Below are 72,089 nucleotides of genomic sequence, written 5' to 3'. Positions count from 1 at the left end.
GGGAATAAATATTGGTCGGAACACCGGGGATAACTCCCCTGCTCTTCTTTGAAAATAGTGCCATGGGATCTTTTACATCCACCTGAGAGAGCAAATGGGTTAACCTCAGTTTAACGTCTCAGCCGAAAGACGGCACCTCCGACAGTTCGGCGCTCCCTCAGCACTGCACTGGGAGTGTCAGCCTAGATCTTGTGCTCAAGTTCCTGGAGCAGGACTTGAACCCACAACTTTCTGACTCAGGGGCGAGTGTGTTGCTCACTGAGCCACGGCTGACACCTCAGAAGGCAGCGTTCCAAATCACACCTGCCAGGGATTATATCATTGGGGGGGGGGGGGTGAGTGAAGGTGAGATGGGGCGGGAGGCGAGGCTGAAAGTTTAATAGCCCAGCGATTGTTGGAACGAAAACAAGCTGAAGGACGTTGGGTGAGATTTATGATGTGGGGACAGGCTGGTAATGAGAGCCACCTGCAGACCTTCCTCACAGGCTCAAGGACAGCGGGGAGCTCAGTAAACAAACTGAAGCAGGGACGTGTCTGGAGGCACGTATTGCAGAGTGTGGGTGGCTTGAGACCACCCTTAGAGGACCACCATCTACAGCCGTGAGCTTTGCCCCCCTGTCTGTTATCCCTCAGGAGCACTGTGTGTGGACCCAGTCTGGGACTATAACTCCCCTCCCTCCCCCACTCCTCCGTCTCTGGGCGCAGTCTGGGACTATAACTCCTCCCCCACCCCCGTTTCTGGGCCCCGACTGGGACTATAACTCCCCACCCCCCCGCCTCGTGCCTCTCTGGGACTATAACTCCCCTCCCCATTTGCTATGTCGGTATTTCTGAGCGTGCTCAGTTCCAGGACCAGGATCACCGTTTCTAAGGGCAGTTGTCGAGGTGATGACATCACCGCATCACTCGCTGCCGCACTGCGTGATTCTGTCCACGGGCCACGGGCAGCCCTGTCGCTGCACCAATCACTGGGGGAGAGGCTCATTATTATATGTAATAAATAATCAAACTCTTTCCCCATCCTCCACTGCCCCCACCCCCTGCGCTCCTGACGGTTCTCCCTATTACTGGAGTACGGTCCATAGAATCATAGGATGACACAGCACAGAAGGAGGCCATTCGGCCCATCGTGTCTGTGTCGGACACTGGGCCCTGCCAGCTCACTAAAGCTGCCGTCCTTTGTGCGTATGTCGGCAAACTATTCAGCTATGGGGGCACCACAGCCGAGTCCAGCCCTGTCCTCACTGATATCCACACTCACACTGACACAAATAGACACACGTGTTTGTCCCCTCTCTGCCATTGGGGCGGAGGCTGGCTGTACCAGGCCTCAACTGACAGCACAGACACGAGATGAGGCCTGGGGCCTTCTGCTCTGATTGTCATAGCGCCGCATTGGGTTTTGGGGAGGGTAATCCAGGAACAGTTTGGGTCTGGAACTGCTCAGCACCATTTTCCTCGTGTTGCCGTGGTGATCTCACCATGCTGTGGTGCGTCACGGGCTCATTAGCAAATGAAGGAACCCTTTAATTGAAGAGAAAGATGCCCCTTTCAGCTCGATTCCCACACGCACAATCTCGGGCATCCTTGTGGAGGGTCTTTAAGGTTTCTCGTCCCTGGGTGAGAGACTGTGGGTTGGAGCACAATCCAAGGCTTGAGTTCATGAACGTGGCCGACATTCCAGCGCTGCATTGCTGGAGTCGGGGATCCATCAGTGTTCACGGCCAGCGTCCCCTCCTCAATCCAGACCACCGAAACGCAGACTGACTGACCATTTATCTCATTGCTGTTTTGGATCTTGCTGTGCGTGAAATGGCTGCTGGCGCCTGCCCCACAGAGCAACAGTCAGCGCGCTCCGGCACAATTCACCGTGTGTGGAGGATGTTTCGGAGAAATGTCACCGGGCCCGATACAACCGCCAGCCTTTTGTCGTTTCACACTTATATTTGTGGTCCAGCAGTTTGTCCAGCGAGTCTTCCCGTTTAACAGCTTGAGGAGTGGCTCGTCAGCTGGGGGCGTGGGCTACATTCGGTTGGGGCGTGGCTACAGTCGGTTGGGGGCGTGGCCACAATCGGTTGGGGGCGTGGCTACAGTCGGTTGGGGCGTGGCTACAGTCAGTTGGGGACATGGCTACAGTCTGTTGGGGTGTGGCTACAGTCTGTTGGGGGCGTAATTACAGTGGGTTGGGGGCGTGGCTACAGTCTGTTGGGGTGTGGCTACAGTCTGTTGGGGGCGTAATTACAGTGGGTTGGGGGCATGGCTACAGTCAGTTGGGGTGTGGCTACAGTCGGTTGGGTGGGTGGCCACATCTGGTGATGGGCGTGGCTATAGTTGGTTGGGGGCACGGCCACATCTGGTGGCAGGCGTGGCTATAGTTGGTTGGGGGTGTGTCCACATCTGGTTTGGGCATGGCCACAGTCAGCTGGGGGCATGGCTACAGTGGGTTGGGGGCGTGGCTACAGTCGGAGGGGATGCAGCTACAGTCAGTAGGAGGCATGGTTATAGTTGGGTGGGGGTGTGGCTAAATCTGTAGGGGGCGTGGCTATAGTCAGTAGGGGCGCTGTTACAGACGAAATACAAGCTGGGGACTAAACACAGGCTGAGATTTTTCTCCTCCCTAACCCGAGGCGGTTGATGTCAATCGAAGCAGCTCCACCATTTGCCGGACTGAGCTCAATGAACAGAGGTGGATCCTGGCATTGGCCGGCCATTTCGGACTGAGATGGGGAGAAATTTCTTCACTCAGAGGGTGGTGAATCTTTGGGATTCTCTACCCCAGGGGACTGTGGATGCTCAGTCTTTGAGTATATTCAAGACAGAGATCGATAGATTTTTCGATATTAAGGGAATTGAGGGATATGGCGATAGTGCACGCGATGGTGGAGTTGATGTTGAAGATCAGCCGTGATCTTATTGAATGGCGGAGCAGGCTCGAGAGGCCGAATGGCCGACTCCTGCTCCTATTGTTTATGTTCTTATGCTCTCTGTGAGGCAACCAGCTCCCGGCTTTAACACATCCCAGCAGTTCCTGTCTGGGAGGCAGGAGCAGTCATTGGAACACTGCATACAGTTTGAATCAGGAGGTTGGAAGGTTGCTGACTGAGTGAATGTGAGCGGGACTGAGTGTCAAAGGCACTCGCTCCCCATTAACAAATAACACACTGTACCTGTGTTGTCACTGCTCGGGGCTGCAGTGTGGAAATCAGCACGTCCCACAGTCACCGTGACTTCCTGCTGTTTATCTAACTGCTTTGTTTTTCAGTTTTTCTCGGGATGTGAGCATTGCTGGCTAAAGCGGCATTTATTAGGCAGGCTGGGTAAGGTCAGCAGGTTTCCTTCCCTGAAGGGCATCAGTTGGGTGCTGACAACAATCCCACAGCTTCACCCTCACTTTTACCGATGTCGGCTTTTTATTTCCAGATTTTTAATGCTGAATTCCCATTCTCAGGCTGCCATAGTGGGATTCGAACTCACGTTCTCTGGAGGGGGCGATTTTAACCCGATTCGCTCAGCAGAAACCCTGGCGGGTGGGCAGTTAAAATCACCCCTAGCTCTTACCTGTCCGAAAGCCGCCACGATCACAACATCTGCAATTTTAACCTGCTCTCCTGAGCAGGCAGCAAGGACACCCACCCGGAGCCAACAGGGTCCTTCTTTACATATGCATGTTGCGGACCGATGACATCATTGAGACCCGACTGTCATTTTAACTCAGGCCTGAGCGGGGAATCCACCTGGAGTTAAAATCAGGCTGTCACAGACTGAACAGGCTGTTTTAACTATAAAAGAGAAGGCTGAGGGGCGACATGACAGAGGTCTTTAAAATTATGAAGGGGTTTGATAGGGTAGAATTAAAGAAGATACACACAAACACAAACATACATATACACATACACTCACGCACAGACTCACAAACACACACACACACACACACACACAGACACTCACGCACAAACACACACAAACTTACACACACACATATATGCACACAAACATACACATACACACACACAAACACGTGCACACATATATAAACATACAGTCAGTCATAGGCAGTCCTTCAGAATCGAGGAAGACTTGCTTCCACTCTTAGCATGAGTTCTTAGGTGGTTGATGTTGTATATGAATAAAGAATCTGACCAGATACTGTGAGCTCAAAGTAAAGTGTGACTTTAGTCTTTTATTACAGGTCTCCAGAGTGCCTCTCCAGCCTGTGAGGCCTCCTCAAGTACAGGTGCTCCCTTGGGACTTGTGGGATCCCTTGAGCACTTGTGGGATCCCTTGGGACTCCAGGGGATGAGCCCTCTGGTGGTTAAACAAGGTATTTACAGGTTTACATATATAACAACACTCCCCCCCCCCCCCCCCCCCCAAAGTCAATAGTGTAACTATTTACAAGCTGAGTCGATCTGGGGCCTTTCTTCCCCTGGTTGATCGTCTCGGTGCAAATGCTGGTTTTGGTGAATCGTTTGTTGCGCCCTTGCTGGGCTGCTGTGCAGCTGGCCTTGCTGGGCTGCCTGGTGTGGTGAGTTCTGCTTGGCTGCTGCGGGTGATGGGTTCTGCTTCGTAGTCAACCGCTGTGTTGGTTGCCACTGAAATGTGTGTGTTGGGGTTCAAAAAAGGTAGAGTCTAATGTGAGTTGCTCTGGATAGTCTGTGAATCTGAGTTTGATTTGGTCCAAGTGTTTCCTATAGATAAGTCCATTTGAAAGTTTAACCCGAAACACCCTGCTCCCCTCTTTGGCCACGACAGTGCCGGGAAGCCACTTGGGACCTTGTCCATAGTTCAACACAAATACAGGATCATTAATCTCAATTTTGCGTGACACATTTGCGCTATCATGATATGTACTTTGTTGAAGCCGCCTGCTCTCTACCTGTTCGTGTAGATCAGGGTGGACTAACAAGAGCCTTGTCTTAAGTGCCATTTTCATGAGCAGTTCAGCGGGTGGAATCCCAGTGAGCGAGTGGGGTCTCGTGCGGTAACTAAGCAGGATTCAGGATAGGCGAGTCTGCAGTGAGCCTTCAGTTACCCTCTTCAAGCTCTGCTTGATAGTTTGCACTGCTTTCTCTACCTGACCATTGGATGCTGCCTTGAACGGGGCAGATGTAACATGTTTGATCCCATTGCTGGTCATGAACTCTTTGAACTCGGCACTGGTGAAATACGGCCCGTTGTCACTCACAAGGACATCAGGCAGGCAGTGCGTGGCAAACATGGCCCGCAGGCTTTCAGTGGTGGCAGCGGACGTGCTTGCCGAATTAAAAAGTAGGACCTCAAAGGTAGTAATCTCAGGATTGCTACCAGTGCCACGTGCTGGTCATAGTAGGAATTGCAGGATAGCTAAGATGAATACATGGTTTGAAGAGTGGTGCAGGAGGAAGGGATTCAAATTCCTGGGACATTGAAACCGGTTCTGGGATCAGTACAAACCGGACGGTTTGCACCTGGGCAGGACCGGAACCAATGTCCAAGTGTTTGCTAGTGCTGTTGGGGAGGGGTTAAACTAATATGGCAGGGGGATGGGAACCTATGCAGAGAGACAGATGGAAGTAGAATGGGGGCAGAAACAAAAGATAGAAAGAAGAAAAGTAAAAGTGGAGGGCAAAGAAACCCAAGGCAAAAATCAAAAAGGGCACATTACAGCGAAATTCTAAAGGGGCAAAGTGTGTTAACAAGACAAGCCTAAAGGCTCAGTGCTGGGACCCCAGCTATTTACAATATACATCAATGATTTAGATGAAGGAATTGAGTGTAATATCTCCAAGTTTGCAGATGACACTAAGCTGGGTCGCGGTGTGAGCTGTGAGGAGGATGCTAAGAGGCTGCAGGGTGACTTGGACTGGTTAGGTGAGTGGGCAAATGTATGGCAGATGCAGTATAATGTGGATAAATGTGAGGTTATCCACTTTGGTGGCAAAAACACAAAAGCAGAATATTATCTGAATGGGAGCAGATTAGGAAAAGGGGAGGTGCAAGAGATCTGGCTGTCATGGTACATCAGTCATTGAAAGTTGGCATTCAGTTACAGCAGGCAGTGAAGAATACAAATTGCATGTTGGCCTTCATAGCTAGGGGATTTGAGTATAGGCACAGGAAGGTCTCACTGCAGTTGTACAGGGCCTTGGTGAGGCCTAACCTGGAATATTGTGTTAAGTTTTGGTCTCCTAATCTGAGGAAGGACGTTCTTGTTATTGAGGGAGTGCAGCGAAGGTTTACCAGACTGATTCCGGGGATGGCAGGACTGACATATGAGAAGAGACTGGATTGACTGGGCCTTTATTCACTGGAGTTTAGAAGGAAGAGAAGGGATCTCATTGAAACATGTCAAATTCTGACGGGACTGGACAGGTTAGATGCAGGAAGAATGTTCCCAATGTTGGGGAAGTCCAGAACCAGGGGACACAGTCTAAGGATAAGGGGTAAGCCATTTAGGACTGAGATGAGGAGAAATTTCTTCACTCAGAGAGTTGTTAACCTGTGGAATTCCCTACCTAGAGAGTTGTTGATGCCAGTTCGTTGGATATATTCAAGAGGGAGTTAGATATGGCCCTTATGGCTGAAGGGATTAAGCGGTATGGAGAGAAAGCAGGAAAGGGGTACTGAGGTGAATGATCAGCCATGATCTTATTGAATGGTGGTTCAGGCTCGAAGGGCAGAATGGCCTACTCCTGCACCTATTTTCTGTTTCTACGTTTCTATGTTATCTCACATTCAATCCATTTGGAGTACGCATCTACAACCACTAGGAACATTTTACCCAAGAACGGGCCCGCATAGTCGACATGGACCCTGGACCACGGTTTGGAGGGCCAAGACCATAAACTTAGTGGCGCCTCCCTGGGCGCATTGCTTAACTGTGAACATGTGTTAACATTTGTGCACGTAGGACTCTGTAAGCCCACATCGATACCGGACCACCACACGTGGGATCTGGCTGTCGTTTTCATCATTACAATGCCTGGGTGGGTACTGTGGAGATCACTAATGAAAGTGTCCCTGCCCTTTTTGGTACCACTACCCGATTACCCCACAGAAGGTATAGACATTTCATCTTTGCGCTGCTGGTACGGCTTTATTTCTTCCTGCATTTCTAACGGGACACTGGACCAGCTCCCGTGAAGCACAGAGTTTTTTTACTAAGGATAGTAAGGGGTCCTGGCTCGTCTAGGTTCTAATCTGTCGGGCGGTAACGGGTGATTGCTCACTCTCGAATGCTTCCATTACCATGACTAAATCTGCGGGCTGTGCCATTTCCACCCCCGTGGTGGGCAATGGCAGCCTACTGAGAGCATCGGCACAGATTTCTGTGCCTGGCCTGTGGCGGATGGCGTAGTTGTATGCGGACAACGTGAGCGCCCATCTCTGGATGCGGGCCGATGCATTCGTATTTATCCCCTTACTTTCAGAAAAGAGGCTTATGGTCAGTTTCCAATTCAAATTTAAGCCCAAACAGATATTGATGTGTTTTTTTTATCCCATAAACACACGCTAACGCTTCTTTTTCAATAATGCTGTAGGCTCTCTCAGCCTTGGACAGACTTCTGGATGCATAAGCAACCGGCTGCAGTTTCCCAGATTCATTAGCTTGTTGCAATACACACCCAACACCGTATGACGACGCATCACATGCTAGTACCAAACGCTTACATGGATCATACAACACAAGCCATTTGTTCGAGCATAACAGTTTTCTAGATTTTAAAAAGGCATTTTCTTGGCTGTTACCCCAAACCCATTCGTCTCCTTTACGCAGTAAGATTCTAACAGCGTGCTGAGACACGGTAAGAAGTTACCAAAGTAGTTCAGGAGTCCTAGAAATGACCGCAGCCCGTCACGTTCTGTGACCTCGGTGCGTTCTTGACTGCCTCCGTCTTCGAATCAGTGGGCCTGATGCCGTCCGCCACAATTCTTCTCCCCAGGAACATCACTTCAGGCGCCAGGAAAACGCACTTTGAGCGTTTTAACCTGAGCCCACGCGATTAAGCTGACTAAGAACCTCCTCCGGTTCTGCAGATGTTCAACTGTGTCCCAACCTGTAACCAAGATGTCGCCCTGGAAGACTACGGTGCGCGGGACTGACTTCAGTAAGCTTTCCATGTTTCTCTGGAATATCGCTGCGGCTGATCGAATCCCAAACGGGCATCTGTTGTAAATGAAGAGATCTTTGTGTGTGTTGATGTAGGTGAGGCCCTTCGATGATTCTTCCAGCTCTTGCGTCATGTAGGCTGAGGTTAAGTCCAGCTTCGTGAACGTCTTTCCTCCCGCCAGGGTCGCAAAAAGGTCGTCTGTTTTTGGTAGTGCGTATTGATCCTGCAAGGAAAAAAGATTGATAATTACTTTGTAATCACCACAGATTCTGACAGTGCCGTCTCCCTTGAGGACTGGAACAATCGGGCTGGCCCACTCGTTGAATTCAGTGGTGTCCTTACACCCTGCTTAGAATCACACGAGGCATGAACTGCAGACAAGGTCACTGTGTGACCTGAACCTTTATTCCCAGGATCAAGAAGTGATGACCCTCCGTGGGACCTCCCTTTATATACCTGGATGACCAGGTGAGGGGTGTCTCCCACAAGTTCACCCCCTGTGGGTGCATTACTCAGGTGTATACAGTGTACAGTGTTGTTACATAAAGGTTACAGTTGTGTGAAGGTTACAAACATGACATCACCTCCCCCCCAACGTCTTTAGGTCAAAGATTGAGTCTTTCAGGCGGTCGACACTCTCTCGTGGAGCGCCGCAGTTGGGGCTCTGGTGGTTGGGCCTTGGCTTTTCTGTCGCCTGAGGTGATTCCGGCCTGTCCGGTTGGCCGCAGGGATTTTGCATGCTGGTGAATGTCCTTGTTGCTTGTTCTCTGTTCGTGGTGTGGGTAGCATTTCATGATCTTCCTCAGGTTCCTCAGTGTCCATGCTGAACCTTTTCTTTACTTGGACCAGATGTTTGCGGCATATCTGCCCATTGTTAAGTCTGACCACTATGAACCTATTCCCCTCTTTGCCAATTACAGCACCCTCAAGCCACTTGGGTCCCAAAGCATGATTGAGAACAAATACAGGGTCATCAATTTCTATGCATCTCACCACTGCTTTGCGATCATGGCACTCGATTTGGGACTGGCGCTTGCCCTCAACAATGTCTGACAGGACTGGGTAAATGAGGGACAGCCGCGTTTTAAGCGTGCATTTCATGAGTAGTTCCGCGGGCGGGACTCCCGTGAGCGAATGCGGGCAGGACCTATAGGCCAGCAGGAGGCACGATAGGCGGTACTGAAGGGAGGGTCCTTGAATCCGGAGCATGCCCTGTTTTATGATTTGCACCGCACGTTCCGCCTGGCCATTGGAAGCCGGCTTGAACGGTGCTGTCCTGACATGTTTGATACCATTACCCGACATAAACTCCTGGAATTCATAGCTAGTGAAACACGGGCCGTTATCACTAACCAGGATGTCCGGCTAGCTGTGGGTCACAAAGACCGTACGCAGAATCTCCACGGTGGTGGATGTCGTGCACAAATTCAATATGATGCACTCGATCCATTTCGAGTATGCATCGACAACAATCAGGAACATTTTTCCCATGAACGGACCCGGGTAGTCTGCGTGAATACGTGACCATGGCCTGGTGGGCCAAGGCCACGGGCTGAGTGGGGCCTCCCAGGGGTCATTACCCTGTTGAGCACACGTGTTCCAGGTCTGAGTCAATTCCCGGCCACCATACATGTGACCGGGCAATGGCCTTCATTAGCACAATGCCTGGGTGCTCGCTGTGGAGCTCCCTGATGAATGCCTCCCTGCCCTTCTGGGGCACGACTACCAGCTGCCCCATAGCAGGCAGTCGGCTTGGATGGAGAGCTCGTCCATCCGTCTGTGGAACGGCCTGACCTCCTCGGGGCACGCTCTGTGTGCGGGCGCCCAATCCCCAGTCAGGACACATTTCTTTATCAGGGATAGGAGAGGGTCTCTGTTGGTCCAGATTTTGATCTGGCCGGCTGTGATAGGGGAGCCTGCGGTGTCGAAAGCCTCAACGGCCATGACCATCTCAGCGCTTTGTTCCGATGCCCCCTCGGTGGTCACCAGTGGGAGCCTGCTGAGCGCGTCAGCGCAATTTTCGGTGCCTGGCCGGTGCCGTATGTTGTCGTCATACGCAGCCAGCGTGAGAGCCCATCGTTGTATGCAAGCTGACGCATTGGCATTGACAGCCTTGCTGTCGGACAAAAGGGATGTTAACGGCTTGTGGTCCGTTTCTAACTCGAACCTTTTGCCGAAAAGGTACAGGCGCATCTTTTTCACCCCGTAGACGCATGCGAGTGCTTCCTTTTCAACCATCCCGTACCCTCTTTCTGCTTGGGAGAGCGACCTGGAGGCATAAGCCACAGGTTGGAGTTGGCCCTCACCATTGCTCTGCTGCAACACGCTCCTAACCCCATAGGATGATGCATCGCATGTCAAAACCAATTTCTTACAGGGGTCGTACAGGGTCAATAACTTATTAGAACAAAGCAGGTTCCGCGCCCGATTGAAAGCCCGTTCCTGACAGTCGCCCCAAAACCAATCGCAACCTTTACGCAGGAGCACGTGTAGCGGCTCCAGCAATGTACTTAAGTTCGGCAGAAAGTTCCCGAAATAGTTCAATAGTCCCAGAAATGAACGCAACTCCGATGTGTTGCCGGGCCTGGGCGCGCGACGGATCGCCTCCGATTTGGATTCGGTAGGCTGGATCCCGTCTACAGCAACCCTCCTGCCCAAAAACTCGACCTCTGGGGCCAAAAGCACACACTTGGACTTTTTTAGTTGCAAGCCTACCCGGTCCAGTCGGCGTAGCATCTCCTCCAGGTTGCGGAAGTGTTCCTCAGTGTCTCGACCCGTGATTAGGATGTCATCTTGGAATACAATTGTTCCAGGGATGGATTTAAGCAAGCTTTCCATGTTCCACTGGAAGATAGCGGCCACTGAACGAATGCCAAACGGACACCTGTTGTAAACAAACAGCCCCTTGTGTGTAGTGATGGTGGTCAGAAGCTTGGATTCTTCAGCCAGTTCCTGAGTTATGTCGGCTGAGGCAAGGTCCAACTTGGTGAACAGCTTGCCACCTGCCAGCGTGGCAAAAAGGTCCTCCGCTCTCAGAAGCGGGTATTGGTCCTGTAGTGACACTCGGTTGATGGTGGCCTTGTAGTCGCCATAAATCGTGACCGAGCCATCAGCTTTAAGGACAGGAACGATGGGGCTTGCCCAGTCACTGAATTCAACAGGCGAAATTATGTCCTCTCTTAGTAGCCTGTCCAACTCATTCTCAATTCTCTCACGCATCACATACGGCACGGCTCTGGCTTTGTGGTGCACTGGTCTGGCGTCCGGGGTGATGCGTATCACTACTTTGGTGCCCTTAAAAGTCCTGACACCTGGTTGAAAAAGTGGCTCGAATTTCTGTAGGACCTGTGAGCATGAACTTCGCTCCACAGATGAAATGGCGTGCACATCCCCCCATCTCCAGTTCATCTCGGCTAACCAGCTCCTCCCCAAGAGCGCAGGACCATACCCCGGGGTAATCCAGAATGGCAGCCGGTTCTCCGATCCATTTGAGGCGCCCACCGATCAAAGTGCTGAGCTCTTCAAAGAACTTGTCCGCCGGCTTCTCGGGTGCGAGCAGGTCTTTCATCAGCGCATACGTCTTCGATCCACAGCTGGTCAGTAGATGCGCCCGCCGCTTGCCAGCTGCTTCCTCTCCCAGCCAGTCCTTCGTGACAAAGCTCTGCTGGAGCCTCTCAGCGAAGTCGTCCCAGTCCTCACTGACACAGTACCGTTCCTCTGTGCTACTGGTGGCCGTCCTCGTGGGTCGTTGATTCCCGTTTCTCTTCGCCAAATGTGGTGTCCTTACACCCTGCTATAGAATCACACGAGGCATGTACTGCAGACAAGGTCACTTTGTGACCTGAACCTTTATTCCCAGGACCAAGAAGTGATGACCTTCCGTGGGACCTCCCTTTATATACCTGGATGACCAGGTGAGGAGTGTCTCCCACAAGTTCACCCCCTGTGGTCAAGGTGTGCATTACTCAGGTGTATACAGTGTACAGTGTTGTTACATAAAGGTTACAGTTGTGTGAAGGTTACAAACATGACAAATTCGATTGGCGAAATGATGCCCTCTCGTTGCAGCCGGTCCAACTCGATCTTCACCCTCTCTCTCATCATGTACGGTACTGCTCTCGCCTTGTGATGGATGGGTCGCGCCCCCGGAATTAGGTGGATCTGCACTTTTGCTCCTTGGAACTTCCCAATGCCTGGTTTGAACAGCGAGGGGAACTTGTTTAGGACCTGGGCACACGAAGTGTTGTCGACGAGCGAGAGCGCTCGGACGTCGTCCCAGTTCTAGAGCGTCTTTCCCAGCCAGCTCCTGCCAAGCAGCATGGGGCCATCACCCGGTACCACCCAGAGTGGTGACTTGTGCACCACTCTCGTAGGAGACCTTTACAGTAGCACTGCCGATTATGGGAATCAGTTCCTTTGTGTACATTCTCAGTTTAGTGCGAATGGGAGTCAGGACTGGCCTTGAGGCCTTGCTGCACCACAATTTATCGAAAGTCTTTTTGCTCATAATGGACTGGCTCGTGCCCGTGTCCAGCTCCATTGACACCGGGAGTCTATTTAATTCAACCTTCAGCATTATCGGGGCACACTTTGTGGTATGTGGTAAATGTGTGCACCCCATATACCTCCGCCTCCTTGGTCTGAGGTTCTGGTTCATCGTGATCTGCCGTGGATCTGTCTTCCTCTGTATCATGGTGGTTTGCAGGATTAGCAGGGTTTGAAGCTTGCCTGCGCATACATTGGAGATGTCCCATTGTTCCACAGCCCTTGCAAATGTATACTTTGAAGCAGCATGAATGGAAACGATGATCACCCCCGCAGCGCCAGCAAGGTGTTAATGGCCTAGCATTCATCACTCTTGGTGGTGGACTCTGAGACATCTGCGGATGTTCAGCTGAGGCCTGCCTGTACGTTACGATTTGAAAGCAATATTACTTTGTTCACAGTACTTGTAGCAGCACACGTGTGCTGAGAGATTTGCTTGGTATTGTCACTGGTGGAGATAAACGCCTGGGCTATCGCTATGGCTTTACTCAAGGTTGGAGTCTCTACAGTCAAAAGTTTGTGAAGTATTACTTCAGGGCCAATGCCAAGTACAAGAAGTCCCTGAGCATGTGCTCCAAGTGTCCTTTAAATTCGCAATGTCCTGCAAGGCGTCTTAGCTCGGCAACATAGCTCGCCACTTCCTGGCCTTCAGACCTCTTATGCGTGTAGAACAGGTACCTCGCCATCAGAACGCTTTCCTTCGGGTTAAGATGCTCCCGGACCAGTGTGCACAAATCATCATACGATTTCTCTGTGGGTTTAGCTGGAGCGAGCAGATTTTTCCTGAGGCCATACATTGGTGCCCCGCAAACGGTGAGGAGAATCGGCTTTCGTTTGTCAACGTTCGCTTCTCCTTCCAGCTCGTTGGCCACGAAGTATTGGTCGAGTCGCTCCACGAAGGTTTCCCAATCATCTCCCTCTGAAAATTTCTCCAGGATGCTCACTGTTCTCTGCATCGTTGCGGTGGGGTTCGTTATCTGTATCTTGTCGCCAATTGTTTAATATAAATAAAGAATCTGACCAGATAAGTACAGGTGCTCCCAAGGGATTGTGGGATCCCTTGGGACCCCAGGGGATAAGCCCTCTGGTGGTTAAACAAGGTATTTACAGCTTTACATATATAACAACTGAACAGTCCAATACAAGAACTACAGTCTTTGTCACAGGTGGGACAGACAGTGGTTGAAGGGAAGGGTAAGCGGGGAGCCTGGTTTGCCGCAAGATCCCAGCATTGAAGCACTGACCACACTTGATCAGCTTTGCTGGGCAGGCCACATAGTTCGCATACCAGACACGAGACTCCCAAAGCAAGCGCTCTACTCGAAACTCATCCACGGCAAACGAGCCAAAGGTGGGCAGAGGAAACGTTACAAGGACACCCTCAAAGCCTCCCTGATCAAGTGCAACATCTTGCGGAGACATGGTATTTCTCCAGTGACTTGAGGTGTCTACTGTACATGATCCACGTCTCTGAGCCATACAGGAGGGCGGGTATTACCATGAGCTTGGTGACAGTTTCGAGGGCCTGGTCTTCAAACACTCTTTTCCTCAGGCGGCCGAAGGCTGCACTGGCACACTGGAGGTGGTGTTGGGTCTCGTCGTCAATGCCTGCTCTTGTTGATAGGAGGCTCCCGAGATAAGGGAAGTGGTCCACGTTGTCCAGGGCCGTGCCGTCTGGATGTCTGGGGGGCAGTACTGTGCTGCGAGGACAGGCTGGTGGAGGACCTTTGTTTTACTGATGTTTAGCGTAAGGCCTATACTTTCATACGCCTCGGTAAATACGTTGACTATGTCCTGGAGTTCAGCCTCTGTGTGTGTGCACAGACGCAGGCATCGTCTGCGTACTGTAGCTCGACGACAGAGGTTAGAATGGTCTTGGACCTGGCTTGGCGAAGGTTGAACAGCTTCCCATTGATTCTGTAGTTTAGCTCCACTCCAGCAGGGAGCTTGCCAACTGCGAGGTCAAGCATGGCAGCGAAGAAGATTGAGAAGAGGGTTGGAGCGATGACGCAGCCCTGCTTGACCCCGGTCCGGATGTGGATTGGGTCTGTGATGGATCCGTTGGTAAGGATCACGGCCTGCATGTCGTTGTGGAGCAGGCGGAGGATGGTGACGTACTTTTGGGGGCACCCGAAACAGAGGAGTACGCTCCATAGACCCTCGCGGTTGATAGTGTCAAAGGACTTTGTAAGGTCGAAGAAGGTCATGTATAAGGGCTGGCGCACAAACACACACACACACAAACATACACGTGCACACACACACACAAACACACACACAAACATACACACACACATATACACAAACACACACACAAACATACACACACACACACACAAACACACATACAAACATACACACACACAAACACACACAGACATACACACACACACAAAAACATACACGCGCACACACACACAAACACACACACACAAACATACACACACACATATACACAAACATACACACATATACACAAACATACACACAAACATACACACACACACACAAACACACACACAAACATACACACACACACAAACACACATACAAACATACACACACACAAACATACACACACACAACCACACACAAACATACACACACACATATACACAAACAAACACACAAACATACACACACACACACAAACACACACACAAACATACACACACACACAAACACACATACAAACATACACACACACAAACATACACACACACAACCACACACAAACATACACACACACATATACACAAACATACACACAAACATACACACACACACAAACACACACACAAACATACACACACACAAACACACACACATACAAACATACACACACACAAACATACACACACACAACCACACACAAATATACACACACACGCACACAAACATACACACACAGACACACACACAAACATACACACACACAAACATACACACACACACACAAACATACACGCGCACACACATATACACACACACAAACACACACACACACAAAAATATGGATTGCTGAGCAGTGGTGGGGTAATTTGGGCAGCAATGGTAATGACAATGGGTAGAGAAGTATAATGGACAGTGTGAAGGACATTGTGCATTTTTCACTGTCACCCAAACTCCCGAGGAATGGGAAACTCGGCCAGATTTCCGCTCCCGAATGCCTGGGCAGCAAGCCCAGCTGTCGACCCTGAACTCATGCCCGGACTGAGATCGGTGAGCTGAGCACCAGTGAAGCTGGGCCGTGGGCTGCTGGGAAATGATCAAACTGCCAGAGCTCAATCTGAGAACTGGTGAACCTGGCTCCAACTGGTCTTGGCTGACATTCCAGTTCCAGCAACAACCTGGGAGCAACTGAGATCCAAATGCTTTTCTGTGAACGTGATGACCGAGAGCTGAGGAATGTCCAACTGTCTCCGGTGGATATGAACCAGAAATCAAGATCATACTACAGAACATTTCCCAGGATTTTCTGATCGTAAAAATCGCAAGCTTGGCCGGTGACTTGGCCAAGTCGCTTGAAGTTGGGGAATGTTATTTACAAATTTGCAATGTAGGAGTGAAATGTTTATCTTTGGCACTCTCTCACCATCTGTGTGTGTGTGTGTGTGTGTGTGTGTGTGTGTGTGTGTGTGTGTGTGTGTGTGTGAGTGTCGCTATATGGCTCAGAGACGTGGACCATATACAGCAGACACCACAAATCGCTGGAGAAATACCATCAACGATGTCGCCGCAAGATCCTGCATATCCCCTGGGAGGACAGACGCACCAACGTTAGCGTCCTCGACCAGGCCAACATCCCCAGCATTGAGGCACTGACCACACTCGACCAGTTCCGTTGGGTGGGTCACATTGTTCGCGTGCTTGACACAAGACTCCCAAAGCAAGCGCTCTACTCGGAACTCCTACACGGCAGGCGGGCCCAAAGTGGGCAGAGGAAACGTTTCAAGGACACCCTCAAAGCCTCCTTGATAAAGTGCAACATCCCCACTGACACCTGGGAGTCCCTGGCCAAAGACCGCCCTAAGTGGAGGAAGAGCATCCGAGAGGGCGCTGAGCACCTAGAGTCTCGTCGCCGAGAGCGTGCAGAAACCAAGCGCAGACAGCGGAGGAGCGTGAGGCAAACCAGTCCCACCCACCCCTTCCCTCAAGCACTGTCTGTCCCACCTGTGACAGAGACTGTAATTCCCATATTGGATTGTTCAGTCACATGAGAACTCACTTTTGGAGTGGAAGCAAGTCTTCCTCAATTTCGAGGGCCTGCCTATGATTATGATGATCTTTGTCTCTCTCATTGTACAATTTAATCTTACCATCCAATTTCACCCGACAACCAATGTTCCCTTTAATTTTGTTTGGGTGCATGGCTCCTTTAACAGGATGCATTCAACACACTGCTCACGCGCGTTTTTTTCTATTTAAAAGCCGGTGAACCAGCTGCGCGGGAGCTCTGTACAGGCACGCGGCTGTGAATCTTGTAGGGCACATTGCCTACAATCCTCTGAGATCTCTGCGCTCCTCCAATTCTAGCCTCTTGGGCATCCCTGATTTTAATCGCTCCACCATCGGTGGCCGTGCCTTCAACTGCCTGGGTCCTAAACTCTGGAACTCCCTCCTAAACCTCTCCGCCTCTCTACCTCTCTTTCCTCCTCTGACAATGGTTTACTGGCATACACATTAACATTCAGCCTGGAGACCTTTACTGACAGGGCAAATTGGTGATTATTTTTGAGCTTCATGTTTCGGCGCAGTTTTACAAAAACCTTGGCGCTCACCAGCACTTGGATGCGGCTTTATATTTTCTATTGAACAGAGGTCGCTTCCTGAATTCCCGGCTCCAATTCTTATTCCTTGGATTGGAACTGGGGATTTCACAAATCTGGGACAAGAGTTTTTCTCCATTAATCTGCAGATCCTTCTCTGAGCAGTTCGGAGCAGGCAGAGATTGGGTCAATAAAGTTGTTTGTGACAACTTCCTAGGACTGAGTGTCAGCTGTGGCTCAGTGGGTAACTCCCTCGCCTCTGAGTCAGAAGGTTGTGAGTTCAAGTTCAGGGACTTGAGTACAAAAATCTAGGCTGACACTCCAGTGCAGTGCTGAGGGGGTGCCGTCTTTCGGATGAGATGTTAAACCGAGGCCCTGGCTGCTCTCTCAAGTGGATGTAAAAAATCTCATGGCACCATTTTAAAGAGCAGGGGAGTTATCCCTGGTGTCCTGGGCCAATATTTATCCCTCTATCAACATAACAAAAAAACAGATTATTTGGTCATTATCACATTGCTGTTTGTGGGAGCTTGCTGTGTGCAAATTTACTGCCTCGTTTCCCACATTGGAACAGTGACTACACTTCAAAAGTACTTCATTGACTGTAAAGTGCTTTGAGACGTCCGGTGGTTGTGAAAGGCACTATATAAATGCAAGCCTTTCTTTCTGTCTGAGAGTTGAGATTAAACTGGAAAGCAAAAGTTCGGGAATGTTTTAAGTAATTCCCACATGAAACAACCATGTGATGATTAAAAAATAAAATGGGGTGGAGAGAGAGAGAAAAAAACTATGTCCTCTGGTGGGAGAAGGGGACATAACTTTAAAATTAGAGCTAGGCCATTTAGGGGTGATGTCAGGAAGTGTTTCTTCACACAAAGGGTAGAGGTAATCTGGAACTCGCTCCCTCAAAAAGCTGTTGAGCCTAGGGGATGGCTTAATTAAAAAATGTCAAATTGAAGATTGATGAGATTTTTGTTCGGCAAGGGTATTAAGGGTTAAGGAACCAAGACAGATAGGTAGAGTTAAGATACAGATCAGCCATGATCTAATTGACTGGCAGAACAGGCTTGAGGGGCTGAATGGCCTACTCCTATGGATATGGAGACCATGAGCAGGATTGTACGGCTCAACAACAACAACTTGTATTTATATAGCACCTTTAACGTAGTAAAACGTCTCAAGGCGCTTCACAGGAGTGTTAGGAGATTAATAAAATTTGACACTGAGCCACATAAGTAGAAATTAGCGCAGGTGACCAAAAGCTTGGTCAAAGAGGTAGGTTTTAAGGAGCGTATTGAAGCAGTAAAGAGAGGTAGAGAAGCGGAGAGCTTTCGGCAGGGAGTTCCAGAGCTTGAGGTCCAGGCAACAGAAGGCACGGCCACCAATGGTTGAGCGATTATAATCACGGATGCTCAGGAGGGAAGAATTAGAGGAGTGCAGATATCTCGTGGTGGTAGGGGGGGGGGGGCGGGGGCTGGAAGAGATTACAGAGATAGGGAGGGGCGAGGCCATGAAGGCTTTTGAAAATAAGGATGAGAATTTTGAAATTGAGGCGTTGCTTAACCGGAAGTCAATGTAGGTCAGCGAGCTGAGGGGATGATGGGTAAGTGGGACTCGGTGCGAGTTAGGACACGGGCAGCCGAGGTTTGGATCACCTCTAGTTTACGTAGGGTAGAATGTGGGAGGCCAGCCAGGAGTGTGTTGGAATAGCCAAGTCTAGAGGTAGCAAAGGCATGGATGAGGTTTTGAGCTGAGGCAAGGGCAGAGACGGGCGACGTTACGGAGGTGGAAATAGGCGGTCTTAGTTATGCTGCGGATATGTGGTCAAAAGCTCATTTCAGGGTCAAATGAGGCTCATTATTTACAAAGTAAAGAACTTGCAGATGTAGAGTTCCTGGTACTGATTGCACCTCCCCTGGGTACAGAGGCCTGCGAGCGGGCCTCATCCCGTGCAGACGGTATCTGTTTGGTTGCCGAGCAACCAGTGTTGACGCGATGATGCTCTGGGAGAAGCTGCAAGTCATTAGTCGGGATGCTTTCAGAGGAATGGATTTTGCGGAATGCAGCCTGTGAGGCCAGGATTCCGTCACAAACTTCCTGCTGGCTTCCCCACCGTTTAACCCATTAGTGCCTGGGGAGGGTGGGGGGCTTTGGCGATGAAATCCACGGTGTGGTTCAGGGCTGTGCGCACCATCATCATCATCATCGGCAGTCCTTCGGAATCGAGGAAGACTTGCTTCCACTCTTAAAATGAGTCCTTAGATGGCAATACAGTCCAATATGAGAGCCACAGTCCCTGTCACAGGTGAGACAGATAGTCATTGAGGGAAAGAGTGGATGGGACTGGTTTGTTGCGCGCTCTTTCCGCTTCCCGCGCTTGATTTCTGCATGCACTTGGCGATGAGACTCGAGGTGCTCAGCGTCCTCCCGGATGCACACCACAGGGCTGCTGGTTCCAGCAACATAGCCGATCGCGTGGGCTGGGATTGGGGATTGGCTTGAGCTGGGGTGGGGGCGGGGGGGCGGGGGGGTTGTGGAGAATGAAATAGTCATCCCGCCCCAGATTGCTACCCAGTGACCCTATCACGTCAGGACCAGATGTGAGGCCCCTCATGGTTGAGGAGCTGAATCTGCAATCAAGTACATGCGGGATAAGCAGCATTTGACGATGTCAAAGGCAAGTGCTTGCTCACGGCCAAGTGTTGTCCGGCTGTTGTACAATAATTTTCTGAGCACTCCTGTACTCTACAAAGTAGGCGAAGGTTTCCTGATTGTCCCCCTCCCCCGCTGACGTCACTCGCATTGTTGGTCTGTGCCGCCTCGGCCAGCGAGGGAGGCCTTGTCTCCAAATACAGCACACGAACCCTCGGCTCCGTCCCCCTCGGACCCTCCCTCCGACCCCTTTGCAAATGGTATGTTTGCCTTTATTACAAGAGGATTTAAGTACAAGAGTAAAGACGTCTTACTGCAATGATATCATCATCATCATAGGCAGTTCCTCGAACAAGGATGACTTGCTTCAACATGAGTTCACAGATGTTTCAATGTTCCAGTCCTGAACTCCAATTGAGGGGGTGGAAGATGCCTGTGCATGGATTTTTTTTAACGTGTGTTGACCGTTGCACATCAGCCACCACACGGGCTCGACAGAGCTTTACCTTTATCCAGTGGAAAGGGTTAACCAGGACGACTGGAGACCTGCTCTGCTGCACGGACCTAGTACGCACATATCATCATCATCATAGGCAGTCCCTCGGAATCGAGGAAGATTTGCTTCCACTCTTATCATGAGTTCTTAGGTGGCTGTACAGTCCAATACGAGAACCACAGTCTCTGTCACAGGTGGGACAGATAGTGGTTGAGGAAAGGAGTGGGTAGAACTGGTTTGCCGCACGCTCTTCCCGCTGCCTGCGCTTGATTTCTGCATGCTCTCGGCGACGAGACTCGAGGTGCTCAGCGCCCTCCCGGATGCTCTTCCTTCACTTAGGGCGGTCTTTGGCCAGGGACTCCCAGGTATCAGTGGGGATGTTGCACTTTATCAGGGAGTGCATAAGGGATGGTTTTCTAGACCAATATGTCGAGGAACCAACTAGGGGAGAGGCCATCTTATGAACATAAGAACATAAGAATTAGGAACAGGAGTAGGCCATCGAGCCCCTCGAGCCTGCTCCGCCATTCAATAAGATCATGGCTGATCTGGTCGTGGACTCAGCTCCACTTACCCGCCCTCTCCCCGTAACCCTTAATTCCCTTATTGCTTAAAAATCTATCTATCTTTGACTTGAAAACATTCAATGAGCCAGCCTCAACTGCTTCCTTCGGCAGAGAATTCCACAGATTCACAACCCTCTGGGAGAAGAAATTCTTTCTCAACTCGGTTTTAAATTGGCTCCTCCGTATTTTGAGGCTGTGCCCCCTAGTTCTAGTCTCCCCCACCAATGGAAACAACCTCTCTGCCTCTATCTTGTCGATCCCTTTCATGATTTTAAATGTTTCTATAAGATCACCCCTCATCCTTCTGAACTCCAAGGAGTAAAGACCCAGTCTACTCAATCTATCATCATAAGTTAACCCCCTCATTTCTCGAATCAGCCAAGTGAATCGTCTCTGGACCCCTTCCAAAGCTAGTATATCCTTCCTTAAGTAAGGTGACCAAAACTGCACGCAGTACTCCAGGTGTGGCCTTACCAATACCTTATACAGTTGCAGCAACACCTCCCTGCTTTTGTACTCCATCCCTTTCGCAATGAAGGCCAACATTCCATTTGCCTTCCTGATTACCTGCTGCACCTGCAAACTAACCTTTTGGGATTCATGCACAAGGTCCCCCAGGTCCCTCTGCACCACAGCAGGTTGTAATTTCTCCCCATTCAAATAATATTCCCTTTTACTGTTTTTTTCCCCAAGGTGGATGACCTCACACTTTCCGACATTGTATTCCATCTGCCAAACCTTAGCCCATTCGCTTAACCTATCCAAATCTCCTTGTAGCCTCTCTGAGTCCTCTACACAACCCACTTTCCCACTAATCTTAGTGTCATCTGCAAATCTTAGACTGGGTGTTGTGTAATGAGAGAGGATTAATTAGCAATCTCGTTGTGCGAGGCCCCTTGGGGAAGAGTAACCATAATATGGTGGAATTCTGCATTAGAATGGAGAATGAAACAGTTAATTCAGAGACCATGGTCCAGAACTTAAAGAAGGGTAACTTTGAAGGTATGAGGCGTGAATTGGCTAGGATTGATTGGCGAATGATACTTGAGGGGTTGACTGTGGATGGGCAATGGCAGACATTTAGAGACCGCATGGATGAACTACAACAATTGTACATTTCTGTCTGGCATAAAAATAAAAAAGCGAAGGTGGGTCAACCGTGGCTATCAAGGGAAATCAGGGATAGTATTAAAGCCAAGGAAGTGGCATACAAATTGGCCAGAAATAGCAGCGAACACGGAGACTGGGAGAAATTTAGAACTCAGCAGAGGAGGACAAAGGGTTTGATTAGGGCAGGGAAAATGGAGTACGAGAAGAAGCTTGCAGGGAACATTAAGACGGATTGCAAAAGTTTCTATAGATATGTAAAGAGAAAAAGGTTAGTAAAGACAAACGTAGGTCCCCTGCAGTCAGAATCAGGGGAAGTCATAACGGGGAACAAAGAAATGGCGGACCAATTCAACAAGTACTTTAGTTCGGTATTCACTAAGGAGGACACAAACAACATTCCGGATATAAGAAGGGTCAGAGGGTCTAGTAAGGAGGAGGAACTGAGGGAAATCCTTATTAGTCGGGAAATTGTGTTGGGGAAATTAATGGGATTGAAGGCCGATAAATCACTCGGGCCTGATGGACTGCATCCCAGAGTACTTAAGGAGGTGGCCTTGGAAATAGCGGATGCATTGACAGTCATTTTCCAACATTCCATTGACTCTGGATCAGTTCCTATCGAGTGGAGGGTAGCCAATGTAACCCCACTTTTTAAAAAAGGAGGGAGAGAGAAAACAGGGAATTATAGACCGGTCAGCCTGACATCGGCAGTGGGTAAGATGGTGGAATCAATTATTAAGGATGTCATAGCAGCGCATTTGGAAAGAGGTGACATGATAGGTCCAAGTCAGCATGGATTTGTGAAAGGGAAAGCATGCTTGACAAATCTTCTGGAATTTTTTGAGGATGTTTCCAGTAGAGTGGACAAGGGAGAACCATTTGATGTGGTATATTTGGACTTTCAGAAGGCTTTCGACAAGGTTCCACACAAGAGATTAATGTGCAAAGTTAAAGCACATGGGATAGGGGGTAGTGTGCTGACATGGATTGAGAAATGGTTGTCAGACAGGAAGCAAAGAGTAGGAGTAAATGGGTACTTTTCAGAATGGCAGGCGGTGAGTAGTGGGGTACCGCAAGGTTCTGTGCTGGGGCCCCAGTTGTTTACACTGTATATTAATGATTTAGATGAGGGGATTAAATGTAGTATCTCCAAATTTGCGGATGACACTAAGTTAGGTGGCAGTGTGAGCTGCGAGGAGGATGCTATGAGGCTGCAGAGCGACTTGGATAGGTTAGGTGAGTGGGCAAATGCATGGCAGATGCAGTATAATGTGGATAAATGTGAGGTTGTCCACTTTGGTGGTAAAAACAGAGAGACAGACTATTATCTGAATGGTGACAGATTAGGAAAAGGGAAGGTGCAACAAGACCTGGGTGTCATGGTACATCAGGCATGCAGGTACAGCAGGCGGTTAAGAAAGCAAATGGCATGTTGGCCTTCATAGCGAGGGGATTTGAGTACAGGGGCAGGGAGGTGTTGCTACAGTTGTACAGGGCCTTGGTGAGGCCACACCTGGAGTATTGTGTACAATTTTGGTCTCCTAACCTGAGGAAGGACATTCTTGTTATTGAGGGAGTGCAGCGAAGGTTCACCAGACTGATTCCCGGGATGGCGGGATTGACCTATCAAGAAAGACTAAATCAACTGGGCTTGTATTCACTGGAGTTCAGAAGAATGAGAGGGGACCTTATGGAAACGTTTAAAATTCTGATGGGTTTAGACAGGTTAGATGCAGGAAGAATGTTCACAATGTTAGGGAAGTCCAGAACCAGGGGTCACAGTCTAAGGATAAGGGGTAAGCCATTTAGGACCGAGATGAGGAGAAACTTCTTCACCCAGAGAGTGGTGAACCTGTGGAATTCTCCACCACAGAAAGTAGTTGAGGCCAATTCACTAAATATATTCAAAAAGGAGTTAGATGTAGTCCTTACTACTAGGGGGATCAAGGGGTATGGCAAGAAAGAAGGAATGAGGTACTGAAGTTTCATGTTCAGCCATGAACTCATTGAATGGCGGTGCAGGCTCGAAGGGCCGAATGGCCTACTCCTGCACCTATTTTCTATGTTTCTATGTTTCTATCTTGTATATGCTGACTATGGATGCACTCTCTGTGTAGTCACTGTGCGATTGTATAAGATGGAGACTTGTTTACCTGATGTAATATCAATAAGGTTCACACCGTGTACATACATGCTGGCACCACTAGAGGTTGCAACTGGTGGAGACCGGGGGTTTCCTGCCCTGGTGGCAGGGCCTTGTATTAAAGGCTGCACACCATGCTTGCACGGCACTTTGGAGTTTGGAATAAAGCTCCAAGGTCACTACCGTTCAAGTACAACACACTGTCTTGTGGAGTCATTCATAAGTACATGATAGACATAACAACTGGCGACGAGAATAAGGAGTTTCACGCGATCATGGCTACCGTTGGCACACTAAAAGACTTTGCAGAGGGTGATGGTTAGAATGCCTTCACGGAAAGGCTCGAGCAATATTTCGTGGCAAACGACCTGGCAGGGGAGACAAACGCATTGGTGGAGAAGTGCAAGGCTATACTGCTGACCAGTTGTGGGCCCGAGGTCAACAGCCTCGTCAGGGATTTTTGCTGGCACCCACGAAGGCCAAGGATAAGACATACGATGAGCTGACTGAACTAATTTGCGACCAACTTAAACCAAAGGAGACCATCCTCACGGCCAGGCACAGATTTTCTATACGCACCGCAGACCTGAGGTCCAGGAGATTGAAAAATATGCTGCCGATCTCAGGAGACTTGCTGCACCGTGTGATTCTGGCATGCACCTCAACGCAGCATTGTGAGACATCTTCATTATAGGAATTGGCCACGAGGGCCTCCTTCACAAGCTACTATCTGCCGCCACCACAGTCACCTGCAGAAAGCCATCAGCATCAGTCAGGCGTTCATGACCTCGACCTGCAGCACCAAGCAAATCATTCAGCCTGTGGACTCAAACGCGGCAAGTACTGTACACAGAATGGTGCCTTTCACAGGCAAGACTGTAGAACGTGGCTCTGTCCAGGGCAGAGTGCACAGACCTCAGGGTTCCAGAACTCAGAGTCCGCCAAGGGGTGTTAATCGAGTAGCACCATGCTGGTGTTGCGGAGGAAACCATAGGACTCACCAGTATCGGTTTGTTGAGTACGTATGCAAAGCCTGTAACACGAAGGGCCAGCTCCAGCGTATGTGTAAAAGAAATACGACTCACCGTCTAGCAGAGGAGTCAGTAGATGTCTTTGAATCCAGCGGGGAGTATGATGATTTGGCCAGAGAGGCAGCTCAGCCCCAAGAAGAAGTGCATGGAGTGTATACCTGCACCACTGATTGTCTTCCAGTGAAGATGGAAGTCAAGATAAACGGCGTTCCAGTCTTCATGGAAGTGGACACGGGAGCGAGCCAGTCAGTGATGAGCCAGGATGCCTTCGAGAGGCTGTGGAATGAAAAACGATCCGAGCTGGTTCCAGTACAGGAAAAGTTGCACAAGGAGCCGATCCCAGACCTTGGTAGTGCGGATGTAAGTGTAATCCATAAAGGCGTGATGCACAAGTTACCTCTGTGGATTGTTGCAAGTGATGGACCAATGCTATTCGGAAGAAGGTGGATGAGGAAGATCCAGTGGAAATGGGAAGGCCTCTTCACTCCAGCAATCGATGTCCCCCATGCTCAGAGGCAGAGCAAAATCTCACCATCGCTTGGGCCAGGCACCAGAGAACAGACCAGCGCAGCCCCTGAGGCACAGACCGTCCATCACAACTGCGTGGCAATGATCCGACCGGAACGATCTAAAAATACCTTCCTGGCTCCAGTGGCAGGACTCCTGGGGAGGAAGATCCAAAATCACAAGTACCCTTCCAGCGTTTGTGGCAGAATCGCGGGAGAGAAGGATCAAGGCAGTCGACCTTGAGGACCGAAGCAAGATGGTGTTCCTGCTGCAGCGAGGGGCAGTGTGGCTGAAAGGAAAGATGGCCGCAGCAACATCACAAGGTGCAATGCTGAGAGATTAACACGTGGGGTCCAACAAAGGATCTGATTGGGGCAAAGCCAGCAGGGTTCTCTTAAAGGAGACCCGCAACCAACTGAACTTAAAGAGACACTGTATGCACGGCAATCAATGTAACGAATCGATTAAAATTGTGAACAGATGTTGGCACTGTAAAGAACAGAATGTTGTTGCGAGATGTCGGTACCAGTCCTAATATAAAGAACCAAATGTTGTTGAGAAATGTCGGTTCCAGTCCTAATGCAAAGAACCAAATGTTGTTGTGAGATGTCAGGAATAGAGTGTCCAAGAGCAACAAGCGAGCGAAGTCGGGAGGGTAAAGGCGCGGAGCCTGATCCCCTGCCCCAGGTCTATCCCACGCTGCAGGCACCCGATGGCACCATTCGCTACGGACCTGGAAACGAAAACAGCGGCAATACGCGCAGTCGGCCGCCGTTGCCCACCACCCGGGTGGAGATGGCGCAACCCCCAGACCCAGTCGCTACATCGGCCATATCCGGGAGTGAAAGGTCAGAACCAATGAGTTCCCCAAACGGGTCCTGGAACCTAGGTTCCCAACACCGTGAGGGAGCAGGCAGAAGACTCTGCAGCCCTCAAAGGAGGACAGGGAGGCCACACACATCTGTGGCTTTGACCACCACTAGGCAACGGCAAAGGCCCTGAGTCCTGGCTTGGTGAGTGAACCAAGTCCACCCTGCGAGCAGGGGGTGCAGCGCTGCCATCAGACGACTAGGACCCCGTTCAGTTGCTCTGGAACTAGCGTCCTCGCGCATACCTGTACTGCTATCTCAGTACTGACCACGATTAAACCATGAATGCAACCTACCCAATCCTGGTGCACGACCGTAAAACATAACGAATGTAAGTCATGGACCCTCGATGCCACGATACAAACGAAAAAAATGTTTTTTTTCTTCCTTTCTTTGTACTTGCACTGCTTCTGATTCTGTATGTTAATGTAACGGGCCAACTGCATGATCTCGCTGTGGGGGGGGGGAAATGGATGTATGTAGCCATGGACACACACTTGGATCACACCCAGAACCCACTGGAACCTCCACCGCATCATCGAACCATCCAATCTGATAACCACTACCCAACGTTGTGGCAAAAGGTCTTGCGGGTTAACAGGGAGCGGGCGAAGCCAAAGCACAGCCAAGGTGCAAGGGCTATTGGCACTTAAGTCTGGGGAGTGCTAAGCCAGAGCACATACTGCAAAGGTAATTGGCACAAAGGACTTGGGGGAGAGTGATGTTGTATATGCTGACTATGGATGTACTCTATGTGTAGTCACTGTGAGATTGTATAAGATGGAGACTTGTTCACCTGATGTACTATCAATAAGGTTCATATTGTGTACTTACACTAGAGGTTGCAACTGGTGGAGACCGGGGGTTTCCTGCCCTGGTGGCAGGGCCCTGTATAAAAGGCTGCACACCATGCTTGCACGGCACTCTGGAATATGGAATAAAGGTCCAAGGTCACTACAGTTCAAGTACAACACATTGCCTTGTGGAGTCATTCATAAGTTCATTATAGACATAACAGACCATTTAATTTTTTTTTTGTTATGTTGGTTGAGGGATAAATATTGGCCAAGACACCGAGGATAACTCCCCTGCTCTTCTTCGAAATAGTGCTGTGGGATCTTTTACGTCCATCTGAGAGAGCAGACGGGGCCTCGGTTTAACGTCTCATCCGAAAGACGGCACCACCGACAGTGCAGCACTCCCTCAGCACTGCACTGGGAGCGTCAGCCTGGAGCCTGAGAGGGCTGAGGTGACTCTTGACTCTGGGAAACAGCTGTCCCAGAACTGACAATTCGGAAATGTAAAAGTCTCAAGGATCAGGAGGCATTTACTAGCATAGTAACTTTCAAAAGAGAATTGCATAAATACTTAAAAAGGAAAAATTTTCAGGGCTACGGGGAAAGAGCAGGGGGGAGGGGTGGGGTGGGGGGGGGGAGGGTGGGGGGGTGGGGAGTGGGACTAATTGGCTCGCTCTTTCAAAGAACCGATGGGCCGAATGGCTTCCTTCTGTGCTGTATGATTCTGAAGTTTAAGGCAGAGAATTCGCAGTGATGGAGGAGAAGGGAGGAGTCACAGCTGTGGAGAGCTGAAGAGGCAGAGAGCTGAGTTTGGGTGGAGCAGGTAGGACTCAAAGTTCAGTCAAGGATTCTATAGTTGGATACACAAGACAAACGCTATGCCAAAAAACACATTGCGATATGGAAACACAATGCAACAGAGGTTGAGACTGGAGAGGGTTGCATAACGAGCTTTAAATGCAAAGCCTTGAGGTATTATAAAGGAAAACAACCAGAGAGATATGTTAAAGATGTCTAGTGCCCATGGGGGTACAAACACTGGGCGTGTTGCATTAGGAGTGAATGGATTTCGCCCAGCAGCATCCAAACCCATTCCTGTCGACCTCTATCAATGCTGCTCATCTCCCACTGCTGCAGATGCTTATCAAATACAGCTGTTGGATACAAAATGCGCAAAAGACATTGCATTCAGACATTCCAAACTGTTAGCCACGAAGTTCTACAGAATACATGTGGCCTCACACCCTGAGATTGCTACACAGCTTGATTTCAATCCAGCTCCCAAATCGGAGAGGCTCTTCTGGGTGGTGTGATATGTTCCTTACTGCACCACAAACACACAGACTTCAAGATAGCTATTAACTCAGGAACTTGTCAGGTGACCTGTCATCTGATGCTTTATTATTGTAAACAGTAATGGCTGCATTACCAAAGTAGTCCACTAGGTGGAACTATATTTCAGGTAGGAAATAAGGCTCTTTATCAGCTGATTGGCAATCGACTCACCTCTCGTCTTCACCCCCCCTCTCTCTCTCTCTCTTTCATACTCACTCTCTCTACCCTACCTGTCATTCTCTCGCCCGCCTCGTCTATTTCTCACCCTCACATTCTCTCCCTTCCCTACTCTCTCGGACACCTTCCCTCTCATTTTCACCTCTGCTTTCTCACTGCCCTCCCTCCCTCTCGCTCACTCTCTCCCTCTCATCCTTCGTTCTCAGTCTACCCTCCCCCTTGAGCCCACCCTCCTGTTTAAATCTTTTTATAGCCTCACCCCTCATTATTCCTGTAACCTCCTCCGGCCCTACAACCCTCCCAGAAATCTCGGTTTCTCTGATTTTGGCTCCTGTGTAGTCCCCCTCCACCAACGGTGGCCGTACCTTCAACTGCCAAGTCCCTCTGCTCTGCAATTCCCTTCTTAAACCTAGCCACCTCTCCACCACTCTCTCTCTTGCATTAAAACGCTCCTTCAAACCGACCTCTTTGACCAAACCTTTGGTCACCCGTCTGCTACCTCCCTCTTTGTCTTGATGTCTTTGTCTGATTACATGCCTGTGAAGCACATTGGGATGTTTTCTAATATGTCCTTACTATACAGTACAAATGCACACGAGGCCCATACTAGAGAGAAGGTCACTCTGTGACCAGTAACCTTTATTAGCCAGCACTGAAGTGGAGAAGATGGGTGGAGCTTCCCCTTTTATACCTGAAAGTCCAGGTTAGGAGTGTCTCCCACAAGTTCACCACCTAGTGGTCAGTGTTCTCACAGTGTACTATTTAGGTCAGTTTATACATGGATTACAATGACAGTTGAATACATGACATCACCTCCCCCCCAAAGTCTTATTGGGATCACAGGTTAAGTCTCTCTGGTGGTTTACGCTCCGTTGTAGAGCGCCTGAGTTGGGGCTCCAGTTGTTGGGCGCTGGCCTGAGTGTCTGCTGTTTGCGGTGCCTCAGGCCTGTCCAGACTGCCCACAGTGACTGGGCTCTCCTCCACTTGGTTCCGGTGTTCGGTCACCTGTGGTGGAGTAAACTCTATGTCGTGTTCTTCCTCTGCTTCTTCTATGGGGTTGCTGAATCTCCTTTTTGTTTGATTCACGTGTTTGCGACAGATTTGTCCATTGGTAAATTTAACTACCAGAATCCTATTCCCCTTTTTGGCAATCACAGTTCCTGCGAGCCATTTGGGCCCTACAACGTAGTTGAGGACAAAAACAGGGTCATTGACATCAATACATCGCGCCCTCGCATTCCCGTCATGGTAGTCACATTGTGACCGGCACCTGCTCTCAACAATTTCTTTCATGGCGGGGTGTATAAGGGATAACCTGGTTTTGAGCGTCCTTTTCATTAGCAGCTCTGCGGGTGGAACCCCTGTGAGCGAGTGTGGTCGGGATCTACTGGCCAACAGGAGGCATGATAAGCGGCTTTGTAGGGAACCCCCTTGGATTCTGAGCATCCCCTGTTTGATTATCTGCACTGCTCGTTCCACCTGGCCGTTTGAGGCCGGCTTGAAGGGTGTCGTTCTGATATGGTTGATACCATTTCCTGCCATGAAGTCCTGGAATTCAATGCTTGTAAAGCATGGGCCATTGTCGCTGACCAAGACGTCCGGTAGACCATGGGCAGCGAACATTGCCCGTAGACTTTCTACCGTGGCAGAGGATGTGCTTGAATTGAGAATGTCACACTCGATGCATTTGGAGTAGGCGTCCACTACAACCAAAAACATTTTTCCCATGAAAGGACCTGCGTAGTCCACATGGATGCGTGACCAAGGCTTGGCGGGCCAGGACGAGGGGCTAAGGGGGGCTTCCCTGGGTGCATTGCCCAGCTGGGCACACGTGTTGCACCTGCGAACACAAAGTTCCAGGTCTGCATCTATCCCTGGCCACCAAACGTATGACCTGGCAATTGCCTTCATCATGACAATGCCCGGGTGCTCATTGTGGAGTTCTTGGACGAACGCCTCTCTGCCCATCTGGGGCATGACTACTCGGTTTCCCCATAATAGGCAATCGGCCTGAATCGAGAGTTCATTCTTGCGCCTGTGAAATGGTTTAAATTCCTCAGGGCAGGCCCCGTACTTGGCTGCCCAGTCCCCATTTAGGACACATTTCTTGACTAAAGACAGTAGCGGGTCTCTATTTGTTCAGACTTTGATCTGACGGGCTGTCACAGGTGAGCCTTCGCTCTCGAAAGCTTCAACAGCCATGACCATCTCAGCAGCATGCTCGGTTGCCCCCTTGGTGGTGGCTAGTGGGAGCCTGCTGAGTGCATCGGCGAAGTTTTCAGTGCTTGGTCTGTGCCGAATTGCATAGTCATATGCGGCTAAAGTGAGTGCCCACCTCAGTATGCAGGCCGATGCATTTGCATTTTTGGCCTTGTTGTCGGCCAAAAGGGACGTTAGGGGTTTGTGATCTGTCTCCAGCTCAAATTTCCTGCCAAACAGGTACTGGTGCATTTTTTTTACTGCATATACACATGCAAGCGCTTCCTTTTCTACCATCCCGTAGCCCCTTTCTGCTTGGGACAGACTTCTGGCGGCATAAGCTACCGGCTGTAACTGACCATTGGCATTCACATGCTGCAACACACACCCGACCCCATAGGACGACGCATCGCACGTTAAAACAAGTTTCTTACATGGGTCATATAGCATTAACAGATTGTTGGAGCATAACAAATTGCGTGCGCTATCAAAAGCCCTTTCCTGGCTGTCCCCCCAGATCCATTCGCAACCTTTGCGTAGGAGATCGTGTAGCGGCTCTAACAGCGCGTTCAATTTGGGAAGAAAGTTACCAAAATAGTTCAGGAGCCCCAGGAACGAACGCAGCTCCGTCGTGTTACGGGGTCTGGGTGCTCTCTGGATCGCTTCCGTTTTGGATGCAGTAGGTCTGATCCCGTCTGCTGCTACCCTCATCCCCAGGAATTCTGCCTCTGGAGTTAGGAAGACGCACTTCGTCTTTTTCAGTCGCAGAGGTCCAGTCTGCATAGCACCTCCTCCAGGTTGTGGAGGTGTTCTTCAGTATCGCAACCCGTGATGAGGATGTCGTCCTGAAAACCACCGTCCTTGGAATCGACTTGAGGAGGCTTTCCATGTTTCATTGAAAGATTGCGGCGGCCAAGCGAATCCCGAACGGACATCTGTTGTACTCAAACAACCCCTTGTGTGTCGTGATGGTGGTCAGCTTCTTCGACTCACTCGCCAGCTCCTGGCTCATGTAAGCTGAGGTCATGTCCAATTTTGAAAAATGTTTGCCACCAGATAGCGTCATAAAGAGGTCCTCCGCTCTCGGTAGCGGGTACTGGTCTTGGAGTGACACCCGATTGATGGTGGCCTTGTAATCGCCACATATCCTGACCGACCCATCCGCTTTGAGCAACGGCACAATCGGGCTCGCCCAGTCACTGAATTCGACTGGCGAGATGATGCCTTCCCTCAGCAGGCAGTCCAATTCGCATTCTATCTTTTCCCGCATCACGTACGGCACCGCTCTGGCCTTGTGGTGTACTGGCCTGACGTCCGGGTTTATGTGAATCACTACCTTGGTCTCCATGAAAGTGCCAATGCCGAATTGAAATAGTGAGTCAAATTTGTCGAGGACCTGTGAGCATGATATTCGCTCCACAGAAGAAATTGCATTGATATCGCCCCATTTCCAGTTCATGACAGCAAGCCAACTCCTCCCCAGCAGTGCGGGACCGTTCCCCGGGACAATCCAGAGTGGCAACCTGTTCTCCGAATATTTATGGGTCACGACTACCGTGGCGCTGCCTAGCACCGGAATGATCTCCTTTGTATATGTCCATAGCTGTGCGTCAATCGGCAATAATTTTGGCCTCCTGGTCTTGGACGCCCAAAACTTATCGAACTCATCAGGGACTGTGTCTAGCTCCATTGATACTGGGATGCCATTGAGGAGCACTTTCATCATTATCGGTGGGGTCCTGGTGTATGAACTGTATATGTGCTCCACATGAACTCGCTGAACTTCAGCTTCCAGCGATTTCCCCCAGTGTCCATTTGGCCTCGTAGGGCTTACATTGGGCCCGTCCTCCTCGTATATCAACCTGGCTGCAGGCTTCCTGCACATATGCGCCAAGTGACCGCTGACTTTGCAATTTCTGCATGTATATTGCTGATACCTGCAAGCTCTGGCTGTGTGTTTGCCTCCACACCTCCAACATGAGCCGTTGTTGGAAACAAAAGGTCCATTACCAGTCGATCGTCTCTGACTGTCTCTGTAACTGTCCTTAAATGCACCATTAACAGGTGTTGATAGCCCCATTACTGGCCGCATTGTCCTTTGCGATGGCATGAATCGCCGTTCAGCTAGCCATTGTCTGTGTTGAATTCCCCCTTTGGGTTTAACTACATGCTCGGGCATGTCTGATTGCCCCTGTCTGCCTGGAGAACTGTGTGCCGTGTTAACAATGTTGACTACCTGTCCATTTGCTGCATTTAAACCAAGACTTTTGTCAAACATCATTCTGGTCTCTTCCTCCCCTGAGATAAATGTCTGGGCCATCAAAACCGCCGTTTCCAGAGTCAAGTCTTTGGTCTCAATCAATTTCCTGAAAACTCCAGCGTGCCCGATGCCCTCAATAAAAAAGTCTCGCAGCATCTCCGCTCTGCATGCATCTGGGAACTTACATAGGCTCGCCAGTCGCTGGAGGTCTGCCACGAAGTCTGGAACACTTTGCCCTTCTTGCCACTGGTGCTTGTAAAACTGGTGTCTCACCATGTGCATGCTGCTCGCTGGTTTAAAGTGTTCCCCGATCAACTTACTGAGCTCTTCAAAAGTCTTGTCTGCCGGCTTCTCTGGTGCTAGAAGGTCCTTCATCAATAGTACGTTCTGGATCCACAGACCGTCAGGAGATGAGCCCTGCGTTTGTCGGCCGAATCCTGTCCCAGCCATTCCTTAGTGACGAAACTTTGCTGTAGTCTCTCAATAAAATCATCCCAATCATCACCAACACAGTACCTCTCGTCTGTGCTGCTAGTGGCCATGCTTGCGTGGTTTAAATCCCAGTTTCTCGCCGCCAATGATATGTCCTTACCATACAGTATAAATGCACACAAGGCCCATACTAGAGAGAAGGTCACTCTGTGACCAGTTACCTTTATTAGCCAGCACTGAAGTGGAGAAGATGGGTGGAGCTTCCCCTTTTATACCTGAAAGTCCAGGTTAGGCGTGTCTCCCACAAGTTCACCACCTAGTGGTTAGTGTTCTCACGGTGTACAACTTAGGTCAGTTTAGACATGGATTACATTGACAGTTGAATACATGACATTTTCTATGTTAAGGGAAGCTCGCCTGATGTCCTGGCCTATATTTTTCCCACAACCAACATCGCTAAGACATCTCATTTCTGCTTTTGGGATCTTGTTTTCACAAATGGGATGCCATTTTTCCCTACATTACAACCGTGACTACACTACAGACTTGACTATTCCAACGCACTGCAGGCTGGCCTCCCATATTCTACCCGATGTAAACTTGAGGTGATCCAAATCTCGGTTGCCCGTGTCCTGACTCGAACCAAGTCCCGCTCACCCATCACCCCCTGTGCTCGCTAACTATTGGCTTCCAATTAAGCAACACCTCGATTTCAAAATTCTCATCCTTGTTTTCAAATCCCTCCATGGTCTAACTCCCTTAACATAGAAAATGTCATGTAATCTCCTCCAGCCCCACAACCTCCCCCCACCACCCCGCTCCGAGATATCTGAGCTTCTCTAATTCTGCCTCCCTGCGCATCCCTGATTATAATCGCTCAACCATCGGTGGCCGTGCCTTCTGTTGCCTGGGCCCCAAGCTCTGGAACTCCCTCCCTAAACCTCTCTACCTTTCTTTCCTCCTTTTAGACTCTCCTTAAAACCTACCTCTTTGACCAAGCTTTTGGTCACCTGCCCTAATATCTCCTTATGCGGTTCGGTATCAATTTCTTTTGTCTCATAACACTCCTGAGAAGCGCTTTTGGGACGTTTTACTACATTAAAGGCGCTATATAAATACAAGTTATTGTTGTTGTACACGTGTATTTATATAGCGCCTTCAAAAATACCTCATTGTCTGTGAAGCGCTTTGGGACATCCTGAGGTTGTGAAAGGCGCTATTTCAATGCACTGGAATAGTTGAGGGGAATAGTATAGATGCATTTAATAGGAAGCCAGATAAACACATGAGGGAGAAAGGAAATGGTGATAGGAGGAGGTGAATTAAATCGTGGGAGGAGGCTCGTGTAGAGCTTAAACAGCGGCACGGACCAGTTGGGCTGAATGGCTTGTCTTTGTGTTGTAAATTCGAGTTGCTGTTGTTTTCGCAGTGTTTTCGCGTGTTCCCGGGGCTGAAATGTTGCAGGGCCCGGGCTGGAACCGATCGCGTGCCTGAGTACTGAAGTTTCATGTTCAGCCATGAACTCATTGAATGGCGGTGCAGGCTAGAAGGGCTGAATGGCCTGCTCCTGCACCTATTTTCTATGTTTCTATGTTTCTATTACCGCTCCATGCTGACCGCCACATTCTGTCTGCTTTGAATTGGGCTGAAACAGTTAAACGCGCTCCAGGCACAGAAACCATTCGTAGCTGTAAATAATTAGAAATGTTCAGGCAGCAACAGGATTGGAAATGACGGCAGATATGCACATGGGATTGGCTAATGGCTTTGACTGGAAACAAACGCATTTCCCAAGCCCCCGAGGCCTGAGAGTTACCTCAGCCTTGACAGCAGCATGATCTAGGGCCTGCCGATTGGTCAGCGTGCTGGCCCAGCTCCCTCACGGGTTAAGGACATTTATTTAAATGGACTTCTGCGCAGGAAGGAGCTGAGAGGAGAGTACAAAGAGCCCAGCTCAGGAGCGGCAGCAACAGATACAAGAACCCAGCGAAGACGGCGGGATTTGACCGAGCAACCGATCGGAGATGTGCAAAGGGCTCGCGACACCGCCAGCCACATGTTTGGACAGGTAGGGCACCCCACGGGATTGCAGAGAGAGGTCCGACTGAGCGGCGGGGAGCCCTGCCTTCAGTCCAGATTTCCTCCCCTCCTGTCCCGAAGGCGCGTGTTGCGGCTGCAGTCACTTTCTCCGGTAACGCAGGCAGGCGGCCATTCTTCACTTGTCTCAGGCTGAGCGGCGTTACCGTGGCATTCAACCGTGGAGGGCATCACGGCTGAGCTTGATCTCGTCCACACACACAGATACACACACACACACTCACATGCGCGCGCACACAGCCACTCACACTCACACACGCACATACACAGGCACACCCATCATCATCATCATCATCATCATAGGCAGTCCCTCGAAATCGAGGAAGACTTGCTTCCACTCCTAATCATGAGTCCTTAGGTGGCTGAACAGTCCAATAAGGGAACCACAGTCCCTGTCACAGGTGGGACAGATAGTCGTTGAGGGAAAGGGAGGGTGGGACTGGTTTGCCGCACGCTCCTTCCGCTGCGTGCGCTTGGTTTCTGCACGCTCTCGACGATGAAACTCGAGGTGCTCAGTGCCCTCCCGGGTGAACTTTCTCCACTTAGGGCAGTCTTTGGCCAGGAACTCCCAGGTGTCGGTGGGGATGTTGTACTTTATCAGTGAAGCTTTGAGGGTGTCCTTGTAATGTTTCCTCCGCCCACCTTTGGTTCGTTTGCCGTGAAGGAGTTCCGAGTAGAGCGCTTGCTTTGGGAGTCTCGTGTTTGGCATGCGAACAATGTGGCTCGCCCAGCGGCGCTAATCAAGTGTGGTCAGTGCTTCAATGCTGGGGATGTTGACCTGGTCGAGGACGCTGATGTTGGTGCGTCTGTCCTCCCAGGGGATTTGTAGGATCTTGCGGAGACATTGTTGGTGGTATTTCTCCAGCAACTTGAGGTCTGATACACATGCACACACATACACATACATATGGACACACACGTGCGCACATACACACCCACCTACACAAACGATCCCTCGGGCCCACACACACGCACAGCACAATTTCCACCAACAACCAACGACTTGCATGTATCGCGGGCGGGACGTCCCATGGTGATTTGCAAAGGGTGAGTGACAGGGAACTGACATATGGCAGGACAAGGAGATTTGGCCAAAGCTGAGGTCAAACAGTTTGGTTTGGAGGCGAGTTCTGAAGGTGACGAGAGAGGTGGTGAGAGGGATGGATTTAGGGAAAGTGCCCCAGAGTGTGAGCGTAATGACTGAAGGCAGAACGGGCGAGTGAGGGAGAGGCACAGTAAAGGGTGCAAGTTCGGGCAGATAATGATGGGGTTCCAGAGCAAGGGTGAGGCAGGACAGTGAGCGAGAGTTAACCCCTTCTTAGCCCAGGGGAAAGAAAGAATGATTTGCATCTATATAGCGCCTTTTGTGACCACCGGACATCTCAAAGCGCTTTACAGCAATATTCAACAACACCGATGTGGTTTGCCCAGTATTGGTTTCGCTAAAGACTCCCCTGTGACTGTAACAGTAAACTGAGGCCCCAGTTATGTGTGCACAGGACAGAGCCAGCTGATCTGGTCCCTAGCTCAGACCAACATTCTTTCTCTTAAACCTGCAGAGCCAAAGAGGTCGGCGCTCGACTGGGCTCCCTGCTGCTGAAATCAGAGTTCAACTTATCCCCCAACAGGAATAAGAGGAGGACCAGGAGCCGCAGGTGAGTCCAGTAACTGTGGAGCATCAGTGGGAATAATGAGTGACCTATGGATTGTCTGCTGGGGTCATGTCGTGCAGTCGCTTCAGTGCGTCTCATGTTAGACTGGCCAGTCTTGAGTCACCTGGGACACCAATTCTACCCACATCCAACCCACTGTAGCCACACCTCCAACCCACTGTACCCACTCCCCCAACCAGCTGTAGCCATGCCCCCAACCCTCTGTAGCCATGACCCAACCAGATGTAGCCACGCCCCAACCAGCTGTAGCCACGCCCCAAGCAGCTGCAGCCACACCCCCAACCTGCTGTAGCCACACCCCCAACCTGCTGTAGCCACACCCCCAACCCAAACTGCTGTAGCCACACCACCAACCTGCTGTAGCCACACCTCCAACCCAAACTGCTGTAGCCACACCCCCAACCTGCTGTAGCCACACCCCCAACCCAAACTGCTGTAGCCACACCACCAACCTGCTGTAGCCACACCTCCAACCCAAACTGCTGTAGCCACACCCCCAACCTGCTGTAGCCACACCCCCAACCCAAACTGCTGTAGCCACACCACCAACCTGCTGTAGCCACACCTCCAACCCAAACTGCTGTAGCCACACCACCAACCTGCTGTAGCCATGCCCCCAACCGGCAGCAGCCATGCCCCCAACCAACTATAGCCATGCCCCAACCTGCTGTAGCCACACCCCCAACCAGCTGCAGCCACACCCCCAACCAGCTGTAGCCGTGCCCCCAACCGGCAGCAGCCACACCCGCAACCAACTGTAGCCACACCCCCAACCAACTGTAGCCACACCCCCAACCAGCTGCAGCCACACCCCCAACCAACTGTAGCCACACCCCCAACCAACTGTAGCCACACCCCCAACCAGCTGCAGCCACACCCCCAACCAACTGTAGCCACGCCCCCAACCTGCTGTAGCCACCCCCCCAACCAGCTGCAGCCACACCCCCAACCAACTGTAGCCACGCCCTAACCTGCTGTAGCCATGCCCCCAACCAGCTGTAGCCACACCCCCAGCCAACTGTAACCACGCCCCCAACCCACTGTAGCCACTCCCCAACCGACTGTAGCCACACCCCCAGACTACTCCACCAGACTACCCTCCCCAAAACCCAATGTGGTGCTGTGCCAGTCAGAGCAGAAGGCCCCAGGCCTCATCTCGTGTCTGTGCTGCCAGTTGTTGGTCGCTTGTCCCAATGTCTCCTCCCTTTGGCTCAGTGTCAATTATTGTCTGATCACGCTCCTGTGAAATGCCTCGGGAAGTTTTACTATTTTAAAGGTGCTATATAAATGCATGTTGCTGTTGTTGTTGCTTTGTAGATAAATTAATCTCGGCTCGTTTCTGCTCCAGATCCCACTCAGAGGAAGCTGTTAAACGGGGAGACTCGTTGGACAAACTGCTGGACCACAAACGTAAGTGTGAAAGGACGAAAGGCTGGCTGTTGTATCGGGCCCAGTGACATCTCTCCGAAACATCCTCACACACGGTGAATTAGGCCGGAGCGCACTGACTGTTGCTCTGTGGGGCAGACGCCAGTGCCCATTTCACGCACAGCAAGATCCAAAACAGCAATGAGATAAATGGACAGTCAGTCTGCGTTTCGGTGGCCTGGGTTGAGGATGGGACGTTGGCCGTGAACACTGATGGAGCCTCGTCTCGTGTCTGTGCTGTCAGTTGAGGCCTGGTACAGCCAGCCTCCGCCCCAATGGCAGAGAGGGGACAAACACGTGTGTCTATTTGTGTCAGTGTGAGTGTGGATATCAGTGAGGACAGGGCTGGAATCGGCTGTGGTGCCCCCATAGCTGAATAGTTTGCTGACATATGCACTAAGGACGGCAGCTTTAGTGAGCTGGCAGGGCCCAGTGTCCGACACGGACACGATGGGCCAAATGGCCTCCTTCTGTGACCTTCTATGATTCTATGGACCGTACCCCAGCAATAGGGAGAACCGTCAGGAGCGCAGGGGGTGGGGGCAGTGGAGGATGGGGAAAGAGTTTGATTATTTATTACATATAATAATGAGCCTCTCCCCCAGTGATTGGTGCAGCGACAGGGCTGCCCGTGGCCCGTGGACAGAATCACGCAGTGCGGCAGCGAGTGATGTCATTATCTCGACAACCGCTCCCGCCCTAAGAAACGGTGATTCTGGTGCTGTAACTGGGCGCGCTCAGAAATATCGACACAGCAACGGTGGGAGGGGAGTTATAGACCCAGACAGATACAGGTGGAGGGGAGTTATCCCCAGACAGCGCCCAGAGACGGAGGAGTGGGGGAGGGAGGGGAGTTATAGTCCCAGACTGGGTCCACACACAGTGCTCCTGAGGGATAACAGGCAGGGGGGCAAAGCTCATGGCTGTAGATGGTGGTGCTCTAAGGGTGGTCTCAAGCCGCCCACACTCTGCAATACGTGCCTCCAGACACGTCCCTGCTTCAGTTTGTTTACTGAGCTCCCCCTTGTCCTTGAGCCTGTGAGGAAGGTCTGCAGGTGGCTCTCATTACCAGCCTGTCCCCACATCATAAATCTCACCCAACGTCCTTCAGCTTGTTTTCGTTCCAACAATCGCTGGGCTATTAAACTTTCAGCCTCTCCCCCCGCCCTGTCTCACCTTCACCCACCTCCCCCCCCCCAACCAAAGTTATCATTCCTGGCAGCTGTGATTTGGAAAGCTGCCTTCTAAGGTGTCAGCTGTGGCTCAGTGGGCAGCACTCTCTCGCCTCTGAGTCAGAAGGTTGTGGGTTCAAATCCTACTCCAGAGACTTGAGCACAAAAATCTAGGCTGACACTCCCAGTGCAGTGCTGAGGGAACACTGGAGGTGCCATCTTTCGGATGAGACATTAAACTAAGGCCCAGTCTGTTCTCTCAGGTGGATTTCAAAGATCCCATGGCACTATTTCGAAGAAGAGCAGGGGAGTTATCCCCAGTGTCCTGGGGACAATATTTATCCCTCAATCAACATAAGAAAAAAACAGATTTTCTGGTGATTATCACATTTCTGTTTATGGGAGCTTGCTGTGCGCAAACTGACTGCTGCTTTTCCTACATTACAACAGTGACTGCACTTCATTGATTGTAAAGCGCTTTGGGACATCCTGAGGTTGTGAAAGGTTCTATATAAATGCAAGTCTCTCTTCTTACCAAAAGGACTGTTACTGGGCTCTCCCTCTCCCCCTCCCCTCATGCTGTGGGAATGAGCCACAGTCACAGGGAGGCCCCTGGTTTGTATTGATTTGGCTGATCCCAGGGATCAGAGGGGGAGGGTTTCCAATCCTGACCATTAGTCGGTGACGATTGCGAGCCGACCTCAAACAACAACAGGACTGGACTCAGCTGCGAATGTTGCTGCAGGAGAATAGCCCTCCCACACTCTGGGTCCAGTGATGGAGATGGCGACTGGGGTGAGACACGGGGAGAGCTGGCCGTGTCTGTGGGACCAGTGCACCCGTCACATTGTGCCACCTCGCCCCACCCCGAGACCCCACTCCCGTTACCCCCCAGGGTTGGCCTCGTCTCACCCGCCCTCTAAGCCCCACCCCCGGCACACTCTACACCATCCAATCCCCTCGCGTGCTCACCAACCAACACCGGCTTGGGATGGAAATTCGCTCACCTTGAATAAGTTTGCGTCCTCCGCCAAAGAATTCGTCAGAATCGGTCAAAGGGCTGACAGGGACGATAAATCAACCGTTGCACACCAGAGCTGTGGGAAGCAGGGAGTGAGGGCGGGGATAACGAAAGTTTGGTCGGTACATTGTGCGGGCCCATTGCGCATGCATATGAAGAAAGACTGGTTCGACTGGGCCTGTATTCACTGGAATTTAGAAGGATGAGAGGGGATCTCTTAGAAATATATAAAATTCTGACGCGATTGTACAGGTTAGATGCAGGAAGAATGTTTCCGATGTTGGGGAAGTCCAGAACCGGGGGGTCACCGTCTAAGGATAAGGGGTAAGCCATTTAGGACCGAGATGAGGAGAAACTTCTGCACTCAGAGAATTGTGAACCTGTGGAATTCTCTACCACAGAAAGTTGTTGAGGCCAGTTCGTTGGATATATTCAAAAAGGGAGTAAGATGTGGACCCTTACGGCTAAAGGGATCAAGGGGTATGGAGAGAAAGCAGGAATGGGGTACTGAAGTTGCATGATCAGCCATGATCATATTGAATGGTGGTGCAGGCTCGAAGGGCCGAATGGCCTACTCCTGCACCTATTTTCGATGTTTCGATGTTTCTATGTGCGGAACTCCGAGTCAGATCCCGGGAAAAGCCGGGTCTTAAAGACAAGGCATAATAATGCACCCATTAAAGTTTTCACAATCACTTGTTTTCCCCCCGTATTGTTATGTCTGTTTGCCCCTGCAAACTGGGAGGCTCACGCACTGTGCTGTGTGCAAACGTTGCACTGACTGCAACCTCCGAGGGAAGCGCTTCCTCATCTCTTTAAGTAGCCGTCAGTTGATCACTCTGCGAGCCTGCACCGACTGTTTTTTCCAGATGTTGTTATTGGCGGGCGCTCAATGAGGCGCACGCACCGAATTTACCGACTGGGGCGCAAGCGTGGGCGTTGCACCGGGAATACGTCAGGATCGGAGCGGTCGTCAGTGGCCGGACGCTAGCGGTTTGCGCCCCCGGTGAGCCTCGAATGAATTTTTGGTCGGGGCACTAAACGCTGCGTGCCCGGTTGGTAACCTCTAATGCTCCCATTAACACCCACTCTGGCCACTAACTGAGGCGTTAGACAACCGAAAATCCAGCCCCTGGAGTTCAAAATCCTGTTGCAAACTCTTTGATCTCTTTGTTCCGCCCCCCCCCCCCCCACCCCGACCACCATTCCCTCCTCCATCCCACATCACGGCTAGTGTCCGCCTCTGGGCTCCCCTTTTGACCTTTGCCCTTTGCCCCATTGATGTTGGAGAGCCTTCAGCCACCACTGTCCTGAAGGCCCTCCCCACTCGCTGCAGGGTTACCAGGGTTACCGCTCCTTCTTTGGCAGTCCCCGGGAGTTGAGGAAGACTTGCCTCCACACTAAAAATGAGTTCTCAGGTGGCTGATGAGACCAATGCAAGGACCTACAGTCTCTGTCACAGGTGGGGTAGATGTGGATAGAGGGACGGGTGGGTGGGGTGCTTGGGTTGTTATGCGCTCCTTCCGCTGCTTACGCTTGGCTTCTGCGTGCGCCTGGCGATGAGACTCGAGGTGCTGGGCGCCTTCCCGGATGCTTTTCCTCCACTTTGAGCTAGTCTTGGGCCGGCGAATCCCAGGTGTCGGTGGGGATGTTGCATTTTTTCGAGGAAGCTTTGAGGGTGTCCTTGAAGTGTTTGCTCTGCCTGCCGGCGGCTCGGTGGGTTACCAGGGTTACCAGGGTGATGCTCGGGGCCGTGACCCACTGATCAGCCTTTCATTCCTGGAGACTCCAGGGCAATCCAGGCGGGTTGGTAACCCCGAGCGCCCTGTGGGTGCGAGATGTGGTTGGATTAACACAGATGATGGGAGAAGATTGAAGGGATCAAAATATAAAGTGCACACAACACAAGGGAGTGTGTACAGTGCTTGGGGGTCAGGGGTAGGGGTGGTTAGATTGTAACAAGAGCTGTACTGGGACTGTGTGTACTGCAGTAACACAGCAGTGGGTGCGCCCACTGGGACTGATCAATGGCTGCGTAGCGGGTCTACAGTCCGCTAGCGTGGGGGTGGAAGCACCTTCCTGTAGAAGCAATTGTCCTTCTGCACTTTCAGGCGGTGTGGCTGCATTCCGCGCGTTCCTCCGCTCCGAGTTCAGCGAGGAGAACATCGAATTCTGGCTGGCCTGCGAGGAGTACAAGAACACCAGGGCCGACTCCAAGCTCATGCTCAAGGCCCAGAAGATCTACGATGAGTTCGTCAAGGTCCAGGCCCCAAAGGAGGCAGGTTTTCCCCATCTCGCTTCCGATTATTTTTGAGCTTTTTATTTTTTATTCGCTCCTCTGTGAGTCAAGTAACCAGGAGGTGGGATGGGGGAGGGGGGGGGGTCAGGAGGGGCAGGGGAGGGTCAGAGGAGGAGGGCGGTATTGGAGGGGGATTGTGTGGCGCAGGGGTCTGAGGAGGTTGGTGGGGGCTGAGGGGATCGGAGGGTGCGAGGGGTCGGAGGGTGTGGGGGGGTGGTGGGGGAGTCGTAGCATATGGGGGGGTCAGAGGAAGCTTAAGGGGTCGGAGGGTGCGCGGGGGGAGGTCGGAGGGTGCGGGGGGGGTTGGAGGGTGCGGAGGGTGCGGAGGGGTCGGAGGGTGCGGGGGGGTCGGCGGGTGCGGGTGGGGGGTCGGAGGGTGCGGGGGGGTCGGAGAGCGCGGGGGGGTCGGAGGGTGCGGGGGGGGTCGGAGGATGCGGGGGGGGTCGGTGGGTGCGGGGGGGGTCGGATGGTGCGGGGGGGTCGGAGGGTGCGGGGGAGGTCGGAGGGCGCGGTGGGGGTCGGAGGGTGCGGTGGGGGGAGGTCGGAGAGAGTGGGGGGGTCGGAGGTTGCGGGGGGGGTTGGAGGGCGCGGGGGGCGTCGGAGAGTGCGGGGGGGCTGGAGGGTATGGGGGGTCAGAGGTTGCAAGGGGGTCGGAGGATGCAGGGTGGTCGGAGGGTGTGGGGGGGGTCGGAGGGTGCGGGGGAGAGGTCGGAGGGTGCGGGGGGGGAGGTTGGAGGGTGCGTGTGGGGTCGGAGGGTGCGGGGGAGGTCGGAGGGTGCGGGGGGATCGGAGGGTGCAGGGTGGGTCAGAGGGTGCGGGGGGGTTGGAGAGTGCGGGGGGTCGGCGGGTGCGGGGGGGGAGCTGGAGGGTGTGTGGGGGTCGGAGGTTGCGGGGGGGTCAGAGGGCGCAGGGGGGTCGGAGGGTGCGGGGGGATCGGAGGGTGCAGGGTGGTCGGAGGGGGGGGTCGGAGTTTGCGGGGGGGCTGGAGGGTGTGGGGGGGTCGGAGGTTACGGGGCAGGGTCGGAGGGCGTGGGGGGAGGTCGGAATGCGCGGGGGCGGGGGGGGGTCGGTTGGACAGGGCAGGGGTGCGTGGGGAGACCTGTACCCCCGCAACGAGCCAACAGCTTCAACGGGAGGGCAGCCCAAGGGACAGAACTGATGAGCGGAACACTGATTGTTTCGTGTAACCCCGTTCAGGTGAATCTCGACACCCACAGCAGAGACAGTGTCCAGAGGAACATGACCAATCCGAGCCACTCCTGCTTTGACCCGGCCCAAAACCGGATCCACTGCCTCATGGAGAAAGACTCCTTCCCTCGCTTTCTTAAGTCCCAGTTCTACCTTGGCCTTTTCAAGCAGACTTAGAGGAAGGAAGATGCACGTCCAAGAAAGGAGGAGGAATCATGGAGCGTTGTGGAGACCATCGCGTGGAGTGTCACTGGCCCAACTGGTCAACTAATGAGAAGAGTCAATGGGCTGACGAGTGACCTTTGAACTCATTTTTATTCGATATTAGTGAACGGAGATTACAGCAGCAATATCAGCACATATCCTGGAGATGTAGTTGAGTAACTGTTACAGTCGTCAGGGCAGGTGGGAGAGATAATCTGGTGGGGAGAGCGGGGAATAGATATTAAAGACTTGTGGTCCTTGGGTCAAGAGCAATGTTGAAGCATGCAGCAAGACCTGGACTTCATTCAGGCTTGCGCTAAGTGGCAAGTAACATTCGCGCCACCCAAGTGCCAGGCAATGACTATCTCCAACAAGCGAGATTCTAACCACCTCCCCTTGACATTCAACGCCATTACAATCGCCGAAACCCCCACCATCAACATTCTGGGGGTCACCATTGACCAGAAACTTAACTAGACCAGCCACATAAATACTGTTGCAACAAGAGCAGGTCATTGGCTGGGTATTCTGCGGCGAGTGTCTCACCTCCTGACTCCCCAAAGCCTTTCCACCATCTACAAGGCACAAGTCAGGAGTGTGATGGAATACTCTCCACTTGCCTGGATGAGTGCAGCTCCTACAACACTCAAGAAGCTCGACACCATCCAGGACAAAGCAGCCCGCTTAATCAGCACCTCATCCACCACCTTCAACATTCACTCCCTCCACCACCGGCGCACCGTGGCTGCAGTGTGTACCATCTACAAGATGCACTGCAGGAACTCACCAAGGCTTCTTCGACAGCACCTCCCAAACCCGCGACCTCTACCATCTAGAAGGACAAGGGCAGCAGGCGCATGAAAACACCACCACCTCCACGTTCCCCTCCACACCATCCTGACTTGGAAATATATCGGCTGTTTCTTCATCGTCGCGAGGTCAAAATCCTGGACCTCCCTCCCTAACAGCATTGTGGGAGTACCTTTGCCACACGGACTGCAGCGGTTCAAGAAGGCGGCTCACCACCACCTTCTCAAGGGCAATTAGGGATGGGCAATAAATGCCGGCCTGTATCGAACCCTTTGCCGAGTCCATCAGGAAGGATGCGAGCATTAGAGGGGTGACGATCCCAGGCAGCAGAGGCGCTCAGATCAAGACCTCCCTGTACATGGACGACGTCACCGTCTTTTGCTCGGATCCGCAGTCAGTCCGCAGATTGCTCACAATCTGTGACTAGTTTGAACTGGCCTCGGGAGTGAAGGTCAATCACAACAAAAGCGAGGCCATGCTCTTTGGCAACTGGGCTGACCGATCCTTTATTCCTTTCACCTTTAAGCCAGATTACCTGAAGGTGTTGGGAATATGGTTCGGAGCGGACGGGGCGTGCGGCAAAAACTGGGACGAGCGTATCGCCAAAGTGAAACAAAAACTGGGATGGTGGAAGCTGCGCTCCCTCTCCATGGCAGGAAAGAACCTGGTCATCAGGAGTGAGGTGCTCTCGGGGTTGTTGTACGTGGTGCAGGTCTGGCCCATCTCTCGCTCCTGTGCCGCGGCAGTCACCTGGGCCGTCTTCCACTTTGTCTGGAGGTCCAAAATGGAATGTGTCCGCAGAGACACAATGTACAAATCTCTGGACAGTGGAGGAAAGGACGTTCCGAACGTGGCCCTCATCCTGATGGCCACCTTTGTGTGCGGCTGCATCAAGTTGTGCACCGACTCCCGGTACGCAAACACCAAGTATCACTACGTGCTGAGGTACTACCTGTCCCCGGTGTTGCGAAGGATGGGTCTGGCCACGCTGCCGCGAAACGCCCCCACCAGTTGCACCATGCCTGTCCACCTGTCTTTCATGGAAAAGTTTTTCGGAAAAAAACCCTTTAACCACAAGGCCATAAAGCAGTGGTTGGCACCTAAGGTCCTGGACGCCCTACGAAAGAAGGAGATGGTGGACCCTGCCGGGTAGTTCCCCGAGCAGACTCGTCTGGCAGAACGTCTCATCGCCAGAGCTTTCACACAAGCACCAAGACGTAGCTTGGTTGGCGGTGAGGAGGGCCCTACCCGTCAGATCCTTCATGCACAGCCGGGGTTTCAGAGACACGGTACTCTGCCCCCGAGTTGGCTGTGAAGCGGACGAGACAGTCATCCATGTCGTTTGGGATTGCCGCTTTGCAAGGCAGGTCTGGATGGAGATACAGTGGTTGCTGTCGAGGTTCATCCCAAGCAGCTCCGTATCACAGGACTCTGTGCCCTGCGGGCTGTTCCCAGGGACACACACCGAGACAGACATCATCTGCTGCTGGAGGGCCAGCAACTCGGTGAAAGACGCACTTTGGTCTTGCTGAAACTTGCTGGTCTTCCACAGCAAGGAGATGTCCACATCTGCGTGTTGCAGACTGGCGCAATCCAAGATCCAGGATTACGTGCTGAGGGACGCACTAAAAATTGGTGCAGTCGCCGCAAAGGCACGGTGGGGAAGGGCCATAGTTTAAAGCCCTTCCATCACGGTAAACCCAGGGGATGGAATCAGTATAAAACTCCCCTCGGGCTGCAATGGTGAACCCTTTGTATACATAGAGCACCGTGATCTGAAAAAAACTTATGCAGTGCCATGGATAATGCAAGTTCTATTTAATAATGTATGTTGCAAAGAAATGTAACTGTACCCTCACTGTGTACTGTATAGTGACACATGTAATGTAACTTGATGAACGTACCACAATGTATCCTGGATTGTATGAATTGTACCTTGAAGTGTAAAGTAAAGAAATGTATTGAATGGAACTGCGGTCAGCATCCAAATGTACTGAACTACTTTCGAATGTATTGTGCAAATTTTTTATATGAATAAAGTATATTTTGAAATTAAAGAAAATAAAAAAATAAATAAATGCCGGTCTCACCAGCGATGCCCACACCCCAGGAATGTATAAAAAAAATGTTCCCTTTAAGCTGCGCAGTCTCTAAAGGTTCCGCGCAGCCGGCGAATAAATAGGAAAACCGCGATATTTTGAAAGGCTCATGGAAGGGGACTGCACGGACTCTCCAAAAATTACAGGGCACTTTGGTGAGGAGCCTTTGCAGTTGCTGCCATGCGCCCTGTTCCTTATTCCAGGGACAGTTGCGTTCCTCGAACCACAACATAAAGGGCAGACCTGTGCGGAGGAGGGGGGCATAGTTTTAGTGTCAGGTCTCAGGATCATGTAGGCCCCTCAAGGTTGTCTGATGGCCAATATCAATGGCCCAGGTGCCTCACTCTAAATGGGCCAATCAGGTCAGGCTCTAGTTCAGTGTTTCACTCTTCCTCTACAACAACAACAACTTGTATTTATATAGCTCCTTTAACGTCCCAAGGCGGTTCACAGGAGTATTATGATTTTTTAAATTTGACACCGAGCCGCATAAGAAGAAATCAGGGCAAGTGACCGAAAGCTTGGTCAAAGAGGTATGTTTTAAGGAGCGTCTTAAAGAAGGAAAGAGAGGTAGAGAGGCGGAGAGGTTTAGGGAGGGAGTACCAGAGCTTGGGACCCAGGTAACAGAAGGCACGGCCATCGATGGTTGAGCGATTATAATCAGGGATGCTCAAGAGAGCAGAATTAGAGGAGCACAGACATCTCGGGGGGAGGAGGGTAGGATTGTGGGGCTGGAGGAGATTACAGAGATAGGGAGGGGCGAGGTCATGGAGGGATTTGAAAATAAGGATGAGATTTTTGAAATTGAGGTGATGCTATCTCGAGCCCAAGATTGATTTGGCACCTGCAACGACGTGTGATAATGGTACTGCGGCTACTTTAAACATAAGTTAAATAGTCGGGCCTTCTGTTAGAGCGTTAGAGTGCATTCTGTTGGATTACTCCGTGACCCTGTCCGTTGGATTGTGTTTAAAGTGTCAGTTTTGTCTCAGCTGGCAGGTCACAACTTCGGGGTCCACTCCAGAGACTTGAGCACATAATCCAGGCTGACACTCCCAATGCAATGCTGAGGGAGTGCTGCACTGTCGGACGTGCCGTCTTTCGGATGAGACGTTTAACGGAGGGTCTGCTCTCTCAGGTGGACGTAAAAGCTCCCACGGCCACTATTTCGAAGAAGAGCAGGGGAGTTATCCCCGGTGTCCTGGGCCAATATTTATCGTTTAATCAACATAACAAAAAACAGATTATCTGCTTCTTATCTCAAGGATTTGACAGGTTTTTTATCAGTGCAAGTTTTTCCTTGTGTACAAGCCCTAATTGTTGCAAGGGAGCTCTCTGTAAAGGTACTGCTACCTTATTACAATGATTCATGCCTTTAAGTTGCAAGTTAGAACCAGCCTGACAGCTGATTGTTTGCGTAGAAGTTCTCTGCAGTTGCCTTTTCCACCGATGATTATTAAATGCCACAATGCCCACCAGGTGGCGATGGCGGGACAGGTCTGTGCACACAGTTCCCCCACGGTGAGCGAGCCCTGAGTTTAAATGTGCCACCCTGGCAGGTGGAGTCCAGACACATCTCTATTGATCAGCCAGGGCAGCTGGTTTCAATAAGAAAGACTTGCATTTATATAGCACCTTTCACGACCACCGGACGTCTCAAAGCACTTTACAGCCAATGAAGTACTTTTGAAGTGTAGTCACTGTTCCAATGTGGGAAACGCAGCAGTAAATTTGCACACAGCAAGCTCCCACAAACAGCAATGTGATAATGACCAGATAATCTGATTTTTTGTTATGTTGATTAAGGGATAATTATTGGCCCAGGATACTGGGGATAACTCCCCTGCTCTTCTTTAAAATAGTGTCATGGGATCTTTTACGTTCACCTGAGAGAGCAGACGGGGCCTCGGTTTAACATCTCATCTGAAAGACGGCACCTCCGACAATGCGGCACTCCCTCAGCACTGCACTGGGAATGTCAGCCAAGATTTATATACAGCCCTAATATAAAAGCAAAATACTGCGGATGCTGGAATCTGAAACAAGAACAGAGTTCTGACGAAGGGTCGTCGCCCTGAAACGTTAACTCTGTTTCTCTCCACAGATGCTGCCTGTGATTTCCAGCATTGAGATTGACAGCATTTTCTGTCTTAATTTACTTGCCGGGTCAGTTCTGAGATTGATCTCCAGCTGCTGGCTGCCATTTTGTTCTTTTCGCTGTGGCCGTGAGTTGGTTGTGAGGCTTCAAACCAAGTCATCGTGTCAACTGCGTTCAGAGATTTTTGAGGTGTTGCGGTGCTGAAGAGATGCGAGATGTATTGCCGTGAATAGCTGGTGATGAGCTGTGGGTGAAGCTCCTTACTCACGAGCAGGCAGCTGATCGATTTGAGCCTGTCCTCAATGTGAGGCAGCATCCAGTACTTGGATGTGCACTTAACCTACCCCTGTGGGCCTCGAGCTGGAAAGTGGGATTCGGCTGGATAGCTCTTTGTCGGTCGGCACAGACACGATGGGCCAAATGGCCACAGGTTTCTATGACTCTATGATCAGGGATCACTGCCCTTTGATAGAGGGTGCACTCCCGCACTGAGGACCAGTCGAATCCCCATTAACCAGAGCCCGTGTCAGCTCCTTAAACCACACAGCACTTCCATCTTGTCTTAGAAATTGTAGCTTACATTAAACGTGCTAAAAATATTAAAATATAATCGTGCTGCCAATGTTTTCTGTGCTGTGCTGAGGTGTCTAGTAACGATTAAAGGTGCACTTTTAACTTTTAATGTTTGTTCCGTTTCCAACTTCATTTCCTGAAAGATGCTGCCCTCTGCTGGTGACACTCCCCTACCCCCCAACGCTCCCCCGCACTCCCCCCACCCCCCTCCCCGCCCCTACGCTCTCTCCCCACCCCCCCACGCTTTTTCCACCCCGTCCCCGCGCTCTCCCCACCCCGGCCAGTACAGCAGACCCCAGGGTGGTCTCTTTAGCTTAGGGATCCTTGGATAGAATCACATAAAATTCTGCTCAAGTGGCCTATATTTGTGTTATTTTTCACACGAGCATCCTCCCACCCCTCTTCATCCCACCCCATCAGCATATCCTTCTATTCCTTTCTCCCTCATGTGTTTATCCAGCTTCGCCGTAAATGCATCTCTACCATTCGCCTCAACCACTCCCTGTGGTAGCGAGTTCCACATTCTCACCACTCTGCGTAAAGCAGTATCTCCTGAATTCCTTATTGGATTTATTGACTCCATCCCTCTCCCCAACTTCTGTTTGAGGCTGAACCAGCCTTCGAGTTCTACAACGAATTCTAGATCTTAGGACCTAGGCCACCAATTATGGAGCGATTAAAATTGGGGAAACTCCAAAGCCCAGAATGGGTGGAGTGCAGAGGTCTCGGGGATGATAGGGCTGGAGAAGATTCATCATAGGCAGTCTCTCGGAATTGAGGAAGACTTGCTTCCACTCTAAAAGTGAGTTCTCAGGTGACTGAACAGTCCAATACGGGAATTACAGTCTCTGTCACAGGTGGGGCAGACAGTGATTGAGGGAAAGGGTGGGTGGGGAGTCTGATTTGCCGCACGCTCTTTCCGCTGTCTGCGCTTGTTTTCTGCACGTTCTCGGCGATGAGACTCGAGATGCTCAGCGTCCTCCCGGATGCTCTTTCTCCACTTAGGGCGGTCTTGGACCAGGGACTCCCAGGTGTCAGTGGGGATGTTGCACTTTATCAGGGAGGCTTTGAGGGTGTCCTTGAAACGTTTCTTCTGCCCACCTGGGGTTCGCTTGTCGTGTAGGAGTTCTGAGTAGTGCGCTTGCTTTGGGAGTCTCGTGTCCAGCATGCAGACAATGTGGCCCACCCAATGGAGCTGGTCGAGTGTGGTCAGTGCTTTGATGCTGGGGACGTTGGCCTGAGTGAGAACACTGACATTGGTGCGTCTATCCTCCCAGGGGATTCGCATGATCTTGCGGTGGCAGCGTTGGTGGTACTTCTCCAGCGCTTTGAGGTGTCTGCTGTAAATGGCCCACGTCTCTGAGCCATACAGGAGGGCGGGTATCACTACTGCCCTGTAGACCATAAGCTTGGTACCAGATTCAAACACTCTCTTCCTCAGGCGACCGAAGGCTACGCTGAGTCACTGGAGGCAGTGTTGGACCTCGTTGTCGATGTCTGCCCTTGCTGATAGTAGGCTCCCAAGGTATGGAAAATGGTCCATGTTGTCCATAGAAACATAGAAAATAGGTGCAGGAGTAGGCCATTCTGTCCTTCGAGCCTGCACCACCATTCAATGAGATCATGGCTGATCATTCACCTCAGTACCCCTTTCCTGCTTTCTCTCCATACCCCTTGATCCCTTTAGCCGTAAGAGCTATATCTAATTCCCTCTTGAATATATCCAATGAACTGGCATCAACAATTCTCTGCGGTAGAGAATTCCACAGTTTAACAACTCTCTGAGTGAAGAGGTTTCTCCTCATCTCAGTCCTAAATGGCTTACCCCTTATCCTTAGACTATGTCCCCTGGTTCTGGACTTCCCCAACATCGGGAACAATCTTCCTGCATCTAACCTGTCCAGCCCCGTCAGAATTTTATATGTTTCTATGAGATCCCCTCTCATCCTAAACTCCAGTGAATACAGGCCCAGTCGATCTAATCTCTCCTCATATGTCAGTCCAGCCATCCCGGGAATCATTCTGGTGAATCTCCGCTGCACTCCCTCAATAGCAAGAACGTTCTTCCTCAGATTAGGAGACCAAAACTGAATACAATATTCCAGGTGAGGCCTCACTAAGGCCCTGTACAACTGCAGTAAGACTTCCCTGCTCCTATACTCAAATTGGCTATGAAGGCCAACATACCATTGGCCTTCTTCACCACCTGCTGTACCTGCATGCCAACTTTCAACAACTGATGTACCATGACACCCAGGTCTCATTGCGCCTCCCCTTTTCCTAATCTGCCGCCGTTCAGATAATATTCTGCCTTCGTGTTTTTGCCACCAAAGTGGATAACCTCACATTTATCCACATTATATTGCATCTGCCATGCGTTTGCCCACTCACCTAACCTGTCCAAGTCACCCTGCAGCCGCTTAGCATCCTCCTCACAGCTCAAACTGCCACCCAGCTTAGTGTTGTCTGCAAACTTGGAGATATTACACTCAATTCCTTCATCCAAATCATTAATGTATATTGTAAATAGCTGGGGTCCCAGCACTGAGCCCTGCGGCACCCCACTAGTCACTGTCTGCCATTCTGAAAAGGACCCGTTTATCCCAACTCTCTGTTTCCTGTCTGCCAACCAGTTCTCTATCCACGTCAGTACATTACCCCCAATACCATGTGCCTTAATTTTGCTCACCGATCTCTTGTGTGGGACCTTGTCAAAAGCCTTTTGAAAGTTCAAATACACCACATCCACTGGTTCTCTCTTGTCCACTCTAGTAGTCCACTCAAAAAATTCCAGAAGATTTGTCAAGCATGATTTCCTTTGCATAAATCCATGCTGACTTGGACCGATCCTGTCACTGCTTTCCAAATGCGCTGCTATTTCATCTTTAATAATTGATTCCAACATTTTCCCCACTACTGATGTCAGGCTAACTGGTCTATAATTACCTCTTTTCTCTCTCCCTCCTTTCTTAAAAAGTGATGTTACATTAGCTACCCTCCAGTCCATAGGAACTGATCCAGAGTCGATAGACGGTTGGAAAATGATCACCAATGCATTCACTATTTCTAGGGCCACTTCCTTAAGTACCTTAGACTATCAGGCCCCGTGGATTTATCGGCCTTCAATCCCATCAATTTCCCTAACACAATTTCCCGCCTAATAAGGATATCCTTCAGTTTCTCCTTCTCACTGGACCCTCAGTCCCTTAGTATTTCCGGAAGGTTATTTGTGTCTTCCTTCGTGAAGACAGAACCAAAGTATTTGTTCAACTGGTCCGCCGTTTATTGTTTCCCATTACAAATTCACCTGAATCTGACTGCAAGGGACCTACGTTTGTCTTCGCTAATCTTTTTCTCTTGACATATCTACAGAAGCTTTTGCAGTCAGTTTTTATGTTCCCAGCAAGCTTTCTCTCATACTCTATTTTCCCCCTCCTAAGTAAACCCTTTGTCCTCCTCTGCTGAATTATAAAATTCTCCCAGTCCTCAGGTTTGCTGTATTTTCTGGCCAATTTATATGCCTATCCTTAATTTCCCTTGTTAACCACGGCAGGACCGTGGATTTTGATGACCGGAGGACAGTGCTGTATGGCGGGGTCAGGTTGGTAGAGGACCTTTGTCTTATGGATGTTTAGTATAAGGCCCATGCTTCTGTATTTGTTAATTTGTGGGTTCTAGTGCCCCTTTAATAAGGGGGCACTCGGCTTTATGGTTTAATTAAAATAGTTGTAGAGCTGTTGAGTTGGGAGTGGCTTAGCCAGTCACGTGATATTCACAAGACTCAATATAACCCCAGCCAGTTGGGTTTGGGGGATCCGCGATGGGGCAGGTGTTTGTGAGCCTGGTGGATGAACTAGTAATGTATAGTGTGATTGTAAAACTCTTTGCTAATAAACTAACTAGTTCTTAATAGCAATGTGTTTCTATGAATTCTTAAGCAAAGAACCCACAGTGGTGTCACTATATGCAGCCTAAATTAAGATTGCATTTACTCTTAAGTCTTCTTCTTAGGCAGTCCCCCCGAGTCGGGGATGACTTGCTTCCATACTAAAATGTGTTCTAAGGTGACTGATGAGACCAACACAGGCCAGGTCCAGAACTTTATTTTAAAGGGTGGAAGATGCCTGTGTGTGAATTCTTTTAACATGGGATGACAATTGCACATCAGCCAGCACACGGGCTTGACGGAGCAAGGTCTTGGTCTAGTGGCAAGGGTTATCCGAGACGATTGGAGACCAGGCTCTGCTGCATGGGCCAATACATATATACATATTCCTACTAAGCCCCTCCCTCCCTCAGGTCCTCTCTCCCTGTTTTCCAGCTTGCGTATTTGTCCATAGAATACTGACACTGCCCCCCCACTCCCGGCCCCAGCTCCCGCATGCTGCTCTCCATGTGCAGGTTCTCTTTTTTCCGCTCTCTTTCCAGCCACTCACGCTTAGGCGGTTGGTTACCACACGTATACTGGCCTCGGGTCCCGACCTTGCTTCCGGTCTCTTAGCGCAATTACTGCTATCCTGACCCGCGATCAGTGAACTCAACATAGACCAGGTTTTGTACCTCCGCCCTTTCTAGTCTGCGTGGTCCAGCATCGACCAACTTAGCCATCAGGGGAAGCTCCTTATTTCTATATTTAACCCAAAACATTCTGAACTTCTTTCACTCACAAACATCATTGCATGTTAGCCCCATTTACTGGTGCCCTCTCCACCATCCTCCCATTTACTGCAGCCCTCCCCATCCCCCCATTTACCGGTGCCCCTCCCCTATCCCCCCATTTACCGGTGCCACTCCCCTATCCCCCCATTTACTGGTGCCCCTCCCCATCCCCCATTTACTGGTGCCCCTCCCCATCCCTCATTTACTGGTGCCCCTCCCCTATCCCCCCATTTACTGGTGCCCCTACCCATCTCCCATTTACTGGTGCCCCTCCCCAAAATTAAAGCAATGGTCATTTTAGACAATAAACCTAATTAAAAGACTTTAATTCATTGATAATAAGTCCTTCAGAAGGAAACATCTGAGACGACAAAACCGCCACTTCCACAATCAGCAGCTCGTTGGAAGGCCAAAGATACTGGCCCAGAATTTGCAGTCAGCAGCGAAGCGCAGGCCTCGAAGTAAACTTCCCACAAAGGTTTTCCACCGTGTAATCCAATTCAATGGAAGTATAGTGGGGATCCCCGAGTGCGAGCTGCTGTGACATCAACACGCTGTCTAGGTAGCCAATCAAAATGCAGAATTCTCACAGACAGTGAACAAGGAAGTGAGTAAGCTATTAAAATTCTAAATTTTTAAAAGTGATAGAGCAAGCAAAACAAAGATTGGGACTCTCACATGGGGAAACGGCAAACCCTGAAATAAAGATAAAGAAGCTTGTTTCTTCAAAATTTTAATTTTTTTTTAAAATGGAAAAATTTGACACAGCAAAAAATTGAAATTTGTTTTTCAGGCCCATACCCTTTGTTTAGCTGTCAATATGCTGTTAAACCCCCAGTTACACCTTATTCCTTTTGATCTAACTTTTCGTGAGGAATTTAACAGCGTAATTACTGCAGTAGAGACGAAGTTTGAGTCAGTTTCTCTGATTTGGAGATTCCCGGCTCTGTGGCGGGACGCAGGGGGTGGGGGTGGGGGAGGGGGGGCGACACAGCGCATCCTGTGGAAAAGCAGCGAATGGCCGACTGCAATTTCAGGATTTCCCCTGTCAGTATGCTCACAGGCTTTAGAGCTGTTGAGTTGTGAGTGGCTTAGCTAGTCATGTGATGTTCACAAGACTCAATAAAACCCCAGCCAGTTGGGTTCAGGGGATCCATGATGAGGCAGGTGGTTGTGAGCCTGGTGAATGAACTAGTAATGTGTAGTGTGATTGTTAAACCTATGCGAGAGACCATCAGCGGCAGGTCGGGGCCATGAAAGGAGCGGCGAGCGGCGGCTATGGGCAGTGTACGACGGCAAGGTACAGCGCGAGCTGGTGCAGGAGGGCGAAGGCAGTGAAGAGTGACGTCATCAAGGTCCAGGTCGGTGATTGGAGCGCGGGCAGGTACAGCAGGAGCGGTGAGGTCGGGGCGAAAGAGTGCCGAGAGATTGTAGAGGGACTTGATCGGGGCCCAGGAGAGGCGAGGGTCCAGGGGCAACACGGGCCAGCCCACACTGCGATATGTGTGCACTAGGCCCGTGCAGCAGAGCGGGTCTCCAGTCGTCTTGGGTAATCCTTGCCACTGGACCAAGACCTAGCTCGTGTGGTGGCTGCTGTGCAACGGCCACCACACGCTAAAAAAAATCCACACACAGGCAGCTTCCACCCTTCAGGATGTAGTTCGGGACCTGGAATATTAGGTCCTTCATTGAAACACCTGTGAACTCGTCCTTTTTTGGCGTGGAAGTAAGTCATCCTCGTTTTGAGGGACTGCCTATGAATGAATATGAAACCAACCAGTTCTTAATAGCAATGTGTTGCTATGAATTCTTAAGCAAAGAACCCATGAAGCAAAGACATTGCAGTACCTACTAAATCTGCATAGCCCTCTCTAAAGCCGAGTATCCTTCCTATTGTGTGGAGCCCAATACTACACAGGCTTCTATGGTGCATAGGCCAACACTAATTAATAATTGACACTAAATTGAGACACAGGATAGAAGGTGTGGATATGGACGTCGTGTGGATGTGTTGTAGAGCTGCCCAAGGTACATTCTCTGGGCAGAACACAGACACTGAAAAGGCAGCAAGAGATATTCCTCCCAGGTCTACAGGACATGGTGCCAAGGAATTAAGGCTAAATAATACAGGTACAACATCCTGAATCCAGAATTCCGAAACGGGGCATTTTTTTTTACAAAAGCGCATTGCACCCACTGATGAGATAAAGACAGCCAAACGTCAAGAAACAAGGAGTAGCTTATAATATTTTGTATTATTATATATTCAATATATGTTATATCTTATAACATATCTTATAGCATTGTGTCCAATTCTTGGGGTTCTAAGGAAAGGTAACTTTGATGGTATAAGACGTGAATTGGCTAGAATAGACTGGCAAATGATACTTAAAGGGTTGACGGTGGATAGGCAATGGCAAACATTTATGAATGAACTTCAACAATTGTACATCCCTGTCTGAAGTAATAATGAAACAGGGAAGGTGGCTCAACCGTGACTAACAAGGGAAATTAAGGATAGTGTTAAAACCAAGGAAGAGGCATATAAATTGGCCAGAAAAAGCATCAAACCTGAGGACTGGGAGAACGTTATAATTCAGCAGAGGAAGACAAAGGGTTTAATTATGAGGGGGTAAATAGAGTATGAGAGGAAGCTTGCAGGGAACATAAAAACTGACTGCAAAAGCTTCTATAGATATGTCAAGAGAAAAAGATTAATGAAGACAAACATAGGTCCCTTGCAGTCAGATTCAAGTGAATTTATAATGGCGAACAAAGAAATGGCAGACCAGTTAAACAAATACTTTGGTTCTGTCTTCACGAAAGAAGACACAAATAACCTTCCGGAAATACTAGGGGACCGAGGGTCTAGTGAGAAGGAAGAACTGAAGGAAATCCTTATTAGGCGGGAAATTGTGTTAGGGAAAGTGATGGGATTGAAGGCCGATAAATCCCCAGGGCCTGATGGTCTGCATCCCAGAGTACTTAACGAAGTGGCCATAGAAATAGTGGATGCATTGGTGATCATTTTCCAACCGTCTATCGACTCTGGATCAGTTCCTATGGACTGGAGGGTAGCTAATGTAACACCACTTTTTAAGAAAGGAGGGAGAGAAAAAACAAGTAATTATAAACCGTTTAGTCTGACATTAGCAGTGGGGAAAATGTTAGAATCAATTATTAAAGATGAAATAGCAGCGCATTTGGAAAGCAGTGACAGGATCGGTCCAAGTCAGCATGGATTTGTGAAAGGGAAATCATGCTTGACAAATCTTCTAGCATTTTTTGAGGATGTAACTGGTAGAGTGGACAAGGGAGAACCAGTGGATGTGGTGTATTTGGTCTTTCAAAAGGCTTTTGACAAGGTCCCACCCAAGAGATTGGTGTGCAAAATTAAAGCACATAGTATTGAGGGTAATGTACTGACGTGGATAGAGAACTGGTTGGCAGACAGGAAGCAGAGAGTCGGGATAAACGAGTTCTTTTCAGAATGGCAGGCAGTGACTAGTGGGGTGCCGCAGGGCTCAGTGCTGGGACCCCAGCTATTTACAATATAGATTAATGATTTAGAGAAGGAATTGAATGTAATATCTCCAAGTTTGCAGATGACACTAAACTGGGTGGCGGTGTGAGCTGTGAGGAGGACGCCAAGAGGCTACAGGGTGACTTGGACAGGTTAGGTGAGTGGGCAAACGCATGGCAGATGCAGTAAAATGTGGATAAATGTGAGGTTATCCACTTTGGTGGAAAAAACACGATGGCATAATATTATCTGAATGGTGGCAGATTAGGAAAAGGGGAGGTGCAACGAGACCTGGGTGTCATCGTACATCAGTCATTGAAAGTTGGCATGCAGGTACAGCAGGTGGTGAAGAAGGCAAATGGTATGTTGGCCTTCATAGCTAGGGGATAGGAGCAGAAAGGCCTTACAGGACCTTAGTGAGGCCTCACCTGGAATATTGTGTTCAGTTTTGATCTCCTAATTTGAGGAATGGAAACGATGATCACCCATGCAGCGCCAACAAGGTGTTAATGGCCTTGCATTCATCACCCTTGATGGTGAACTCTGAGTCATCTGTGGACGTGCAGCTGCAGGTATGTATGACCTACCCGTACGTTATGATTCGAAAACAACATCACTTTGTTCACAGTACTTGTAGCAGCACTTTGTGCTGAGAGATTTGCTTCGTATTGTCACTGGTGGCAATGAACACCTGGGCTATCGCTATGGCCTTACTCAAGGTTGGGGTCTCTCCAGTCAAAAGATTGCGAAATATGGTTTTGTGGCCAATGCCAAGTACGAAAAAGTCTCGGAGCATGTGCTCCAAATGTCCTTCAAATTCGCAATGTCCTGAAAGGCGTCTTAGCATAGCGACATAACTCGCCACTTCCTGGCCTTCAGACCTTTTGTAGGTGTAGACCGGTACCTCGACATCAGAATGCTTTCCTTCGGGTTCAAATGCTCTTGGACCAGTGTGCACAAATCATCATATGATTTCTCCGTGGATTTCGCTGGAGTGAGCAGATTCTTCATGAGTGCCCCACAGACGGTGAGGAGGATCGCCCTTCATTTGGCAGCGCTCTCTTCCCCATCTAGCTCGTTGGCCACAAAGTATTGGTCAAGTCACTCCACAAAAGTTTCCTGATCATCTCCCTCTGAAAGTTTCTCCAGGATGCCCAATGTTCTCTGCATCTTTGGGTTCGCTATCTGTATCTCGTCACCAGTTGTTGTGTGTGGAGAAAGAGTCAGACTGAACACTGAGCTCAAAGTAACGTGTGACATTAGTCTTTTATTGCAGGTCTCCAGAGTGCCTCTCCAACCTGTGAAGCCTCCTTAAATACCTGTGCTCCCAAGGGATTATGGGATCCCTTGGGACTCCAGGGGATGAGCACTCTGGTGCTGCACAGAGTTAAAAAAAAGTCCACATATATAACAGGAGAGAGTTGTTGATGCCAGTTCATTGGATATATTTAAGAGGGAGTTAGATATGGCCGTTACGGCTAAAGGGATCAAGTGGTATGGAGAGAAAGAAGGAAAGGGGTACTGAGGTGAATGATCAGCCATGATCTTATTGAATGGTGGTGCAGGCTCGAAGGGCCGAATGGCCTACTCCTGCACCTATTTTCAATGTTTCTATGTTTCTAACCAGAGGGAGGATGAGCACAAATCATTTTACCCAGCAAGTTGTGATCTGGAAAGCACTGTCTGAAAGAGTGGTGGAAGCAGATTCAATAGTTACTTTCTGTTTCAATAAATTTACTCTGAAGAATAAGGAGGCATTTACCCTCCCTCCATTTAACGAGACGTTGAACCGAGAGTAAAGGTTTTTCAGGTGTTCCGCACAGGCAAAGGGGCTAAGGGAGCGCTGCGCTGTCGGAGGTGCCGACCTTGAGATGAGATGTTAAACCAAGGCCCCGACTTCCTGTTAAAGATCCCATGGCATTATTCGAAAGAGCAGGTAGAGCGTCCTGATTAACAGGGGAGTTCTCCCCGGTGTTCTGGCCGATATTGATCCCTCAATCAACATAACAAAAACAGATTACCTGGTCATTATCACATGGTGTTTGTGGGAGCTTGCTGTGTGCAAATTGGCTGCCGAGTTTCCAACATTACAACAGTGACTACACTCCAAAAAGTACTTCATTGGCTGTAAAGCGCTTTGAGACATCTGGTGACCGTGAAAGGCGCTATATCAATACAAGTCTTTCTCTATATCTCCATTTCCAATGCTGACAGGCCCTTATACTCACTGGGATTAGAATTTAATGTTTCTCTGCGTGTTTCTTGAATCCCCAAACATCAGGGTATCTTCCCATCCCTGGGAACCCTCTCCTCTCCCTCAGAACAGTGAGGTTCACTCCTATTGCTGCAGTACCTGAGCTTTGCCACCAGAGGACCCAAGCGAGCTATGGAAACAAATGGAATCGCCCTCTGTTGGCCAACAGTGGTCATAGAATCATAGAAATTTACTTCACGGAAGGAGGCCATTTCGGCCCATCTTGTCCGTGCCGGCCGACAAAGAGCTGTCCAGCCCTATCCCACTTTCCAGCTCTCAGTCCGTAGCCCTGCAGGTTACGGCTCTTTAAGTGCACATCCAAGTACTTTTTAAATGTGGTGAGTGTTTCTGCCTCTACCACCCTTTCAGGCAGTGAGTTCCAGACCCCCACCACCCTCTGGGTGAAGAAATTTCTCCTCAAATCTCCTCCACACCTCCTAACAATTACTTTAAATCTATGCTCCCTAGTTGTTGACCCCTCTGCTAAGGGAAATATGTCCTTCCTATCCACTCTATCTATCTCGGCCCCTCATCATTTTATACACCTCAATAAGGTCTCCCCTCAGCCTCCTCTGTTCCAAAGAAAACAACCCCAGCCTATTCAATCTTTCCTCATAGCCAAAATTCTCCAGTCCAGGCAACATCCTTGTAAATCTCCTCTGTATCCTCTCTAGTGCAATCATATCTTTCCTGTACCCTTCACCAGACTCCGGACCTACACCAATAACTGCCTTCTGCTCTGGCCTAGCAAAACAGTGGTTGAAGAAGAAGGCGGCCCACTACCATATTCTTGGAGCAACTGGGGATGGGCAAGAGATGCCAGCCTCGCCAGCGATGCCTTCTCAACACCGGCGTGACGCTCCCGGGCGATGCTCCTCAGCGCCACACTGAAATTGCCGAGTGGCAGAACTAGGAGCCATTAATATAAGATCGTCACTAATAAATCCAATAGGGAATTCAGGAGAAACTTCTTTACCCAGAGAGTGAGATTGTGGAACTCGCTACCACAGGGAGTGGTTGAGGTGAATAGTATTGATGCATTTAATGGAAAGCTGGATAAATGCATGAGGGAAAAAGAAAGACTTGCATTTATATAGCACCTTTCATGACCACCGGACGTCTCAAAGTGCTTTACAGAAAATGAAGTACTTTTGGAGTGCAGTCACTGTTGTAATGTGGGAAACACGGCAGCCAATTTGCATACAGCAAGCTCCCACAAACAGCAAAGTGACCAGTTAAATCTGTTTTTTTGTTATGTTCATTGAGGGATAAATATTGGCCCCTGGACACTGGGGATAACTCTCCTGCTCTTCTTCGAAATAGTGCCAACAGAGGTGAGAGTGCACAACCCACTGAGCCATAGCTGAAACACGAGGGAGCAGGAAATATAGGGATGTACTGATGGGATGAGATGAAGAGGGGTGGGAGGAAGCTCGTGTGGAGCGTAAACATCGGCACGGACCAGTTGGGCCGAATGACCCGTTTCTGTAGATGTAATTCCGCACCGAACGGAAAGGCAGCTGGTGGTGGGGGGACGGAGGGCCTTTACTCTGCCACTGACCTGAAGCGAGGGTGGATGCTGACTGTTATGTATGTAAACATTGTAACTGTGTAAGACTTGCCACCGGAGGGCGCAACTGTTGGAGGCCCAAGGGTCACCTGCACACCTCGTGCAAGGGAGTATAAAAGTTTGTCTGCCATGCTGCTTAGGCACTCTGGAGTTGTATTAAAGAGACTAAGGTCACATCAGTTTTAGCTCACAGAATCAGTCTTGTGGAGTTCTTCCATACCTAACAATTAGCGACGAGTAACAGATTATGAACTTTCTCACGGTCAGGGCTGCCATTGGTATTTTAGAGAGATTTGTAGAGGATGATGATTGGGAAGCCTTCATTGAGCATCTTGACCAGTACTTCGTGGTCAACAAGCTGGATGGGGACGATAAAACGATCAAGCGCAGGGCGTTTCTCCTCACTGTGTGTGGGTCCACAATATATGGTCTCATCAAGAATCTGCTAGCACTGGAGAAACCAGTGGAGAAGACATATACAGAGTTGTGTACGCTGGTTCGGAACCACCTCAAGCTGAAGGAGAGCGTCTTAATGGCCAGGTATCACTTCTACACGTACCACCGCTCCGAGGGCCAGGATGTGGCGAGTTATGTCACCGACCTGAGATGCCTTGCGGGAGCTTGCGAGTTTGCTGGATTTTTGGGGGAAATGCTGCGGGATTTTTTTGTGTTTGGCATCAGCCACGAGGTCATTCTTCACAAGCTGCTGTCTGCCGAATCCCTAGACCTGAGCAAGGCCATCACGATAGCCCAGGCATTCATATCCCCGAGCAATAATACCAAACAGATATCTTCCCAGCATCGAAGCTCACTGGCAAGTACTGTGCATAAAATAATGTCGCTAGCAGGCAGAACTGCATAAGGCAGGGCCTACACGTCTGCAGCTACAAGACCTAGGATGACTCAGAGTCCGCCATCGGGCATGAATGCAAATCCATTAGCACCATGTTGACGCTGCGGGGGTAATCATCAATGTTGATTCAAGCACCATGTGTTCAAAGGCTGCGAAACAATGGGGCACCTCCAGTGAATGTGCAAGAGGGCTGTGACTCACCATGTGGCAGAGTCGGCAGAGGATGATTGATCCGGCACGGATTACGCAGAACAAACAAGAGAGGCAACTCAACCCGAGGAAGAAGTGTATGAGGTACATACCATCACCACCAAGAGCTCTCCTATCATGCTGAAAGTCAAATTAAACGGTATTCCGGAATCAATGGAGTTGGACACGGGGGTGAGTCAGTCAATTATGAGCCAGAAGGCTTTTGAAATACTGTGGGGCAACAAGGCACAAAGGCCCAAACTGAACCCGATTCAGACAAAGCTGCACATCTATACCAAACAGCTCATACAAGTCATTGGCAGTGCGGCAGTTAAGGTATCGTACGATGGAGCTGTGCATGATTTATCACTGTGGATTGTACCAGGCGATGGCCCAACGCAATTCGGCAGAAACTGGCTGGGAAAGATTCGATGGAACTGGGACAACATCAAAGCACTATCTTCAGTGGATGATGCCTCTTGCGTCCAAGTGCTGAGCAAGTTTCCGTCACTATTTAAACTAGGCATCGGAACATCACAGGCGCCAAGGTGCAGATCCATCTAGTCCCCGATGCAAGGCCCGTTCATCACAAGGCTCGAGTGGTTCCATATATGATGAGGGAGAAAGTCGAGATCGAACTGGACAGACTTCAACGAGAGGGAATCATATCGCCAGTCAAGTTCAACAAGTGGGCCAGTCCGATTGTTCCGGTGTTGAAAAGTGATGCCGGGTCAGAATCTGCGGAGACTACAAGGTATCGATCAACCGAGTCTCGTTACAAGACCAGTACCCGCTACCAAGACGGATAACCTATTTGCAACGTTAGCGGGGTGGAAGTCGTTCACCAAGTTGGACCTAACCTCTGCCGACATGACACGGAGATGGCTGAATCTTTGAAAAGATTGACGTGCATCAACATGCACAAAGGACAGTTTATATACCACAGATGCCCTTTTGGGATTCGCTCGGCTGCTGCCATCTTCCAGAGGAACATTGAGAGTTTGCTGAAATCAGTTCCGCGCACCGTGGTGTTTCAAGATGACATCCTGATCACCGATCGTGACACCACTGAAAACCTGCACAACCTGACAGAGTGGGACTCAGGCTGAAACAATCCAATTGTGTTTTCCTGGCTGTCATGTTTCTTACATTATTATATATAACTGTATCCTAACATGCTATTACTACAAGCAGACTGCCTGATGTGGGGCAGCCGAGTAGTCATGCCTCTGCGAGGCAGAGAGGCATTTGTCCGGGAGCTCCACCGCAAGAACCCAGGGATCATTCTCATGAAGGCCATAGTCAGATCCCACGTCTGGTGGCCTGGTATTGACGTGGACTTGGAGCTCTGTGTCCGAAGGTGCACCATTTGTGCCCAACTCAGCAATGCCCGCAGGGAGGCTCCCCTGAGCCCCTGGCCCTGGCCTACCAAACCGTGGTCGCGGGTGCACGTAGACTATGCGGGCCCATTCATGGGCAAAATGTTCCTCGTAGTTGTAGATGCATTATCAAAGTGGATCGAATGCATCATTTTAAACTCGAGCACAACCTCCACCACTGTGGAGAGCCTCGCAACCATGTTTGCAACGCACGGAATCCCTGACATATTGGTCAGTGACAATGGTCCGTGCTTCACCAGCGCAGAATTCCAAGATTTTATAATTGACCTTTGCATAAATCACGTCAAGACGGCACCGTTCAAGCCGGCCTCCAACGGCCAGGCGGAGAGAGCAGTGCAAATCATTAAAAAAGGCATGCTTAAAATCCAAGGTCCCATGCTGCAGGGTCGCCTGTCGCGACTGCTGCTGACATACAGATCTCGTCCGCACTCATTGACTGGGATCCCCCTCCGCGCAACTGTTGATGAAAAGGACTTTAAAAACAAGGCTCTCATTAATCCTCCCAGATATGCACGAAATCATTGAGGCAAAGCGCCGTAAGCTGACTGAGTACCATGACAGAAATTCGAGGGGGAGATGGAATGAGATAGGGGACAAAGTGTTTATACTAAACTATGGCAGGGGTCCCAAATGGCTTGCAGGGACAGTAATGGGCAAGGAAGGAAACAGGCTACTGGTGGTACAAATGGACAATGGCAAAACCTACCGGAGGCATGTAGACCAAGTCAAAAGCAGATTTACCAACAACACTGCGGAACCAGAGGCAGACTACAATGTGGAACTCGCACCACACCTGGTGGACAGACAGAGGGAACAACCTAAGGAAAGGGAAATCCCAACAGACAGCCCAGGCGAGTCAACAACAATCACACCAATCGAAACAGACAGCCCAGGCGAGATACCAGCAACCACACCCAAAGAAAAACAGACACCAAGGCAAACAACTGAACCACAACTCAGACGCTCCACGCAAGAGCGTAGATCACCTGAGAGACTGAACCTATAAAGACAATAAGACCTTGGGGGAGGGTGATGTCATGTATCTTACATTATTATATATAACTGTATTCTAACATGCTATACATGACTGTAATAAGATATGACCTGTAACCACCAGCATACCTTACCACCAGGGGTGCACTTGCAAGAGACAGGGAGATAAGGAGAGGTCTCAGGCAAGTGCAGCATTCCAGAGCTGTGAAATAAAGGTGCAGGTCCAGAGTGACCTTGACTTCACTACATGCCTCGTGTGAATCTGTACTGAGGGGACAGGACTTTACACTGGCGCCAGAGGTCAATTTTTGGGGAGAAAGATTGCGGCAGGCGGCATCAGACCCACGGACTCAAAGACAGAGGCCATCAAGAATGAATGCACCCAGACCAGAGAATGTGACGGAGCTGCGTTCATTCCTGGACTCCTCAACTATTTTGGTAACTTGCTACCCGGGTTAAGCACTTTGCTGGAACCGTTGCATATGTTGCTACGTAAGGGTGATGACTGGGTTTGGGGTAAATCTCAAGAGGCAGCCTTTGAGAAGGCCAGAAACCTACTTTGTTCTAATGTTACTTGTACTGTATGACCCGTTTAAACGATGAATGCTAGCTTGTGATGAAGCTTCGCTCAGGGTCGGCTGTGTGTTACAGCAAATCAATGTATAGGGCAAACTTCAACTGGTTGCATACGCGTCTAGAAGTCTGTCTAAGGCTGAAAGAGCCTACAGTATGGTCAAGAAAGAGGCGTTAGCATTTGTATATGGGGTTAAGAAAATGCACCAATACCTATTTGGACTTCGGTTTGAGCTTGAAACCGACCACAAACCGCTCATTTCGGTGATTTCAGAAAGCAAAGGTACAAACACCAATACTTTGTCCCGCATCCAAAGATGGGCACTAACATTGTCCGCCTATGACTATGTTATCCGCCACAGACCAGGCACGGAGAACTGTGCTGATGCCCTCAGTCGGCTACCATTGCCCACTACCGGGTTGGAAATGGCGCAGCCCGCAGACTTGCTTCTGGTCATGGATGCTTTTGAGAGTGAGGGATCACCCGTCACTGCTCGCCAGATCAGGACCTGGACCAGCCAGGATCCTGTGCTATCACTTGTAAAAAGTTGCATCCTCAATAGAAGCTGGTCGTCCATTACCCGGGGAAATGCAAGATGAAATTAAACCGTTTCACCGAGGCAAAGATGAAATGTCTATCCAGTTGGATTGTCTCTTATAGGGTAATCGCATGGTTTTGCCAAAAAAAGGCAGGGAAACATTTATAAGTGACCTACACAATACCCACCTAAGCATAGTCATGATGAAGGCTATAGCCAGGTCGCATGTTTGGTGGCCTGGCATTGACTCGGACTTAGAGTCATGCGTACACCAGTGCAACACGTGCTCAAAATTGAGCAATGCACCAAGGGAGGCTGCATTGAGTCTGTGGTCATGGCCTTCCAAACCGTGGTCTAGGATCCATGTAGATTTTGCTGGACCGTTTCTCGGAAAGATGTTTTTAGTTGTAGTGGACGCTTACTCTAAACGGATTGAATGCGTAATCATGTCATCCAGCACATCCACTGCCACCACTGAAAGCCTCAGGGCTATGTTCACCACCCATGGCTTGCCCGACATCCTTGTCAGTGACAATGGACCGTGTTTCACCAGCTCAGAATTTAACGAGTTTATGACCCGCAATGGCATCAAGCATGTCAGGTCTGCCCCATTTAAGCCCGCATCCAATGGTCAAGTGGAACGGGGAGTCCAAACTATCATACAGAGCTTGAAATGCATGACGGAAGGCTCCTTGCAGACCCGCTTATTTCGGGTTCTGTTCAGCTACCGGACGCGACCCCACTCGCTCACTGGGATTCCCCCCTGCAGAATTGTTAATGAAGAGAGCACTCAAAACCAGGCTCCTCCCTAGTCCATCTGGATCTAAATGATCATATAGAATCCCGGCGTTACTGGCAAAACATGTACTACGATCGCACGGCTGTATCACGTGACATTGATGTTAATGATCCTGTGTTTGTCCTTAATTATGGTCATGGACCCAAATGGGTCGCTGGCACTGTCTTGGCCAAGGAGGGGAATAGAGTGTTTATAGTCAAACTAGTGAATGGACAAACGTGCAGAAAGCATTTGGATCAGACCAAACTGCGGTTCACCGACAACCAGGATCAATCTGAAGAGGACATCACCATCATCGATCCACCCACACACACCCAACCAGCAATCGACCTCGCTGTCAATCAAGAGGATGAACCCACCATTCCCAACAGTCCTGTCAGACCAGCCACGCCGCAGTACAGCAATGGTCCGACCAACTCACCCATGCCAGAGTTTGAACTCAGACGATCAACCAGGGAGCGTAGGACCCCGGATTGTCTCAACTTGTAAATAATTTGTGTCGATGACTTTCGGGGTGAGTGATGTTATGTATGTAAACATTGTAACTGTGTAAGACTTGCCACCAGAGGGCACAACTGTTGGAGGCCCAAGGGTCACCTGCACACCTCATGCAAGGGAGTATAAAAGGTTGTCTGCCATGCTGCTTCGGCACTCTGGAATTGTATTAAAGAGACTAAGATCACATCAGTTTTAGTTCACAGTACTCCGTCTTGTGGAGTTCTTCCATACCTAACATTGACATCGGCTACCTGAAGAACAGAAGACCCCTGACCCCCAGACCGAGAAATGTGGCCAGAAAAATAAATAAATAATAAAGAGGATCGGATTCCACCATGCATCAATGGGAAAGGAAAGTGAGTTTATTGCTCTTGGAAGCTGAGCAGGATTAGACTACCCCTGGGGAGAGTGCGTGCTGTGCAGAGATTATACAGCACGGGCACTATACATGAACTGCGACTTTACTCTGATTAAGCTGTCCCACGAGACAAGTACAAGGTTTTCCCTCTAAATACATAAGCAGCTCAACTTTATTAGCCGTGAGCTGGCCTGGGAAAGGATATCCAGACACAGAGCGTGGTCTATACAGGATGGGAACGGAGGAGAACAAGTCTCCAGAGGCCCCAGAGATCAGCACTGCTTCTTCTTCGAACTTTTGGATTTCCTGTTTTGTTTTTGTTTTGTTTTTCTCTCTTGTTGCTCCTCTCCTGGCGCCCCCCCCCCCCCACCACCGCCACGACCCACGCTCCCCCTTTCCTCAGGACCATTGCAGGGCTGGAGAAGATTACAGAGATAGGGAGGGTTGTAGGGCTGGAGGAGGTTACAGAGATAGGGAGAGTTGTAGGGCTGGAGGAGGTTACAGAGATAGAGAGGGTTGTAGGGTTGTAGGAGGTTACAGAGATAGGGAGGGTTGTAGAGCTGGAGAAGATTACAGAGATAGGGAGGGTTGGAGGGCTGGAGGAGGTTACAGAGATAGGGAGGGTTGTAGGGCTGGAGAAGGTTACAGAGATAGGGAGGGTTGTAGGGCTGGAGAAGATTACAGAGATAGGGAGGGTTGTAGGGCTGGAGAAGGTTACAGAGATAGGGAGGGTTGGAGGGCTTGAGGAGGTTACAGAGATAGGGAGGGTTGTAGGGCTGGAGAAGATTAGAGATAGGGAGGGTTGTAGGGCTGGAGGAGGTTACAGAGATAGGGAGGGTTGTAGGGCTGGAGAAGGTTACAGAGATAGGGAGGGTTGTAGGGCTGGAGAAGGTTACAGAGATAGGGACGGTTGTAGGGCTGGAGGAGGTTACAGAGATAGGGAGGGTTGTAGGGCTGGAGGAGATTACAGAGATAGGGAGGGTTGTAGGGCTGGAGGAGATTACAGAGCTAAGGAGGGTTGTAGGGCTGGAGGAGGTTACAGAGATAGGGAGGGTTGTAGAGCTGGAGAAGATTACAGAGATAGGGAGGGTTGGAGGGCTTGAGGAGGTTACAGAGATAGGGAGGGTTGTAGGGCTGGAGAAGGTTACAGAGATAGGGAGGGTTGGAGGGCTTGAGGAGGTTACAGAGATAGGGAGGGTTGTAGAGCTGGAGAAGGTTAGAGATAGGGAGGGTTGTAGGGCTGGAGGAGGTTACAGAGATAGGGAAGGTTGTAGGGTTGGAGAAGATTACAGAGATAGGGAGGGTTGTAGTGCTGGAGGAGGTTACAGAGATAGGGAGGGTTGTAGGGCTGGAGGAGGTTACAGAGATAGGGAGGGTTGTAGGGCTGGAGGAGGTTACAGAGATAGGGAAGGTTGTAGGGTTGGAGAAGGTTACAGAGATAGGGAGGGTTGTAGTGCTGGAGGAGGTTACAGAGATAGGGAGGGTTGTAGGGCTGGAGGAGGTTACAGAGATAGGGAGGGTTGTAGGGCTGGAGGAGATTACAGAGATAGGGACGGTTGTAGGGCTGGAGGAGGTTACAGAGATAGGGAGAGTTGTAGGGCTGGAGGAGATTACAGAGATAGGGAGGGTTGTAGGGCTGGAGGAGATTACAGAGCTAGGGAGGGTTGTAGGGCTGGAGGAGGTTACAGAGATAGGGAGGGTTGGAGGGCTTAAGGCGGTTACAGAGATAGGGACGGTTGTAGGGCTGGAGGAGATTACAGAGATAGTGAGGTTTGTGGGACTGGAGGAGATTACAAAGATAGGGAGAGTTGTAGGGCTGGAGAAGGTTACAGAGATAGGGACGGTTGTAGGGCTGGGGGAGATTACAGAGATAGCGAGGTTTGTGGGGCTGGAGGAGATTACAAAGATAGGGAGAGTTATAAGGCTGGAGGAGCTAAACGAGTGAGTTAATGCAGCGACTGACAGGTGTGACGTTAGAGTCTACAGCAACAAGAGAGAACCTTCTGCTTTGTTGCGGACATGAATGGAGCTAGTGCGGGTTTTATTGAGGAGAGATAAAGATAGACAGGTTGACAAACAGTGTGATCCAGACCTCCCCGAGATTCCAATCACCACCTGCTGCTCAGGAGCAAGAGATGACAGGACTTCTCGGTCTTGCGTGTTTGAGGCTGACTCTCTTTGTCGCTCTGTCTGTCAGTACCACCAATGTGTGTATTGCAGAACCAGTGAGCTGAGCGGCAAGTGTTGACTTCACTCAACAGGCCATTGCTCATTGGAAACTCCACGTTACCGCAGGTCAGAAGGGAGGGAGGTCTCTGATGTTCGACAACTTGCATTTATATAGCACCTTCAATGTAGTAAAACATCCCAAGGCGCTTCACAGCAGCATTATCAAATACGATCTGACACCAAGCCACATAAGGAAAAATGAGGGCAAAAGCATGATCAAAGAGGTAGGTTTTGAGGAGCTTCTTAAAGGAGGAAAGAGAGGCGGAGAGGTTTAGGAAGGGAGTTCCAGAGCTTGGGGCCCAGGCAGCTGAAGGCACGGCCACCAATGGTGGAGCGATTAAAATCAGGGATGCTTAAGAGTGTAGAATTAGAGGAGTGCAGACATCTCAGGGGTTTGTGGGGCTGGAGGAGGTTACAGAGATAGGGAGGGGCGAGGCCATGGAGGGATTTGTAAACAGAATAACAATTTTAAAATCAAGGCATTGCTTAACCGGGAGCTAATGTAGGTCAGCGAGCACAGCAGGTGATGGGTGAGCGGAATTTGGTGTGAGTTAGGAAAGGGGGCAGTGGAGTTTTGGATCACCTCCAGTTTACAGCGGGTCAAATATGGGAGGCCAGCCAGAGGAAGGATGTAGGCTGTCTCTGGTGGAAATGCATAAACCCCTCAGTCCCCAGTCTGTGCTGAGTTTTCTGGTCTCCAGCTGCAAGAACTTGTATCTATATAGCGCCTTTCAGTATCTCAGGACGTCCCAAAGCGCTTTACAGCCAATGAAGTACTGTTGAAGTGTAGTCCCTGCTGTAATGTAGGAAATGCGGCAGTCAATTTGCACACAGCAAGCTCCCGCAAACAGCAATGTGATAATGACCGGGTAATCTATTTTAGTGATGTTGATTGAGGGATAAATATTAGCCCCAGGACACCGGGGAGAACCTGTTTGAAATAGAGACATGGGCTAGAAATTCAGTGCATTTACGGCTCTGGGGCGCGGTGCTGTTAATGCCCCCCGCCATA

General features: G+C 50.2%; 1 protein-coding gene across 1 annotated transcript; it reads left to right on the top strand.

Moving 5' to 3' along the window:
• The first annotated feature begins 35,917 nt into the window (after positions 1-35,917).
• On the top strand, positions 35,918-45,033 carry LOC139237967 (regulator of G-protein signaling 4-like). The gene is made up of 5 exons (XM_070867310.1): positions 35,918-36,046; positions 37,635-37,730; positions 39,097-39,158; positions 43,481-43,647; positions 44,866-45,033. Exons 1-5 carry the CDS (start codon positions 36,003-36,005, stop codon positions 45,031-45,033), a joined length of 537 nt encoding a protein of 178 aa, XP_070723411.1. The 5' UTR covers positions 35,918-36,002.
• Positions 45,034-72,089: the final 27,056 nt, after the last annotated feature.

Source organism: Pristiophorus japonicus, chromosome 24 (assembly GCF_044704955.1).
Source record: "Pristiophorus japonicus isolate sPriJap1 chromosome 24, sPriJap1.hap1, whole genome shotgun sequence".
Classification (NCBI taxonomy): Eukaryota; Metazoa; Chordata; class Chondrichthyes; family Pristiophoridae; genus Pristiophorus; species Pristiophorus japonicus.
This window is presented reverse-complemented; position numbering and strand designations above follow the sequence as displayed.

Coding starts and splice junctions, on each gene's coding strand:
- LOC139237967 (XM_070867310.1), top strand. CDS start 36,003: ATGTGCAAAGGGCTCGCGACACCGCCAGCCACATGTTTGGACAG. Junction 36,047..37,634: donor CCAGCCACATGTTTGGACAG/GTAGGGCACCCC, acceptor TTAAACCTGCAG/AGCCAAAGAGGTCGGCGCTC. Junction 37,731..39,096: donor AGGAGGACCAGGAGCCGCAG/GTGAGTCCAGTA, acceptor TTTCTGCTCCAG/ATCCCACTCAGAGGAAGCTG.